The sequence below is a fragment of the Lathyrus oleraceus genome, chromosome 6 (assembly GCF_024323335.1).
Source record: "Lathyrus oleraceus cultivar Zhongwan6 chromosome 6, CAAS_Psat_ZW6_1.0, whole genome shotgun sequence".
In the NCBI taxonomy this organism is placed as follows: domain Eukaryota; kingdom Viridiplantae; phylum Streptophyta; class Magnoliopsida; order Fabales; family Fabaceae; genus Lathyrus; species Lathyrus oleraceus.
Window position 1 is genome coordinate 513,688,541 of NC_066584.1, and position 72,089 is coordinate 513,760,629.

General features: G+C 41.0%; 1 protein-coding gene across 1 annotated transcript; it reads left to right on the top strand.

The window, feature by feature from the left end:
- The first annotated feature begins 30,432 nt into the window (after nucleotides 1–30,432).
- Nucleotides 30,433–33,650, top strand: LOC127092626 (1-(5-phosphoribosyl)-5-[(5-phosphoribosylamino)methylideneamino] imidazole-4-carboxamide isomerase, chloroplastic). The gene is made up of 8 exons (XM_051031513.1): nucleotides 30,433–30,559; nucleotides 30,652–30,713; nucleotides 30,822–31,032; nucleotides 31,916–32,001; nucleotides 32,736–32,837; nucleotides 33,087–33,220; nucleotides 33,298–33,346; nucleotides 33,416–33,650. The coding sequence occupies exons 1-8, from the start codon at nucleotides 30,469–30,471 to the stop codon at nucleotides 33,590–33,592; spliced, it is 912 nt and encodes a 303-aa protein (XP_050887470.1). The 5' UTR covers nucleotides 30,433–30,468; the 3' UTR covers nucleotides 33,593–33,650.
- The last annotated feature ends 38,439 nt before the right edge of the window (nucleotides 33,651–72,089 follow it).

A 72,089-nucleotide genomic window follows, 5' to 3' on the forward strand; every position in this document is an offset into this window, starting at 1 on the left:
GAGGAAGAAGGTCTCTTTCGACCCAATTCCTATGTCATATGCAGAATTATGCCCATCTTTAGTCCTTAAGAATTTGATTCAACCGAGGAACCCGCCGCAAATACCAGAACCACTTCCTTGGTGGTATAAACTTGAACTTCGTTGTCCTTTTCACCAGGGTGCACCTGGGCACGATATTGAGAACTATTATCCACTGAAGTACGATGTGCAAAAGCTTATGAAGAGTGGCATGGTGTCTTTTGAAGATCGCGCGCCTAATATGAAAGCTAATCCTTTGCCTGCTCATGGGAATACCTTAGTGAATATGGTGGACGGCTGTCCAGGTGAATTTAAGGTTTTTGATGTCCGGTTTATCCGAAGATCTTTGGTGCAAATGCATAAAGATATCTGTTTGGTGAGTGAATGTGAACATGATCACGATGGCTGTCATATTTGTAGTGTGAACCCAAGAGGGTGTGTTGTTGTGAAAAGGGACATCCAACACCTGATGGATGAAGGCATGATCCAGATTGTTCAATCCCGGCATGTAGATGACGATGTCAATGTCATTGTTCCCGTTTTCAAACAACCAGAGCGGTTGGTGATTCAGTATGATAGTAGCAATAATCAGAATGTCAGCAATAGATCAGTTTCGCCATTAGTAAAACGGTTGGCGGGCCCAATCCCGTATGCATCTGATAAGGTTGTACCGTATCAATACAATGTTACGATGGTAGAGAAAGGTCAAGAGGTCTCGTTGCCTAGGACCAGTTCAATAGTGAGCATTGCAGATGTGACGAAGGTGACCCACAGTGGTCGAGTTTTTGGACCGGTGTTCCCAGAGAATAGGGAAGAATTGATTGTTGGTAAGAAGGCGGAGGTGCCTATTGTAGATCCTGTGGGTTGTTCAAAAGATAAGCCTGGTGAATCCAGCAATTTGAAAGCCAATAGTGATGATGATGAGGTACTCCGACTGATCAAGAGGAGTGAATTCACCGTGGTTGAGCAGTTACTCCAGACTCCCTCAAAGATTTCCGTGTTGTCTCTGCTTTTGAATTTTGAAGCGCACAGAGAAGCACTCCAGAGAGTTCTTGAACAGGCATACGTGGAGCCAGATGTTATTGTGGCTCAATTTGATCATATTGTAGCTAACATCACTTCATGCAATAATTTGAGCTTTTGCGATGAAGAACTCCCTGAGGAGGGAAGAAATCACAATCTGGCTTTGCATATTTTGATGAATTGCAAAGAAGATGCTTTGTCAAACGTGCTAGTTGACACTGGATCGTCACTCAATGTGCTTCCGAAGTCAACATTGTCAAAGTTATCTTGCCAAGGAGCTCCCATGAGGTATAGTGGAGTAATTGTCAAAGCCTTCGATGGCTCTCGCAAGACTGTCATTGGAGAAGTGGACCTTCCAGTCAAGATAGGTCCGAGTGATTTTCAAATTAATTTCCAAGTAATGTATATTCACCCGGGCTACAGCTGTTTGTTGGGAAGGCTATGGATTCACGAGGCAGGGGTTGTTACTTCCACTCTGCACCAGAAGCTCAAATTTGTCAAGAATGGCAAATTGGTGATTGTATGAGGTGAGAAAGCGCTGTTGGTTAGCCATCTGTCATCTTTCTCATATGTGGAATCTGAGGATGAGGTTGGAACGCCGTACCAAGCCTTATCTATTGCTACTGAGAAGAGAGTTGGGGAACCTATGTCCTCCCTGAAATATGCTCAAAAGATTTTTGAGGAGGGTCTTGTTGATCAGTGGGGGCGCGTGGTAGAGGTTGCTGAAAACAAGGGAAGAACTGGTTTGGGGTTGCAGAAGGGATCGTCAACCGTTAGATCTAAAGAGATGCAACTCAGTTTCCATAGAGGAGGGTTCACTCATGGGAATGATTAACACTTAGCTGCTATACTAGGGGACAATGAAGAGGAAGACTGCACCAACTTTGTGACGCATGGACAGACATGCAACAATTGGACTGCTGTTGATATTTCTGTTATTTTCCATCGATCTAAGTAATTGCTTTTTATATTTTAAAATCCTTCTCCTGTGCCTAAGGGAGAAGTGAACATTGTTTGGGCATTTTAAATTGATCATCAATAAAATTAATCATATTCATCCACATCTTTGATGTTTATTTTTACTTTTTGCTTATTTCTGAAAATGGTAATCACAAAAAAAAAACATAAATAAACAATATAATTTTCAATCTGCATAATATTTGGTCACAAATTCACTTCTCTAAAATCAAAATATAAAATTATTATGCAGGTTGGTTCCTAACCCCATTGAATACAATGATCCTTCTCCTTCTCCGAATTTTGAATTCCCTGTGTTTGAGTGATGAATTGTCTCGTCTTCTTGAGCAGGATGAGAAGGCTGTTCAGCCGTTTGAAGAGCATATTGAGCTAGTCAACTTGGGTTCCGAAGATGATGTGAAGGAAGTCAAGATTAGGTCTGGTCTGTGTCCAGATGCTAAGAAGGGGTTGATTGATCTTCTTCGAGAGTATTCAGATGTGTTTGCTTGGTCCTATCAAGACATGCCTGGTTTGGATTCTAATGTTGTGGAGCATAGATTGCTATTGAAGCCAGAATGCCCGCCAGTGAAACAGAAGTTGAGAAGAACGCATCCTGATATGGCTGTGAAGATCAAAGAGGAAGTGCAAAAGCAGATTGATGTCGGTTTCCTTGTAACTACTGAGTATCCGTAATGGGTGGCCAATATTGTGCATGTACCGAAGAAAGATGGAAAAGTCCGCATGTGTGTCGATTATAGATATTTGAATAGAGCTAATTCGAAAGATGATTTCCCTCTCTCACACATTGATATGTTGGTAGACAATACTGCTAAATTCAAAGTTTTTTCGTTTATGGATGGATTTTCCAGATATAATCAGATCAAAATGGCACCCGAAGATATGGAGAAGACCACATTCATTACACCCTGGGGAACATTCTGTTATAGAGTGATGCCTTTCGGTCTAAAGAATGTTGGTGCAACTTACCAGAGAGCAATGACTACTCTTTTTCACGATATGATGCTGTAATACCCCAAAATTTACCCTTCATTTTTTCTAGAAGCATACGCTTTACACCTCATGCATGCATTCATTTTTAGGTCATTTAACATTAGATACATTGCATTTCATCATGTCAATCAGAATTAGATGCAAGAAACTTTAAAAAAAAAAAAACGAAAAAAAAAAAAAGTTAAAAATAAATAAATAAATAAAATTAATTAAATAAATAAATAAAATATAACAAAATTTTTTGGACTTGGGTCTCTCTCATTTGAGCCCACAAATCCATGAAATTCAGTCTATAAATACCAAGGCTTCACTTGAGAAAAAGGAGGAGAATCAAAATACTCTGGGGTTTCCTTGAAACAAAACCCTGGACAAAACCCGGAGAGAAACCTGACAGAGAACTCAGAGCAGCCTCCAAACCCTGAAGGGAACTCAACTGCACAGAATCACCTCTGCCTCACATAAACCCTAAAGATTGTTTTGTAAACCTCACGGGTGCAACTCAATTTCAATCAAGCTCTCCAATTAGGTTTGCCCTATATCCATCATCTTTATGCCTTTAATTTGAATGCTCTAAATGTATGAGGTATTATGGGTGAATTTTGATACCCTTTTGATGGATGTCTTTTTTGTGAATTTTAATGGCATGATTCATGTGGTTACATTTTGATTTGGGGGCAACCCTTGATTACCCTATTTTTTTTTGTCTCTAACCTGTTTGTTGAGTTTTTGTGAGGGCTCACATGACTTTTGCAGGGATAACTTGCGTGGTTTTCCACTTTATTTGTGGGATACCCCCTGGAGGTTTCATTCCAATTACCTGTACTGACTCACTTTCTTTGATGGTGTTTAGCTTGAAAGGATCCCTGGGTTTCCCATTCCTCTAACTGTTGTTACTTCGGATCTTTATCCGCGTGGTACTTTTACATTTTTCCCGCATTTTACTGCTTTCCTAGCTGGAAGACCTCGATAGGAGGCAATGTTTTTGTGTTTATTTTTTTTACAGGTTCCTTCGTCAAGGACTGCCTGTTTGCCCTCGAGCATCCCAAACCCTAAAACCCGAAACACACGTTTACTCCTTCTACTACAGGCGAGTAAGTCTCCAAAGGTCGAGCATCCTGTAGATTGCGTAGTGACGTCGTTCGTCCAAAACCCAATCCACAACCCCGTAGTTAGCCGAACTACGGCTTGCTCTGATTCTCATTCCAGATGAGATACGTAGGCATAAGACGTGATGTCTTAGCGAGCACACATCCCCCAACCCATAGGTCAGCCGAGCTACGAAGACTCTGATTCTCATATTCATATGAGATACGTATGCAGTGGATGCGACATCCGCGCGAGTCATTTCTCTTAACCTTTTTAGTAAATAAACACATTAGGTAAACCCACACCCTTTAGACAAGAACTACAAAAGTGGATCCCGTAGAGTACTACGAATGCGTAGGGGTGCTAATACCTTCCCTTCACATAACCGACTCCCGAACCCAAGATTTGGTTACGAGACCCCGTCTTGTCCTTTCCTTTTTCAGGTTTACTTCGAGCGTTTCCTTTCCCTCCTTTGGGATGAATAACGCACGGTGGCGACTCTTCTGTCTTTTTCTTTCGCCGGTTGTTTTTTTCGCGCACTGTATTTTTCAGGTTGCGACAGCTGGCGACTCTGCTGGGGACACTAAGAAGTTGACCTCTTGCTGGTCCATCTTCCCTAAGCGAGTCCCTCCTAGCTTGTGTGATTTCTTGTTTATTGGGTGTTCATGCTTTTGTACATTTATTTGCTTACCCGCTTGCATGCATCTGTTGTATCTGTTGGATCTGTTTGTTTGTTTGTTGGGATGGGATGTTCTACGAGAGATAAGCCCATTACCCAGGCTTGAGTGTACACACAGGTTTTAGAGTGGATGATCATGAGGCTTGCGTGGCATGTTGCTACGTTAAGTCGTTCGTGAAGAACCACACCCAGACGAGGTTTCTCTTGGATATATTATGTCCTACGGATGTTCCGTAACGATATGATGTTCCTTTAGAAATCATCGACTCTGGTGACCATTTCCCGAGAACTCAGTCGAGGCCTCTCCTCCGAGACGTGATTATGTTAGCTCTGGTGGGCGCATTCTCGCTGATCAATCCGAGGACCCCGAGACTGGGAACTTGCTTTAGGATGTCCTATTGAGGGGAGTCAGTGGAGGTCTTTTATCCCGTAATAATGCCAAACCTTCAGTGGTAAACGTATTATTCGCGACTGAAGGGCTGAAGTTGACGAACTTCTGTTCTTAGAACCTACCAGTGAGGGGCGGGCTAAATTCAGGAAACCTTAACCTCCAACCAACCCGGTTTTCTGGAGCAGAGCTTTGATCTTGTATTATATTCCTCAGTGGTTTTCTCTTCAGACAGTGTAACCCGACAGATGTTCAAGCAGATACAGCAATCCTGATTGACATGCCACTGCATTGCATTCACATCATCACATCATTCTGCATTCATATCATTTAACACATGTTTATCTATTCCCGGGGGTTTACATCTTCTTCTTGATTCTAATCGGGGTTTTCTTCTTACACTATTTATCAAATGTGAGACTGGAATCAAGAGGGTAGAATGCCCTTTGGAATTGATAAACATGTCATTGCATTTGCATATCCATTAGCATGTCATGCATAACAGGTACCGCCGTGGTGTTCTCATTTTGTTTGGTCAAATCTCTACAACTTCAACACTTCAGACTCATCAGGGGCCGATTACTTTCTCCAGTGCTGGCATCATTCAGTATGGCCAGGTCTCTGCGGTCAACGAAGAAGATGGGGATAGTGATTGTGACATTGACAACTGGGTGCGTCCGAGGATCCCGGGTGAAGTCATCAACAATTGGTCTTCTAAAGAGATTATCCAAGTCACTCTTCTTGAAGAGTAATTTTCTTTGTTTATTCATGCATATCCAAGTCTTACGTTCCGCCCAGGGCGTAATGACTCATTGTAGGGCCCGTCTATGTGACACTTGCATTTTTATCATAAATAAAGGACGTATTTTTGCATTCAAATATTTCGTTCCCTGTCTTTCTATTTTTGCAGTTTTTCAAAATAAAAAAATGGCAATGTTTTGTTTAGTTTTCACTTCTTGTTCACACTCATAAGCACATACCATCACTCATGCAGATGCACATCACCGGATCCTATTGATAACGTTTCTGCTACGGCTCGTTTCGACTTTGAAAATCCAATCTTTCAAGTTGAAGAAGAGGGTGATGAAGACTGTGAACTCCCTGAAGAGCTTACCAGGTTATTAAAACAAGAGGAAAGGGTTATTCAACCGCATCAAGAGTCTGTTGAAGTGATTAATCTCGGCACCGAGGACGCCAAGAGAGAAATCAAGATAGGGGCTGCTTTAGAAGACAATGTGAAGAAAGGGCTGATTGAATTGCTGCAAGAATACATTGACATCTTCGCCTGGTCTTATCAGGACATGCCTGGGCTGGACACAGACATCGTGGTACACCGCTTGCCTCTCAAAGAAGGTTGTCCTCCGGTCAAGCAGAAGCTCAGAAGAACAAGACCAGAGATGGCTGTCAAGATAAAGGAAGAAGTGCAAAAGCAGTTGGATGCAGGGTTTCTAGCAGTCACCAATTATCCGCCATGGGTTGCAAACATCGTCCCAGTACCTAAGAAGGATGGAAAGGTACGGATGTGTGTCGACTACCGAGATCTGAACAGAGCTAGCCCTAAAGATGATTTCCCATTACCTCACATCGACGTTTTGGTGGATAATACAGCTCAGTTCTCGGTATTCTCTTTCATGGATGGCTTTTCTGGCTATAACCAAATCAAGATGGCACCAGAAGACATGGAAAAGACAAATTTCATAACCCCATCGGGCACCTTCTGCTACAAGGTGATGCCGTTTGGTCTGAAAAATGCCGGAGCAACATATCAACGAGCTATGGTAACTCTGTTCCATGATATGATTCATCATGAAATCGAGGTTTATGTGGATGATATGATTGCCAAATCTCAGACAGAAGAAGAACATTTGGTGAATTTGCAGAAACTGTTTGAGCGTTTGAGGAAATTCAAACTGAGACTTAACCCGAACAAGTGCACTTTCGGGGTGAGATCGGGAAAATTGTTGGGTTTTATCGTTAGCGGAAAAGGGATTGAGGTGGATCCCGACAAAGTAAAAGCGATACAGGAAATGCCAGAGCCAAGAACAGAGAAGCAAGTCCGTAGTTTCTTAGGGAGGTTGAACTACATTGTAAGGTTCATCTCTCACCTAACAACCACGCGTGAGCCAATTTTCAAATTGTTGAGAAAAGATCAGGCTATCAGGTGGAATGAAGATTGTCAAAGGGCTTTCGAGAAGATAAAAGAGTATCTACAGAAACCTCCAATCCTTATACCTCCAGTTCCTGGGAGACCTCTGATAATGTACCTGTCAGTGACTGAGAACTCGATGGGGTGTGTATTGGGACAGCATGACGAGTCTGGTCGAAAAGAGCATGCCATATACTACCTTAGCAAAACGTTTACCGACTGTGAAGTCAAATATTCGCAGCTTGAGAAAACTTGTTGTGCTTTGGCCTGGGCTGCTCGCCGACTGAGGCAGTATATGTTGAACCATACTACCTTGTTGATTTCTAAGATGGATCCAGTGAAATACATATTCGAGAAGCCAGCTCTCACCGGAAGGGTCGCTCGTTGGCAAATGGTACTGACAGAGTACGATATCCAATATACATCCCAGAAAGCCATCAAAGGGAGTATCCTGTCAGACTATCTTGCTCAGCAGCCGATTGATGATTATGAGCCGATGAAGTTTAATTTTCCAGATGAAGACATCATGTTCCTCAAGATGAAAGACTGTGAAGAGCCAGTTGTTGAGGAGGGACCTGATCCAAACGAAAAGTGGACTTTGTTGTTTGATGGGGATGTCAACGCCAGAGGAAGTGGAATTGGTGCTGTCATTACAACTCCGAAAGGTGCCCACATACCTTTCACCGCTCGTTTGACTTTTGAGTGCACAAATAATGAAGCTGAGTACGAGGCCTGTATCTTGGGTATTGAGCAAGCCATTGATTTGAGAATCAAGACTTTGGACATCTTCGGAGATTCAGCTTGGTGATCAATCAAGTGAATGGTGATTGGAATACTCTCCAACCCACTCTGATCCCCTACAGAGACTACACGAGAAGACTGTTGACTTTCTTCACAACAGTAAAATTGTATCATATACCTCGTGATGAGAACCAGATGGCAGACGCACTTGCTACTCTATCCTCCATGATCAAGGTAATTCGCTGGAACCATGCTCCCAGGATCGATGTGATGCGCCTTGACAGGGCCGCATATGTGTTTGCTGCTGAACTGGTAGTCGATGACAAGCCCTGGTATAACGATATCAAGTGCTTTCTGAAGAATCAAGAGTACCCTGCAGGGGCATCCAACAATGACAGAAAGACTTTGAGAAGATTGGCAGGCAGTTTCTTCTTGAACAAAGACAATGTGTTGTATAAGAGGAACTTCGACATGGTTTTGCTCAGATGCGTGGACAGACACGAGGCGGACATGTTAATGCAGGAAGTTCATGAAGGTTCCTTCGGTACTCATGCCGGCGGACATGCAATGGCTAAGAAATTATTGAGAGCGGGTTATTACTGGATGACCATGGAATCAGATTGCTTCAAATATGCTCGGAAGTGTCATAAATGCCAGATTTATGCTGATAAGGTGCATGTACCGCCAAATCCTCTGAATGTGATGACTTCGCCGTGGCCGTTTTCTATGTGGGGCATTGACATGATTGGAAAGATTGAGCCGACTGCTTCCAATGGGCATCGCTTCATCCTTGTTTCCATCGACTATTTCACCAAGTGGGTCGAGGCAGCATCGTTCGCGAATGTCACCAGACATGTGGTTGCCCGTTTCATCAAGAAAGAAATCATTTGTCGCTATGGGATTCCCGAAAGAATCATTACTGATAATGGTTCTAATCTCAACAACAAAATGATGAAGGAGTTGTGTCAGAACTTCAACATTCAGCATCACAATTCTTCCCCTTACCGCCCTAAGATGAACGACGCTGTTGAGGCGGCAAATAAGAACATAAAGAAGATTGTGCAGAAGATGGTCGTCACGTACAGAGATTGGCATGAGATGCTACCTTTCGCCTTGCATGGGTACCACACTTCAGTACGTACATCGACCGGGGCAACCCCTTACTCCCTTGTGTATGGTATGGAAGCAGTCCTACCTGTCGAAGTGGAGATTCCTTCTCTAAGAGTCCTGTTGGATGTCAAGTTAGACGAAGGCGAATGGATTCGGACCAGGTTCAATGAGTTGAGTCTTATCGAAGAGAAGCGAATGGCAGCCATTTATCATGGGCAGTTGTATCAGAGTCGGATGAAGAGAGCCTTTGATCAGAAAGTGCGTCCTCGTTGTTTCCAAGTCGGAGATTTATGTTGAAAAGGATCCTTCCTCCTCAGACAGATCACAGGGGCAAGTGGACTCCTAACTATGATGGACCGTATATTGTCACCAAGGTTTTTGATGGTGGGGCCTTAATGCTTGCAACTATGGATGGTGAAAACTTCACTTCCCCTGTGAACTCAGACGCAGTCAAAAAATACTTCGCATAAAATAGACCCGCTGGACAGTAAAAAGAATAGTCCAGGCAAAAAATGGGCATCCCGACGAATCAAGAAAATGAAAAGGTTCGGGCAAAAATTAGGGATTAAAAATGAAAAGATCGTACACCCGGTAAGTTGAAAACCTGAAAAGGCAACTTAGGCAAAAATGGGTATCCCGGTGGATTGAAAACCCGAAAAGGGCGATCCAGGCAAAAGTTAGGGATTAAGCGAATGACTGCGTTCTAAGTTAGTTCTGAATCTCATCTCATGTCGATGACTGGAAATTTTCGAAAGGTAGGAAACAGTCCAATCACCTTTTCAGAAGGCTGATCATCTGGAGGATCTTGAAGACGGGCAAGTCATAGCAGAATTGGAACCCAATATAAATCCATTTCACATTGCCATTAGATTAATTTCTGTTTTTATCTTTTGTGCGATTACCTCTTTCCAGGGATTGCTTCCTGATGTAAATGCCTATTCAGAGGCCATTCAATCAATAAAATCATGTTATTCAGTATATCTCTGTTTTCATTTTCATTTTACTGTTTTGTTTGCAAAAATGACGTCCGAATTTTTGATAAACATTGCATCATGACACATAAGGGCTTTACAGGTACATGCTCAATAAACATTTAAAATTGCTGTAAATTTTAAGTGCTTTGGATCGTCTATTCAGAACAGATACCCTCGGGGCATTTCCTTAAAATCCCCTTGCAGATGATCGTGAATATCTTCCCCAGTGAGGTCACCAACAGACGAATTCGGTGTCTTATCCCTGCAGAGCTGATCAGAGTGTTGGATTCTTCAATCCCCAGCAGGTTCTCACCACCGTACTTCCCCAAGCGGTTGTTTCAGAATATACACTCCCCAGTAGAGTTGACAGTGCCAGATTGTATACCCCCAGCGGAGTTGACAGTGCCAGACTGTATCTTCCCAGCAGAAGTGGCTGCTCCTTAGAGTTCGAGGCCAGATCGATAAACCCAATGCCAGATCCATGGTTTCTTTCCTTGAAGCAGAACCTCGGTACCGTATCAGTGTTTGTTTCCCCTGTTGAGTCATCTCTCGCAGATCGTGGTTGCCAGAACCACTATCGCTTTCCCCAACAGCAGGTGTTCAATGTCGTTCTCTCCCCAGTCAGAATCTCGGTATTTCGTCATTGCTAGAACACCGTGTGGCGGGTCATTTCCCCACAGAATTCTTTGCGCTGTGCATCTCCAACAGCCTTGCCAGGGTCCAGAAGATGGTGATCATTTCCCCAGTAGATCCCCTTGCCTCAGCTTGACATTCTACCCAGCATTTCGCATCCCTGCATGTAGAATCATATTACATTGCATCCTCCCAAATCGCGTAGCATTTCCATTTTCATGGAGCATTACGCCATTGAAAGATTCAAACATACGCATGTAAGCATAAAACATTCTCGGTATCCCAAGTGATAAGCTAGAAGTTGTTTCCAGTACTCAGACTGAAGATTGTTCATGACCCACCTTGGTTATCCCCAACAAGTGTCATTGGCCCATGCGCCGCCTCTATTATCATTCCCTATTTCTGCCAATGTTGACAGGCATGAAGTTTTCCGGTATCCAGACCGAAGTGGCATTCAGGTCAGTTTTCCGGTATCCAGACCGAAGTGGCATTCAGGCCAGTTTTCCAGTATCCAGACCGAAGTGGCATTCAGGTCAATTTTCCGGTATCCAGACCGAAGTGACATTCAGGCCAGTGTTCCGATGTTCAGATCGAAGAAGTTTCCGACGTTCAGGTCGATGCGACTTGTGGCATTCAGGCCACTGTTCCGATATTCAGATCGAAGTGGCATTCAGGCCAGTGTTCCGATATTCAGATCGAAGTGGCATTCAGGCCAGTTTTCCCGATATTCAGATCGAAGTGGCATTCAGGCCAACTCTTTTCGATGTTCAGATCGAAGAAGTTTCCGACGTTCAGGTCGATGCGACTTGTGGCATTCAGGCCAATTTTCCGATGTTCAGATCGAAGTCATTTCCAGTATTCAGACTGATGAGCGGCATTCAGGCCATGGTTATTTCTGTGTTACCATTTATTTTGGTATCCAAGTTAACATTCTTTTTCGGTATTCAGACTGACTCTCACCGTACCAGACGGATTCTTCTTTCAAGACCACCTCTTTGCCGATTCTGACAGACATTGTTACTTCACTTCACTTCAGTGCAAATTTTTGGGCTTTTATTGTATTCAATCCCTTGATACCTCGAAAGTACGAAAGCAGCTGCCATCTTCTTTCCGGGTCTCCAGTTGATTGAATAGGGGCAGCTGTATTACCCCAAAATTTATCCTTCATTTTTCCTGGAAGCATACGCTTTACACCTCATGCATGCATTCATTTTTAGGTCATTTAACATTAGATACATTGCATTTCATCATGTCAATCAGAATTAGATCCAAGAAACTTAAAAAAAACAAAAAAAAGAAAAAAAAAAGAAAAAAAAAAAGAAAAAAAGGTTAAAAATAAATAAATAAATAAAATTAATTAATTAAATAAATAAAATATAACAAAAAATTTTGGACTTGGGTCTCTCTCATTTGAGCCCACAAAGCCATGAAATTCAGTCTATAAATACCAAGGCTTCACTTGAGAAAAAGGAGGAGAAGCAAAATACTCTGGGGTTTCCTTGAAACAAAACCCTGGACAAAACCCGGAGAGAAACCTGACAGAGAACTCAGAGCAGCCTCCAAACCCTGAAGGGAACTCAACTCCACAGAATCACCTCTGCCTCACATAAACCCTAAAGATTGTTTTGTAAACCTCACGGGTGCAACTCAATTTCAATCAAGCTCTCCAATTAGGTTTGCCCTATATCCATCATCTTTATGCCTTTAATTTGAATGCTCTAAATGTATGAGGTATTATGGGTGAATTTTGATACCCTTTTGATGCATGTCTTTTTTGTGAATTTTAATGGCATGATTCATGTGGTTACATTTTGATTTGGGGGCAACCCTTGATTACCCTATTTTTTTTTGTCTCTAACCTGTTTGTTGAGTTTTTGTGAGGGCTCACATGACTTTTGCAGGGATAACTTGCGTGGTTTTCCACTTTATTTGTGGGATACCCCCTGGAGGTTTCATTCCAATTACCTGTACTGACTCACTTTCTTTGATGGTGTTTAGCTTGGAAGGATCCCTGGGTTTCCCATTCCTCTAACTGTTGTTACTTCGGATCTTTATCCGCGTGGTACTTTTACATTTTTCCCGCATTTTACTGCTTTCCTAGCTGGAAGACCTCGATAGGAGGCAATGTTTTTGTGTTTTTTTTTACAGGTTCCTTCGTCAAGGACTGCCTGTTTGCCCTCGAGCATCCCAAACCCTAAAACCCAAAACACACGTTTACTCCTTCTACTACAGGCGAGTAAGTCTCCAAAGGTCGAGCATCCGGTAGATTGCGTAGTGACGTCGTTCGTCCAAAACCCAATCCACAACCCCGTAGTTAGCCGAACTACGGCTTGCTCTGATTCTCATTCCAGATGAGATACGTAGGCATAAGACGCGATGTCTTAGCGAGCACACATCCCCCAACCCATAGGTCAGCCGAGCTACGAAGACTCTGATTCTCATATTCAGATGAGATACGTATGCAGTGGATGCGACATCCGCGCGAGTCATTTCTCTTAACCTTTTTAGTAAATAAACACATTAGGTAAACCCACACCCTTTAGACAAGAACTACAAAAGTGGATCCCGTAGAGTACTACGGATGCGTAGGGGTGCTAATACCTTCCCTTCGCATAACCGACTCCCGAACCCAAGATTTGGTTACGAGACCCCGTCTTGTCCTTTCCTTTTTCAGGTTTACTTCGAGTGTTTCCTTTCCCTCCTTTGGGATGAATAACGCACGGTGGCGACTCTTCTGTCTTTTTCTTTCGCCGGTTGTTTTTTTCGCGCACTGTATTTTTCAGGTTGCGACAGATGCATAAAGAGATAGAAGTTTATGTCGATGACATGATTGCTAAATCTATTGATGAAGAGGAACATGTTAAGCCTTTGTTGAAGCTATTCCAGCGTTTGAGGAAATATAAACTCCGCTTGAATCCCAATAAGTGTACTTTTGGTGTTCGTTCCGGTAAGTTGTTGGGCTTTATTGTCAGCAAGAAGGGTATTGAAGTTGATCCTGCCAAGGTCAAAGCAATACAAGAGATGCCTGCGCCAAAAACTGAGAAGCAAGTCAGAGGTTTTCTCGGCCGCTTGAATTATATTTCCAGATTCATTTCCCACATGACTGCCACATGTCCGCCTATATTCAAGCTTTTTCAGAAAGATCAGTCTTGTGATTGGACCGAAGACTTCCAGAAAGCATTTGATAGTATCAAGGAATATTTGCTTGAGCCTCCTATTTTGTCTCCACCTGTTGAAGGAATACCATTGATCATGTATTTGACTGTGCTAGAAGATAGTATGAGTTGTGTTCTTGGTCAACAAGATGAGACTGGGAAGAAAGCATCTGCAATTTACTACCTCAGGAAGAAATTCACCGACTGTGAGACTCGGTATTCAATGCTTGAGAAGACTTGTTGCGCATTGGCTTGGGCTGTTAAGCGTCTGCGTCAGTATATGTTGAATTATACCACTTGGTTGATATCCAAAATGGATCGAATCAAGTATATATTTGAGAAGCCTGCTTTAACTGGGAGGATTTCCCGTTGGTAGATGTTGTTATCAGAGTATGATATTGAATACCGATTGTAGCACCTCAAATTTGCACCTCCCATTATGTACATACATTTTACATGTTTAGGTCATAACATTACATTGTCCACTGCATAGCATTGCATTGTCCATTTGCACAAGTACAGGCCATCAGTCAAGACTGGTTAGGAGGATCAGTTGTGCAAGCAAGCGAGTGCAATTCCTATTGAAGCAGAGCCCTATGATTGATCCAACATGTTCATATGACCTAGGGATCATTTTGAATTGGTTTGGCCAAAGGTTGGATGATCAAAGCTCAACAGTCAAGCTGAATTTCATCTGAAACCCTAGAAAGTCAATTGTAGTCAACTGTGCATTCAATCATGCATTTGAAGGTGGGAGATGGTTAGAGAGGCCTCATTCATGTCCATACAAGTCTCATTTGACATGTCAAAGATCAACAATGAAGAATTTAAGGTCGGATGAAAAGTTTCCAAAAATAGTAAGTGACCTGTAATTTCAAACTGCCAAAAATGGAAAGGTCTTCTCCTCAAGTTTACATGTACAAGGAAGCTTCAAATGAAATTTTGTCCAACATGAAAGTTGAAGATCTTGCTCTCAACTTTCTAAAAAGTCCAAGAACATGAATTTCCCATGTGTGGTTGAGAAATTATGGATTGATCTTTGTCAAGCAAATTTGAAGTTCAAGAAGGCATAACTTTTGAACCAAAAGGCCAAATCATGTGGTTCTTTTTGGAACATTTCACTCTTGATCTCTTCTATCCAATTCATGCATCATATTTCATCAATTCTCATCACAAAAATATTGCATTTTTCATTGGAATTAAATTTGAATTTTGGAGGGAAAAGTCCATTTTGAAAAATAAGCATTTCCCACACATTCCATCATTGGCATTTGGCTAAAAATGAATTTTTGAGGTGAATTGAGCATGAACTCGTGCACTGTAGCATCACTTGGCATGCATGAAGGTGAATTACCAAATTTGCACATACACTTGCATCTCACTAATTATCCTTGCATTTGGCTAATTGAGATTAGGAGAATGATTAGTGCATCATATATATAGACTAATCCTAACAGAAAACAGATTAACACTTCATTTGAATCAGATCTAGATCAAATTGCAAAATCTCACAAATTGATTCTCTCACTTTTTCATCAAAACTTTGCACAAACCTTGCATCGATTCTTCATTGTTCCATCATCCACAAGCAATTTTGGACAATATTGAAGCAAGATTTCATCATTTCGAAGCTGAATCAAGAACTGTTGAAGCTAGCATCATCCATGGCAGCTGTTGATTTGAGCAAGATCAAGCAAGACTGAGCATTGGATCTTCATACATTCATCCATTTAAGAGTTGTAGATCATCTGTTTCACCTTGCCAAAGCCTGAAATCCACGAATCCACTTCTGCACTTCAATTCAGGTCAGGATTCGACTATCACAATTCATGAAATGTTGATGTGATTTTGATAGATCTTTCCATGTGGAGTATGCTGAGCTTTGTTGCGATGATTTTCATTAAGAATTAAGAAAGTTATGTTGAATTCAAGATTGACATGTGAATCTTATTCTGTTCGATCCAGGCATGTTAGTTAGAATTAGGTTAAATGGATGTTAGCATGTTGTTGTGCATTAGAAGATGAACACGATGATGTATCGCTTGTTGATTTCTGGAACAAATGTTCATCACCTGGAAAATTAGGGAAGAACACGATGAAGGTTTAGGGTTTGTGTTTCCAGGAAGAGATTTGATCCATTTGCGCGCTGTTTGCATGAGCCTGAATGTTTATTGCCTGGCATTGGTTGCATGAGATCTTATGTGGCATGATGATTGGTTCAGGTTGATTCACCGTGCCATCTGTATTAGTGAAACGGCGCGTTTCACTTATAAACGCGCCAGGTTTTGAAAACATGCATAGTTCGATTTCCCGCTCGGAGCATTTCATATTTTGGCCTTTGGCATTTTTTCATCATATGCTTCCATGTTCATACTATGCCTTTCCATGCTTTTTTTATTTTTTCTCCATTTGAAAAATTCATAACTTCATGATGGATTGTCCAAATGAGATGAGATTTTTTCCATTGTGTTCATCAAGATCTCTACTTTTTTTGAGTATTTTTCCAAGATTTGTGCTCGGTTGGATTTTAAAATTGCCTAGGGTTTATGTTTACATGTGTTTTCTTGCACCTTGCTTGCCATTTTCATTGTGAAATAATGATGCTTAATCCAATGCTTCTGAAAATTTACATGCTTAGTCTAGACACTTTGATTGATCTTTTGGCTTTGAGTTTGTATTTTTAGCATTCTTGGTTGTTGAGATATGAGCTGATCATTGGAGGTGTGACAATGTGTGTCACACCATTTCTTGTCCAATTTGCTGATTTTATTTACCATGCCATATGAACTTCAATTGATGTGAATTTTTGCATGATGATGCTTCTGGATGTTAGGGTTGAGTGTGAATGTTTGTAGAATTTTTGAATGAATTTCCAATTTGTTTGAGATTTTCTCTTCTGGCTTGTCATTTGTGGACCTATTGATAGTCATGATCTTAGATGATTTGTGAAATTCTTGATGTTTATTGGATGGACCTGAAATTTTGCACATGTATTCTAGACACCTTTAAGTTTGCTATGGATTTGGTTTGAGTCATTTATCATGTGTAGATTCTGTTTTATGCTTGTGTGAAGTTGATGCATGAAATTGTGCTTCCTTTGAGCTTGTTTTGACTTACCTTGCCTTATGGGTTTTATTTGACATGCTTCCGCTTATTCAAATGACTTGAATTTTGGTGTGATGGTCCTTTGATGAATGCTATGTAGCCATGATTTTTCTTGGGATTTATTGAATTGTTTTTGAGTTGATGTGGATTGATTCATTCTGTTTGGTTCTATGAGCTTTCAATTTGCATGCTTTGCACTAAATGCTTTGTGAAATGAAATTGGTTGATGATATGAATGTGAGATCTTTTGGATTTTGTTCCTAACTGATTAATCTTATTCTTGATAATTTTCATGTTCTGTTTTGGTTTATTGCTCCCATTTTGACCCTAGGCCTTGTCCTAGTGGTTAGTGCTTAATGTTTGAGCTTTGTTTCAGGTCAAAGAGCACAATTGCTTATACTTGATGATGTGCACTCAATTGGAGTTGGTCCATTGCTTGTTTATGACTAAACTTGAGTTTATCTTGTAGGCTTTGGGACTTAAGCTTAAGCTTTGTGGCTTGCACCTTTGTGCATTGATGCTTGTCTATCTGTTTATGTACAGTTGTCTGTTGACTTGTAACTGTCTGTTTGACTTTTATTTGAGTTGTGTACTGATTATGTTGGATTGTTTTCAGGTACTTTAGTTGCTATAGTTCCTTTGTGAACTTGCTTTTACTTTGCTTGATAGCTTGATCATTGAGGTATAATGTCTCTAACTTCATGTAGTCTGGAAGACCTGGCCTGTTATTTGGTCAGGCACCTGTCTGAAGTCCTCCTTAAGAGGCAATGCTTGTGATTGTTTATCTTTGTCCCCAAGAAGGAAAAGACCTTTGATAAGGCAATTGGCAGATACAAGAGATGTGCAATCCATCTCCTGCTATTCAGTTGAGTCATCCCTTTGCTCACACACCTTGTGTTGATGCATTGTGGATATTAACCCAAGATCCTTGTACAGTTGAGTCAGTCATATGTGTAGAAGGGTTCCCACTTTCTGAACCCACACATTCCTTGTCTAAAGCTCTCCCAGGCCAGGGATAAGAGCTGTGAGGCACACCCCTCACTTCCTATTTCATCTGCTTCACCCTAACTCTCAATGTTAGGGTTAAGAGCTAACATCACCCTGATACAGTGGCTTGTTTGTCGAGGTTGACATGACCCCTTGACTAAAGCCTACCCTTGTGTGAGCCCACTTTGTGTGTATATAGTGTGTGCTATTTGTGATTGTTTGCTTTTGCATGTGCTGTTTAGGATAGCTTGCTCCCTGTGCAAGTTAGCTAGAAACCTTAACTTAGATTTGCATGATGACATCTAGGCTCGAGTCGTAGTCTCCCTAGTTGTGTCTCCCTTTGTTATCTGGTTAGGCTAGTCCTTTGTCCCTGCGTAGGGGAACTACGTCGCCCTGATCCTCATACCAGATGAGGTACGTAGGCAGGAGATGAGCTGATCTCTCCGGGCGCCCTTTTTGTTTTGTCTTGTTGTGTGCTTGGAGTCTGATGTAAGTCCAGCGATTGGCATTTGGTTTCCAGTGTGCGTGTGTTTTTGTGTGGAGTTTGACGTAAGCCCAGCGATTGGCAGTCGATTTCCTGTGTTGTTTTGTCTTGCGTGCGTTAGCCGAGCTACGAATGCTCTGATTCTTCTTAGTCCAAGAAGATACGTATGCATAGGATGCGACATCCTAGAGAGCATGTTTTCCCCGTCCGAACTACGTCGACTCTGATGTCTATGCCCTATAGACTACGTAGGCCCAGGATGCGATATCTTGCCGAGTTAGTTTCGTTTGTTTTCTTGTGTCTCTTTCAGCCAGTGTTTGTGTTTATGAGCAGTGTTTAGCAACCATATTCCTTCCTTTTGTGCGTGGATCCCGTCGAGTACGACGGATGCGTAGGGGTGCTAATACCTTCCCTTCGCATAACCGACTCCCGATCCCATTCTCTTTGGTCGCGAGACCATGTCTTTTCTAGGTTTACTTCGAGCGTTTCCTTTCCCTCTTTCGGGATAAATAACGCACGGTGGCGGCTCTGTTGTTTTGTTTTCCCGCCGGTTTTTCGCGTAATGCGACAGCTGGCGACTCCACTGGGGAGTAATAGAAGTTGACCTCTTGCTGGTCCATCTTCCCTAAGCGAGTCGGTCCTAGCGCTCTCTAGGTTAGGGTTTGGTTGCTTGTGCTGTTATTTATTGCATTCATTTACTTATTGTTTGCATTTGTGTTTGCATTTATGTTTGCATTCATTCATATTCGTCTGTTCATCTGGCTGTGCTGTGTTCTCTCTGTTGGGGTGGGAGTTACTCGAGGTAAAAGGCCCAATACCCAGGCTATGAGTGAAATCTAGGAAACCTAGGAATAGAGTGATTCATGGGAAGCGGGTGGTATGCGCCACTTAGCGGAACATTGACATCACGAGCAGTTCAGACCCTAATGGGGTATTATCGGTGCATACATCGGGTGTGCACAGGATGATATTCTTGAAAGGGTTGTTTATCCTGCGTTTCTCTTGACCTTACCCTGGCCTAGATGACACCCGTGAGTGGGGCGGGAATGATCATTATTACAGGTACAGTTGGTGACTTGTTGGTGATTTATGGTCCTGTTGGTGACTCGGTTCCTCAGATTGGGTTCAGATGACAGTTTATCAGATGACTTTGGGTTTCAGATGAATTGTGGTTCCGAGTTCGAGCCGAAGCTTTGATCCTGTGCTCCGAGATGCACAGCCTGCCAGTCTTGGCTCCATCATTTGCATCATAGCATGTTTATTTTTCAAAAAAAATAAGAATGCATGAAAAAGAAAAAGTTAACTCGCATGTGCATATCCTTTCTCAGGATCATTCATGATAAAATAGCATCCGCATCATGCGCATATCATGCACATATCATTACAGACATGTTTGGGAGAGACTTCTCACTTTGGTTCCTGACTGAGACAGGATAGCTGATCAGAGACCGCATCGTTACTCAACCAGACTCAATCATCAGAGAATTATGGATCAAGTTCAGACGGAGTTGGCTGAGATGAGGGCAAACATGGCCCAGTTTATGATGATGATGCAAGGGGTTGCGCAAGGTCAAGAGGAGCTTAGAGCCCTGGTTCAGAGACAGGAAGCTGTGATTCCGCCGTCCAACCGAGCGTCGCCAGTGGGTGTACATGTTCATGAGAATGTTAATGCTGCTGCTCCCGCCAATGACTATGCTGTGGGCGATGAATTGAGGGGTATCAGAATCAACGGACAGCCTCTTGCTGCAGAGACTGCTAATGCTAGAGCTACCTGGGCTCCGATTCGCCATCCTGCTCCGCTGGTTGACCGACAGGAGGATATGTTCACTCTCCTCAGTGATGATGACGAGGTTGTAAGAGTCGGAGAGAGGGACCGTAAAGTGGATGCCCTTGCTGAGAAAATCCGTGCCATGGAGTGTCAGAACTCTCTGGGGTTCGATGTAACTGATATGGGTTTGGTCGATGGGCTGAGGATCCCCTACAAATTTAAGGCGCCGTCCTTTGACAAATATAATGGCACTTCTTGTCCTCGCACTCATGTGCAGGCTTACTACAGAAAGATCTCTGCTTATACTGATGATGAGAAGATGTGGATGTACTTTTTCCAAGACAGTTTGTCCGAAGCGTCTTTGGACTGGTACATGGATCTGAAGAAAGAATCAGTCAGAAGCTGGAAAGATCTGGGTGAAGCCTTTCTGAGGCAGTACAAGCACAACATGGATATGGCGCCGAGCCGAACTCAGCTGCAGAACTTGTGTCAGAAGTCTGGTGAGAGCTTCAAAGAGTACGCCCAGAGATGGCGTGAGCTAGCCGCAAGAGTACAACCTCCGATGTTGGAGAGAGAGCTGACTGACATGTTCATCGGGACCTTGCAGGGTGTGTTCATGGACCGCATGGGGAGTTGCCCGTTCAGTAGCTTTTCTGATGTTGTTGTCTGTGGGGAGAGGACTGAGAGTCTCATTAAAACAGGAAAGATACAAGATCCTGGCTCTTCAAGTTCTTCGAATTCTAAAAAGACATTCTCTGGGGCACCCAAAAGGGGAGAGAGTGAAACGAATGCTGTGCATCGTCGGAAGAATGTGAACAAAGGACAGTATCGTCAGGCTGCTGCTGTGACTATTCCAGCAACTCAATCACAACAGCAAAGAAGACCAACTCAGCAATATCAGCATCAACGACCTCGTCCTCAGCAGCAGGCTTACCAGCCTCACAATGGTAATCAAGCTAGTACAAGTAATGAGAGGAAGAAGATCATTTTTGATCCGATCCCTATGTCTTACACAGAGCTGTATCCCTCTTTGATAGAGCGGAACTTGATTACTCCCAGAGACCCGCCGGCTATACCCGTCAACCCTCGGTGGTGGTATAGGCCTGATCAGCATTGTGTATATCATTCGGGTGCTCCTGGTCATGATGTGGATAGTTGCTTTTAGCTGAAGGTTAAGGTGCAGGACCTTATCAGATCAGGGATTCTGAGCTTCGAGGACTTAGGTCCCAATGGTAATTGAGCTTGAAGATAACAAGTCCCGGGCTGGCGTTGGCTTGTCTTCTGAGGTCTTCAACGAAGAGGGTTGTTCAAAAGCAGAAGCTGCTGATGCAAAGGATTCTGACATTTGTCATCCCTGGTGGGATCTATCGCAATTGGGTCACTGTGGGCGTTCCTACAGTTGTTCGTAAGTCAGAGTAATAATCACTTTGTTTAAAAACCCTTCTCCCATGCCAAAAGGATAAGTGATGACATTGTTGGCAACATTTTGTGCAATGATATTTTCATTCAAATAAAAGCATGTTAAAACATTTGTTTTTCCATTTGTTTTCCCTTTTTGCTTTTTGCATGAAATTGGTGATCACAAAAAACCCTAAAAACAAGAATAAAAGCAATCTTTTCATATGCATAACGATTGTCTTGTTTGATTTTCAAAGAGCTTTTCATATCAAAATCATTATGCAGGTTGTTCCTTAAACCCATTGAACATAATGATCCGACGTCATCTCCCAATTTTGAATTCCCTGTATTCGAAGCGGAAGAAGATGATGTTGAAGGGATTCCTGACGAGATTTCCTGACTTCTTGAGCAAGAAAAGAATATCACTCAGTTGCATCTCGAGAATCAGCAGAACAACCAACTGGGGCATAAAAAAAAAGAAAAAAAGAAAAAGGAAAAGAAAGAGGAGGGTGCAAAAATAAAAATAAAAAAATCAAAAGAAATCAAAAGAAATCCAAATAAAAAAAAATAAAAAATAAATCAAAAGAAATCAAAAGAAATCAAAAGAAATCCAAATCAAAAGAAAGAAAAAGAAAGAAAGAAACAAAAGAAAAATAGCACCCTCAAAGTCCCAAGTTGGCTGATGCTGAATAGATTCAGAGTCGTTACGACCAACTGAATCCGACCAAAAGAAGAGATTAACTGCCGTGCGTCACGGTCAGTTATATCAGTAGAGAGTGAAGAAAGCATTTGATAAGAAGGTCAGGCCTCATGTGTTCCGAGAAGGTGACCTTGTGCTCAAGAAAGTCTTGTCTTTCGTGCCCGATTCCAGGGGCAAGTGAACCCCAAGTTATGAATGTCCATATGTTGTCAAGAGAGCCTTTTCAGGCAGTGCTTTCACACTTACAACAATGGATGAAGAAGTTCACTCGTCCTGTGAATTCCGATGCAGTCAAGAAATACTTCTCCTAAAAAAATAAAAAAAAAAGAAGCAGAATAGCTCGCTAAGTCGAACATCCCAAAGGGCGACTTAGGCAAAAAGGAGCGTCTCGGTGGATTGAAAACCCGAAAGGGCAATCCAGGCAAAAGTTAGAGACATTGAAAAAAGAATTTGCATCCCGCTAGATTGATCACCTCACACTGGGGCAATCTAGGCAAAAATTAGGGATTTGGCAAGTAACTGCATCTTGACAAGATTGTGTTCTATATCTGTCATCCGTCATGGATTCTCGATTCGTCGTCGACTGAAGCTCCGGATACATCGAAATTTGGAATGGTAGAGAAAAGGTCATTATGTTCAATGTAGCCCTCTTCCAATATATATCACCGATTTCAAACTTGTACAGATCTATGGAGTCTTGCCATTTGCAGACTACCATTCCATCACAGCAATTTGAGCTTTTATCCAATTATTTGCACTCTTATTTGTTTCAACTCAACAAATGTTTTGCATGTTTTAATTGATAAAGTATCATTGTTTTCAAAATAAACAAATTTTTTCACAAATTGTTCTTAAACAAAGTGAACATTCACAATGATGGAAGGATACTTAGGAGATCCACAGTGCTCTCCCAAGGGTGGTATGATTACCAACAGGTAAGACGTTTGTTCGTATCTCGAGCATAACTGTATCTTTTTCCTGTAGAACCTCTTATGGTTTCTCCTCGACAAGGTTGCTCAGTGCAGTGTTGGTTGAAGTTGCTCATCTTCAGGTCCCCGGCAGTGCAACATTCTTCCTCCATTTCCCTGTTAGCTCTATTGTGGGGCATCCCCGGTAGAGTGCGGTTTGAGCCCTATCGTGGGGCATCCCCAGCAAGGTTGCTGTTAAAATACTTTTGTGGGGCAGTTTCCCAAGCAGAGTGTTTACTGAAGACTTTAATTTTCGTCTCTCCAGTAGAGCAGTCTTCTCCTCTCCCCGGCATGGGTGGTTTTCTTTGGAAGATTCGGTATTTGGTGGATTGACATCCCAATAATCCGGCATTCCCTCGGATAGATCCCTCAGCGGAGTTGTTGGAATGATGAGCTTTCTCAATGCCTATCTATCCTCATCAGAGATTCGGTTGCTTCTTGGTATCACTGATTTGCAGCATGAGTTGTTGTTGTGGCGTGTCTGCCTGTATATTGAACTCTTTCATCCGGTTGTGACTGATGATCCCTCCGGAAGCCTCTTGTGGCCTTCCTCCCCTGCAGGAAGATGTTGTTCCCTGATGTCCCAGTCTCTAGCAGATCGCGTGTGCTCTCTGGTGATTTTGGCCTTCCCTCTGGAAGAGTAGCACCGGATAGTTGATTCCTGGACCTATGTGTGTTAGACATGTCTGTTTGTCAGCATTCATCATACATTCCTCATGCATAATGCATACATGCATAATCATAACATTCAGGTACTCATGTTGCAGCTGTTGCCGTGTATCTGTTGATGGTTTGCTCCTGCTATTTGGTGATACAGATCTCCCCAGTAGATCCTCCCCAAGCAGATGTGGGTGTGTCTGATCTCTCCATATAGAGTCGACCCTTAAGCAGAAAGTGTTTGTCATTTCCTTCTGCGCTCCCCACTGAGTTATATCCTCGTGGATGACGGTTGTTTCCGTTCCCTCCCCACACATAATGGGATGGGTTTTCCCTATTGAGTTCTTTCCTCATTAGGATGAGTCTTGATTCAGTCTGCCTTTTTGGATCGATCATAAACTGGCTTCCTTGTGGCTGTCTCTTGTGCTTCCTTGTGGTATAAATGAATAGTTGCTCACTAACCGGCACTCATTCATCTTATCCTCAGTGGAATTTGTTGGCCTCTGCCTACAAACCAGCAGTTGTAAGTCCTACTTTTGCGGTCTTTTACCTACTACCCGGTAGTTGTAAATCCTTTTTCTCACTCTGTCTCTCAGCAGATTGTTTGTTGGCTTCTACCTACGAACCGGTAGTTGTAGGTCCTATCTTTGTGGTCTTCTACCTGCTAACCGGTAGATGTGAATCCTCTGTCCTCCCCTTTGTGGAGTTAATCCCTTGTGCTCATCCTAGTTGATGACGGTTACTTTTCCGTGGTTTTCAACCTACGAACCGGTAGATGTAATCCCCTCTTTGTGGTTATCATTATCCAGCTTCGGTATTGATATACCTTTCACCTTTCGGATGTTTGCTCTGATTAAGCAATCTTACCCCCAACGGGTCTTCCCCATCCTTTTGGATATTTGCTCCGAGTCAGCAACTTTATCCTCAGTGGGTCCTCTTTCATTCACCGTTTGCTGGTAATGTTTGTGGTTTCCCCTTTTGATTGGTCATCTTTGCATACCTAGACTCGGTATCCCGATGCCTTTTTGATGTCGGTTGATTTATCCATTTAACAACCTACAACCCGGTTATGGATAATCTTCCTTGCGAGTATGTTATCTACGTTTTGACGGCTATAGATAATATATCTCATGCACTCTTTGGTTAAACCCTTTGTTTGTTTCCCCAACTGAGTAAGATTCGTGGAATCGAATGTCCATCCTTTAACAAGTTTGATTTCGCTCTCTTCAGGATGATGTCGGTTGATTTATCCATTTAACAACCTACAACCCGGTTATGGATAATCTTCCTTGCCAGTATGTTATCTACGTTTTGACGGCTATAGATAATATATCTCATGCACTCTTTGGTTAAACCCTTTGTTTGTTTCCCCAACTGAGTAAGATTCGTGGAATCGAATGTCCATCCTTTAACAAGTATGCTTTCGCTCTCTTCAGGATGATGTCGGTTGATTTGTCCATTTAACAACCTACAAACCGGTTATGAATAATCTTCTATGCGAGTGTATTATCTACGTTTTGACGGCTATAGATAATATATCTCATGCACTCTTTGGTCAAAGTTTTGTTTCCCAACTGAGTAAGATTCGTATTCCTTGTGGAATCGAATGTCCATCCTCTAACAAGATTGCTTTTCTAGCCCTCTTCAGGATGATGAGTGTTTTGGAATACAAACCAATTCACGCTTTGGTCGGTCACCTGTTTCATGCCTACAACCCGGTATCCTTGGTGTTCCTTCCTATTTGCTCCCTGTCGTGACCTTGATCCCCAGTGAGCTACCTCTCCGTTGGTTTCGATAAACGTCGAGCTTCTCCTTCTCCGTTGGTGTCGATAAACATCGAGCTTCTCCCGTTCGTCCGTTGACGTCTGGTCGAGTCTTCCCATTCATCCGTTGATGTCTGGTCACCTCTCCGTTGGTTTCGATAAACGTCGAGCTTCTCCTTCTCCGTTGGTGTCGATAAACGTCGAGCTTCTCCCATTCGTCCGTTGACGTCTGGTCGAGTCTTCCCATTCATCCGTTGATGTCTGGTCACCTCTCCGTTGGTTTCGATAAACGTCGAGCTTCTCCTTCTCCGTTGGTGTCGATAAACGTCGAGCTTCTCCTTCTCCGTTGGTGTCGATAAACGTCGAGCTTCTCCCGTTCGTCCATTGACGTCTGGTCGAGTCTTCCCATTCATCTGTTGATGTCTGGTCACCTCTCCGTTGGTTTTGGTAAACGCCGAGTTTTTCCTGGTCGTCCCCAGTAGAGTTACCTCTCCGTTGGTTTTGGTAAACGATGAGTTTTTCCCACTACGTCCGTTGATGTATGGTTGTACCTTTCCAGTCATTCATTAATGTCTGGTTACCTCTCCGTTGGTTTCGATAAACGTCTAGTTTTTCCTAGTTGTCCGTCGACATCTAGATGTATTTTCCTTCCGGTCATTCGTTAATGTCTGGTTACCTCTCCGTTGGTTTCGATAAACGTCGAGTTTTTCCTAGTTGTTCGTTGGCATCTAGTTGAGATTTCTATTCCCATTCATCGTCTTGTGATGTCTGGATGCGGTTGTACCTTTGGAAGAAAAACCAAAATCCCCAGTAATAAATATATGATCCCGGTGGACGTTTCCGTTGGTGGATCCCTGTGCAAATTTCTACGGTTCTTTGGTATTCAATCCCTGTTTACCCTGAAAGTCTGACAGCCGTTGCTCTCATCCGTTCGGGTTCCCAGTTGATTGAATAGGGGCAGCTGTAGCACCTCAAATTTGCACCTCCCATTGTGTACATACATTTTCATGTTTAGTTCATAACATTACATTGTCCACTGCATAGCATTGCATTGTCCATTTGCACAAGTACAGGCCATCAGTCAAGACTGGTTAGGAGGATCAGTTGTGCAAGCAAGCAAGTGCAATTCCTATTGAAGCAGAGCCCTATGATTGATCTAACATGTCCATATGACCTAGGGATCATTTTGAATTGGTTTGGCCAAAGGTTGGATGATCAAAGCTCAACAGTCAAGCTGAATTTCATCTGAAACCCTAGAAAGTCAATTGTAGTCAACTGTGCATTCAATCATGGATTTGAAGGTGGGAGATGGTTAGAGAGGCCTCATTCATGTCCATACAAGTCTCATTTGACATGTCAAAGATCAACAATGAAGAATTTAAGGTCGGATGAAAAGTTTCCAAAAATAGTAAGTGACCTGTAATTTCAAACTGCCAAAAATGGAAAGGTCTTCTCCTCAGGTTTACATGTCCAAGGAAGCTTCAAATGAAATTTTGTCCAACACGAAAGTTGAAGATCTTGCTCTCACCTTTCTAAAAAGTCCAAGAACATGAATTTCCCATGTGTGGTTGAGAAATTATGGATTGATCTTTGTCAAGCAAATTTGAAGTTCAAGAAGGCATAACTTTTGAACCAAAAGGCCAAATCATGTGGTTCTTTTTGGAACATTTCAGTCTTGATCTCTTCTATACAATTCATGCATCACATTTCATCAATTCTCATCACAAAAATATTGCATTTTTCATTGGAATTAAATTTGAATTTTGGAGGGAAAAGTCCATTTTGAAAAATAAGCATTTCCCACACATTCCATCATTGGCATTTGGCTAAAAATGAATTTTTGAGGTGAATTGAGCATGAACTCGTGCACTGTAGCATCACTTGGCATGCATGAAGGTGAATTACCAAATTTGCACATACACTTGCATCTCACTAATTATCCTTGCATTTGGCTAATTGAGATTAGGAGAATGATTAGTGCACCATATATATAGACTAATCCTAACAGAAAACAGATTAACACTTCATTTGAATCAGATCTAGATCAAATTGCAAAATCTCACAAATTGATTCTCTCACTTTTTCATCAAAACTTTGCACAAACCTTGCATCGATTCTTCGTTGTTCCATCATCCACAAGCAATTTTGGACAATATTGAAGCAAGATTTCATCATTTCGAAGCTGAATCAAGAACTGTTGAAGCTAGCATCATCCATGGCAGTTGTTGATTTGAGCAAGATCAAGCAAGACTGAGCATTGGATCTTCATACATTCATCCATTTAAGAGTTGTAGATCATCTGTTTCACCTTGCCAAAGCCTGAAATCCACGAATCCACTTCTGCACTTCAATTCAGGTCAGGATTCGACTGTCACAATTCATGAAATGTTGATGTGATTTTGATAGATCTTTCCATGTGGAGTATGCTGAGCTTTGTTGCGATGATTTTCATTGAGAATTAAGAAAGTTATGTTGAATTCAAGATTGACATGTGAATCTTATTCTGTTCGATCCAGGCATGTTAGTTAGAATTAGGTTAAATGGATGTTAACATGTTGTTGTGCATTAGAAGATGAACACGATGATGTATCGCTTGTTGATTTCTGGAACAAATGTTCATCACCTGGAAAATTAGGGAAGAACACGATGAAGGTTTAGGGTTTGTGTTTCCAGGAAGAGATTTGATCCATTTGCACGCTGTTTGCATGAGCCTGAATGTTTATTGCCTGGCATTGGTTGCATGAGATCTTATGTGGCATGATGATTGGTTCAGGTTGATTCACCGTGCCACCTGTATTAGTGAAACGGCGCGTTTCACTTATAAACGCGCCAGGTTTTGAAAACATGCACAGTTCGATTCCCCGCTCGGAGCATTTCATATTTTGGCCTTTGGCATTTTTTCATCATATGCTTCCATGTTCATACTATGCCTTTCCATGCTTTTTTTTATTTTTTCTCCATTTGAAAAACTCATAACTTCATGATGGATTGTCCAAATGAGATGAGATTTTTTCCATTGTGTTCATCAAGATCTCTACTTTTTTTTGAGTATTTTTCCAAGATTTGTGCTCGGTTGGATTTTAAAATTGCCTAGGGTTTATGTTTACATGTGTTTTCTTGCACCTTGCTTGCCATTTTCATTGTGAAATAATGATGCTTAATCCAATGCTTCTGAAAATTTACATGCTTAGTCTAGACACTTTGATTGATCTTTTGGCTTTGAGTTTGTATTTTTAGCATTCTTGGTTGTTGAGATATGAGCTGATCATTTGGAGGTGTGACAATGTGTGTCACACCATTTCTTGTCCAATTTGCTGATTTTATTTACCATGCCATATGAACTTCAATTGATGTGAATTTTTGCATGATGATGCTTCTGGATGTTAGGGTTGAGTGTGAATGTTTGTAGAATTTTTGAATGAATTTCCAATTTGTTTGAGATTTTCTCTTCTGGCTTGTCATTTGTGGACCTATTGATAGTCATGATCTTAGATGATTTGTGAAATTCTTGATGTTTATTGGATGGACCTGAAATTTTGCACATGTATTCTAGACACCTTTAAGTTTGCTATGGATTTGGTTTGAGTCATTTATCATGTGTAGATTCTGTTTTATGCTTGTGTGAAGTTGATGCATGAAATTGTGCTTCCTTTGAGCTTGTTTTGACTTACCTTGCCTTATGGGTTTTATTTGACATGCTTCCGCTTATTCAAATGACTTGAATTTTGGTGTGATGGTCCTTTGATGAATGCTATGTAGCCATGATTTTTCTTGGGATTTATTGAATTGTTTTTGAGTTGATGTGGATTGATTCATTCTGTTTGGTTCTATGAGCTTTCAATTTGCATGCTTTGCACTAAATGCTTTGTGAAATGAAATTGGTTGATGATATGAATGTGAGATCTTTTGGATTTTGTTCCTAACTGATTAATCTTATTCTTGATAATTTTCATGTTCTGTTTTGGTTTATTGCTCCCATTTTGACCCTAGGCCTTGTCCCAGTGGTTAGTGCTTAATGTTTGAGCTTTGTTTCAGGTCAAAGAGCACAATTGCTTATACTTGATGATGTGCACTCAATTGGAGTTGGTCCATTGCTTGTTTATGACTAAACTTGAGTTTATCTTGTAGGCTTTGGGACTTAAGCTTAAGCTTTGTGGCTTGCACCTTTGTGCATTGATGCTTGTCTATCTGTTTATGTACAGTTGTCTGTTGACTTGTAACTGTCTGTTTGCGCATCTTAGACAGCGCATCTTAGACAGCGCTTTTAAAAGAAAGCCCTGTCTAAGGTTAAAATAAAAATAAAACACGGAAAATGTTCTAAAAAAATAATGAAAGCGCTGTCTAAGGGGGGGTCTTAGACAGCGCTTTTAGAAAGCGCTGTCTAAGACCCCCCCTTAGACAGCGCTTTTAGAAAGCGCTTTTAAATATAGACCTTAGTCAGCGCTTTTGAGAAAGCGCTGTTTAAAGTCTTTCAATTAAAAAAAAAATTAATACCAAAAGCGCTGTCTAAGGTGGGGGTTTAGAAAGCGCTTTTGGAAAGCGCTGTCTAAGGCATATCTTAGAAAGCGCTTTCCACAAAGCACTTCAATTAAGGATTGAATTAGGTTAAAATGCAATTGAGCTAGTTTATGTTTCTGTGTCAACTTAAGTTCCATCACCACATTACTCGATGCTTCACCTCCCTAAACCTTGTCCGTATAGCTTCTTTTCGAGCTCAATGCGCAATCTCACTTCCTCTTGTTCCATAAGAGCTTTCTCATCTTCCCCACTTCTCCGCTCCAATCATCTTCCTTCATATTCACCTTCCAGTAACTTCTCTCTTCCTCCATTCTCTTCTCTTTATCTACCGTTTCTTTCTTATGTTAATTTCTAACCTTCTTTCTATATTCAACAACAACAGGAAAATCTACACCTTCAATTCAATGCGCCGTTCAGTTCCGTCCTTGCATCGACATTCACAAGGTAACCACCTTTTTTCATTATAAAAATTAACCTGCATTAAAGGACCTATTTTTATGTTCCATTTTTGGGGGAATGTCAGCTAAGGTTTATTCGTTGTGTTTGTCGCAGGGGAAAGTGAAACAAATTGTCGGGTCAACCCTTAAAGATTTGAAAGGGGATGATGGGTCGGATCCAATTACCAATTTTGAGTCTGATAAATCAGCAGCTGAGTATGCCACACTTTACAAACAAGATGGACTCAAAGGTGGTCATGTTATCATGCTTGGTGCTGATCCTTTGAGTAAAGCTGCTTCCCTTGAGGCATTGCATGCTTATCCTGGTATTCTAGTTTGATGCTAACATTTTTGTTCCTTTTATCTTTCATGTTTGATACTAATTTATTCTAGAATTTGATGCTAGGTGGAAGGTGATATTCATTGTGTTTATTAGTTTTCAGTTTTAACTAATGTCACTAGAAGATTATGAAAAAATGATTAATTTTGACTTACTATCTAGCTATTTAGCACCGACATCTCTGAAAAAAAGGCCGACACCGACACTTATTATTAAGTTTAATCAATTCATTTTTTAAATTATTGTCGGTGTCGATGTGTTAGTGTCGGTGTTGTGTTTCCGGTGGCCGTGCTTCATAGCTATCTAGGAGGTATTGCACTCTCAGTTTTTCAAATAATGTCACATATGGAAGAAAGCCAAAAATTCCACACTTTTAAGCTGCCATAAAACACCACCCTTGGCAAATTGACCATGGAGGTTGTCAAAAACTCTGCCACCGCAGTTCCCCATGACCGATATTTGGCAATACTGACTAGAAGAAAGAAATTTTGTAACCATAAATCTAATGAGATGGGTGTGGCACCTATGTTTATGTAGAGTGATCAATGGCCAATTTTAAAAAAGTGAAGAAGTTACATGACATGAATAATATGACTAATTTCAAATTATACATTCTTTGTGATTGTTATTGAAAACTTTTTATTGGGTGATTTTAGGAACTAGGGATCGTTTGTTGATATTTAACTTCTTATGGTGGTTAACTATTAAAATGTCTTTGACTTCATGCCTATATTTGTCAATACCAGTATTACATGGGAGAATGCTTTCAAGTTGTTTTGCACTGCCTCTGTCTTTCATGGTTGATGATATCTTTCAAGCTCTTCATTTTTCTTCTACTAAACTTATTGTGGATGAATGGTACAATTTAGGAGGTCTGCAAGTTGGAGGGGGAATAAATTCTGACAATTGTTTGAGTTACATTGAGGAAGGAGCAAGCCATGTCATTGTGACATCTGTAAGTCATATATCTTCTCTCCTTCTTTGGGTTATTCAACTTTTACAAATTACGATAGGTGATTGTAGTTTGTTAGCTGGCCAATCATAGTTAGTTAGCTAGCCTTAGTTCGTTGAAGGGGTTAGGATGTGATATTATAAAAAAGGACAGAGAAGTGAATTAGTGGAATCTGGAAATAAGTCAGAACTGAGAAAGTTGAAGGCACTCTCGATCATTGCTAGCGGATTGTACTCTGTATTATTCCCTTAAGGTCACATTGATCTAGAGACTTTTCTCAATAGTATTCACATTGTTTTCATCTATTCTTTCTAAATACTCGTTGGATCAATCATTTACTTCACATTAACATTTGTCCATTGAGAAAATATGTTGTACTAAATGTGTATATAGATGGGTTTACGACTCAAATCTTCTCATAAAACATGTATAGATTCATAGGTCTTACTACTCTCAAACCTTCTTTGAAGATATATATTGTACTACGAGAACAGTTTCTGTGAGTTTTTTATTTCATTTATTTTACTTTAAGTCTAAAATTTGATGATTGATAATGAAAACAAAGAAAAGTATATATATTTGTAAGTGGCAAGAAAAGCACATTAGTTTGCATGGTCTCCAATCTTGATCTGTATTAATGCAACCTATCAATTACATTATGGGAAAAAACATGCGGTATTTGTTAATAGGAAGTTATTCCATTCCTATCCATGTATTTATTGATTCAATCTTTACAGTATGTATTCAATAATGGACAAATGGATCTTGAAAGGCTTAAAGATCTTGTTCGCATTGTTGGAAAAGAGAGGCTTGTGTTGGATCTCAGTTGCAGGAAAAAGGTACAAATTGTTCACTCTATATTTGAAAGTGAATTGCATTTAAGAGAAAAGGTTATGCATGGAGAAACTAGAAAGAAGAAATATTTAAAAAACAGGCTAAGCATTCAATTCACAATGCTATTTCGGGTGTTCATAATTTGATATACATGTTAACGAAACAATCTATGATGTTAAGGGTCTCAATCCTTCAATGCATTTGATCATTTAATTGAACTTTTTTTTCAAGCACTTATCGTTTCCAGTCCTCAGGATGGTAAATATGCAATTGTCACCGATAGATGGCAGAAGTTCAGTGACGTGTCACTTGATGCTGAAGTAATGCAGTTTCTTGCTAACTTTGCCGACGAGTTTCTGGTTCATGGTGTGGACGTTGAAGGAAAGAAGTAAGTAACAACTTTTAATGTCTAAAGGTAATTACATACAAAGACAGATTTTGATGGTGAATGATTGCTCCTTCTAGGTTGGGAATCGATGAAGAGCTCGTGGCTCTGCTTGGCAACTATTCACCGGTTGGTAGCGCACCCTTGATTTTACTTTCATGTGAAATGTGCATATTTCTGATGCATTTTTATTGTCAGATTCCTGTCACCTATGCTGGTGGTGTGACTGTGATGGATGATTTAGAGAGGATAAAAACAGCGGGAATGGAAAATGTCGATGTTACCGTAGGAAGTGCCTTGGACATTTTTGGAGGAAACCTGGCTTATGAAGATGTTGTAGCTTGGCATAACCAACAAAAGGTCCCCGTGGCTTAAGTAAGCATCGTTGAGAATTGTTGGGGGCAGGGGTGGATGTGCTCTGAGCAAGGTTTGTTTCATTCTAAATTCATCTATTATAATTATTTTCCAAGTTACCATCTAACATTTGCCTAATCATTACAGTGGACATTGGTTGTTGCTCGCAATCAATCCTATCCGAGAAATTGTGTATTATCTTGACTCGTTAGGAAATGATTGGACAACATACCCAGATATGAAGGTCCTAATTGACACGTAAGTGAGAATGTTCAAAATTTTTCTTAGTTTATGTGAATTGTTCTAATTGCTTCATTTTTATTTTATTAGCATCCTACAAGCTTTTCGGGCCCAACGAGATATCCAAACCTCAAGGAGGGGCGCCAACTCCATTACATGGATTAAAGTGGCGGTATATTTTTAATTACCACATTTTTTATTATATTAGTGATGACACTTGATAAAATTTAGGATTTATAATCCATATTTTTTTTTTCATATGTAGTGTCCTCAACAACGTAATCAAATAGATTGCGGGTATTTCATGTTGAGGTTTATGCGAGATACTCTTGCTTTGGGCCGATTAAAGATTCCCACCGATGTATGTATTTCTAACTTATGAGTTATTTTTATATTTACACATATCTCATATAATTAAATAGTTGGAATTAATTCAAAATATGTTATATTATTATGTAGTACTTTGATGAATTCAAGTGTGCATTTTATACAAAGGATCAAGTGGACGAAATCAAAGAGGAGTGGTGTCAATTCATGATAAAGCTCGATGTTTGTTCATAAATTTGTGTAATTAATGTGTACATTTGTAGTATATGTTATGACTTGTAAATGTGTACATAAATTTGTATATATTTTGATACATTTAAGGCAAAATTGGTTTGAATTGGTATATATATATATATTTGTTAGCCAAAAATTGGTAGAAAAAAGGCCAAAATGGCACATATAAAATGTGATAATTGTCTGTCAAAATCTGGTTGAAAACAGGTAGAAATTCTGGTTTATAAACCTGGAAAAAATGTGGTTTAAAACAAAAGCCTCAAAAATTTTCGTATACCTTAGACAGCGCTTTTGTAAAAAGCGCTGTCTAAGGGGGGGATTAGAAAGCGCTTTAGGCAAAAGCGCTGTCTAAGGGGGGGGCTTAGACAGCGCTTTTTGAAAAGCGCTGTCTAAGGTATACCTAAAAAAATTAAAATAGGAGGGTCTTAGAAAGCGCTTTTGGCCAAAGCGCTGTCTAAGGGGGTGGGGCTTAGACAGTGCTTTTCAAAAGCGCTGTCTAAGGTATACCTAAAAAATTTAAAATAAGAGGGTCTTATAAAGCGCTTTTGGCCAAAGCGCTGTCTAAGGGGGGGGGGGCTTAGACAGCGCTTTTAAGATTTAAAAAAGCGCTGTCTAAACCTTTAGCAGCGGAGGTTTAGACAGCGCTTTAAAGCGCTGTCTAAGGCTAAAAAAAGCGCTGTCTAAGGTCTTGTTTGTTGTAGTATTGACTTTTATTTGAATTGTGTACTGATTATGTTGGATTGTTTTCAGGTACTTTAGTTGCTATAGTTCCTTTGTGAACTTGCTTTTGCTTTGCTTGATAGCTTTAGCGTTGAGGTATAATGTCTCTAACTTCATGTAGTCTGGAAGACCTGGCCTGTTATTTGGTCAGGCACCTGTCTGAAGTCCTCCTTAAGAGGCAATGCTTGTGATTGTTTATCTTTGTCCCCAAGCAGGAAAAGACCTTTGATAAGCCAATTGGCAGATACAAGAGATGTGCAATCCATCTCCTGCTATTCAGTTGAGTCATCCCTTTGCTCACACACCTTGTGTTGATGCATTGTGGATATTAACCCAAGATCCTTGTACAGTTGAGTCAGTCATATGTGTAGAAGGGTTCCCACTTTCTGAACCCACACATTCCTTGTCTAAAGCTCTCCCAGGCCAGGGATAAGAGCTGTGAGGCACACCCCTCACTTCCTATTTCATCTGCTTCACCCTAACTCTCAATGTTAGGGTTAAGAGCTAACATCACCCTGATACAGTGGCTTGTTTGTCGAGGTTGACATGACCCCTTGACTAAAGCCTACCCTTGTGTGAGCCCACTTTGTGTGTATATAGTGTGTGCTATTTGTGATTGTTTGCTTTTGCCTATGCTGTTTAGGATAGCTTGCTTCCTGTGCAAGTTAGCTAGAAACCTTAACTTAGATTTGCATGATGACATCTAGGCTCGAGTCGTAGTCTCCCTAGTTGTGTCTCCCTTTGTTATCTGGTTAGGCTAGTCCTTTGTCCCTGCGTAGGGGAACTACGTCGCCCTGATCCTCATACCAGATGAGGTACGTAGGCAGGAGATGAGCTGATCTCTCCGGGCGCCCTTTTTGTTTTGTCTTGTTGTGTGCTTGGAGTCCGATGTAAGTCCAGCGATTGGCATTTGGTTTCCAGTGTGCGTGTGTTTTTGTGTGGAGTTTGACGTAAGCCCAGCGATTGGCAGTCGATTTCCTGTGTTGTTTTGTCTTGCGTGCGTTAGCCGAGCTACGAATGCTCTGATTCTTCTTAGTCCAAGAAGATACGTATTCATAGGATGCGACGTCCTAGCGAGCATGTTTTCCCCGTCCGAACTACGTCGACTCTGATGTTTATGCCCTATAGACTACGTAGGCCCAGGATGCGATATCTTGCCGAGTTAGTTTCGTTTGTTTTCTTGTGTCTCTTTCAGCCAGTGTTTGTGTTTATGAGCAGTGTTTAGCAACCATATTCCTTCCTTTTGTGCGTGGATCCCGTCGAGTACGACGGATGCGTAGGGGGTGCTAATACCTTCCCTTCGCATAACCGACTCCCGATCCCATTCTCTTTGGTCGCGAGACCATGTCTTTTCCAGGTTTACTTCGAGCGTTTCCTTTCCCTCTTTCGGGATAAATAACGCACGGTAGCGGCTCTGTTGTTTTGTTTTCCCGCCGGTTTTTCGCGTAATGCGACACCGATCTCAGAAAGCGATCAAAGGTAGTATCTTGGCTGACCATTTGGCTCACCAACCAATTGAAGATTATCAGTCAGTGCAGTTTGACTTTCCTGATGAAGAGATTTTGTATTTGAAAATGAAAGATTGTGATGAACCATTGCTAGAAGAAGGGCCAGAACCTGGTTCCCGTTGGGGCATGGTATTTGATGGAGCTGTTAATCAATATGGAAATGGAATTGGGGTAGTGATTATTACTCCTCAAGGCACGCATCTACCATTTACAGCTAGATTGACTTTCAAGTGTACAAACAACATGGCAGAATATGAAGCTTGCATTATGGGGCTTGAAGAGGCCATGAATCTCAGAATCAAGTATTTGGATGTCTTCGGTGATTCGGCTTTGGTTGTGAATCAGATCAAAGGAGAATGGGAGACGAATCAACCCGGTTTGGTACCATATAGAGATTACGCGAGGAGGATTTCAACTTTCTTTACAAAGGTTGAATTTCATCATATCCCTCGAGATGAGAATCAGATAGCAGATGCTCTTGCAACATTGGAATCAATGATTGTAGTGAAGTATTGGAATGAAGTTCCCAATTTATCTATGACACGTCTTGATAGGCTATCTCATGTGTTTGCTGTGGAAGAGATCAAAGACGAGAAGTTGTGGTATTACGACATCAAGTGTTTCCTCCAAAGTCAGATTTACCCGCCTGGGGCACCTTTGAAAGATAAGAAGACTTTGAGAAGGTTAGCCGGTAATTTCTACTTGAATGGTGATGTACTGTACAAGAGAAACTTCGACATGGTTTTGCTCAGATGCGTGGATAGACACGAAGCAGACTGGTTGATGACCGAAGTGCATGAGGGTAAAGATTGTTTGTTGCATCCCTCTTCTGTACAAGTGCTTTATTTCGCACTTGCCTCAGACGCCTGCTTTTATGGAGAACAAACAATGTCTAGGGTGGTCTCAGAGACTTATGTCTCTCACTAAAGATGATATAGTTTGGTATGATCCATCCTTAAGCAGTTTGGAGATTATTGATAGTTGTGGTGAATTCTCTAATGTGCCTCTCATTGGTACACAAAGAGGAATTAGCTACAATCCTGCTTTAGCTCGTCGTCAGCTTGGGTTCCCCTTGAGACACAAACCTAATAACATGTTGTTAGAAGGTCTTTTCTACCAAAAGGGTAAAGATCCCCAACATTTGAAGCAGAAGATTATGCATGCTTGGCATAATGTGCATAGGAAAGGAAAATTCGAGCTTGGGTTGTGCAATTGTGTAGCTTTGGAAGCTTACACTCTTTGGGTGAAGAAGAGAGCTATGGAGTTGAAGATGCCTTATCCTTGTGAAAGACCTATGTCTATGGTTGCGGTTGAGCCATTAACTCTCCCTAACCAAGATGTAGAGGAGTTGGAAGATGCACTCGCCAAGATGAAGCAAGAGAAGGATATGTGGGAAGAGCGTTTCCATGCTTTGAGCAAGAAGCATGAAGAGTTTCTATTGGAGTCTAAGGACAAAGATGCATTGATTGAGCTACTTGAATACCGAGTGACGAAGAGACAGAGAGAGCCAGAGGTTTCATCTTCTAGCATGCCTCAGCCTTCCGTTGCTTGGAAGAAGATTTTTGACCAGCTTGTCCTCGAGAAGACTCAATGAAGGCTTCTTTTGAGACCGAGATTTGTCGCATTCGAAGGAAGTACGCGCCTTCAGCCAGATCTTCTGACACTGTTGTTAGGGATCCTTAGGATGACTAGTCTCCTTTTCTCTTGTATTTTTCATTTGGTTTCTGAAATTGTACTCAGTATAATCCTTCCAATTTATATAAATGAAAAAGGGATTTTTGGTCATATCAAATTATTGCAATTGCTATTTCAATTTTATATATTTGCAAATGATACAGTAAGTTCCTTGGAAATAAAAAATCAAGCATTTCATTTCATGCATCATTTGCATAAGCAAGTTTTGGCCAGGTGTCTGATTGGTGTTTCTTCTGTGCTTTAGCCAAGCTGACTCACCAATATAACACCAGAGTTAATCGTCCAAAGATCATGGAACATCTTGAGCAAGAGAACCGAGAGCTGAAGGACAAGATTGCCCGACTGACTTCCATGATGGAGTCAGTTCTTGCTGCCCAGAACTAAGTTTCTCCAACGCCAGCAACTCCTCCCGCGAGGACAGTCATTTCCGAATTGGTTACTTCTACAGTGCCTGCTGCCACCGCCCACTTCGCTCCCAATCTTCCTGCTGGATGCCCTTGGAGAATGCCATCTAATTTTGTGCTAGACGGTTTCGCTCCCACTTTTGCTTCCATGCCGGCATCTAGCCCGGTCATGTTTGTGCCACCTCCCGTCGTGCAAACTTTGTCGCGTGTAGAAGACACTATCTATCATTCCGAGCCATCTGAGGGCCCGGACATCTATAAGAAGATGGATGAGATGAAAGACCAATTCCTTGAGCTGCGCAAATAACTGAAAATGCTGAGAGGCAAAGATTTGTTTGGGAAGAGTGCTGCTGAACTGTGCTTAGTGCCCAATGTCAAAATCCCAGTAAAATTCAAAGTGCCTGACTTTGAGAAGTATAAAGGGAACTCCTGCCCACTCAGTCATCTTGTGATGTATGCCCGCACGATGTCAACTCAAACAGATAATGATCAGCTGCTGATTCATTATTTCTAAGATAGCCTGACAGGAGCTGCACTTCGTTGGTATATGGGGTTAAATAGTGCAAGCATCCGCACTTTCAATGATCTAGGTGAGGCTTTCTTGAAACAGTACAAGTACAACGTGGATATGGCGCCAGATAGGGACCAGCTGAGGTCCATGTCTCAGAAAGATAAACAGACATTCAAGGAGTATGCCCAGCGCTTGAGGGAGTTGGCTGCCCAGATCACTCCTCCTTTGGAGGAGAAAGAGATGACGAAAATCTTTCTGAAAACCCTGAGTTCATTTTACTATGAACGCATGATTGCCAGTGCCTCCAGTGATTTTACTGAAATGGTAAATATGGGGATGAGACTTGAAGAAGGGGTCCGTGAAGGACGATTGTCAAAATAGGAGGCGTCGACTAGCCAGAAGTATGGGAGTAATTTTAGAAAGAGGAAGGATAATGAGACCAATGCTATCTCAAGTGGGAGGTAGAGGAGGCCTCAAGCAAGAAGAAATCAACCATCCCGTCAACATCATCATCATCAAGTATCTTCCGTCATTCCAGGATTTTCAAATCAGCAAACAACACCAATTCAACAACAACAACAACATCAATACCAAAATCAACGTCAACAACAACAACCGCAACAAAGAACGAACACCTACAACAATAACAATTCCAACAATAATCATCACCAACAATAGAACTTCCAGAGGAAGAAGGTCTCTTTCGACCCAATTCCTATGTCATATGCAGAATTGTACCCATCTTTAGTCCTTAAGAATTTGATTCAACTGAGGAACCCGCCGCAAATACCAGAACCACTTCCTTGGTGGTATAAACCTGAACTTCGTTGTGCTTTTCACCAGGGTGCACCTGGGTACGATATTGAGAACTATTATCCGCTGAAGTACGGGGTGCAAAAGCTTATGAAGAGTGGCATGGTGTCTTTTGAAGACCGCGCGCCTAATGTGAAAGCTAATCCTTTGCTCGCTCATGGGAATACCTCAGTGAATATGGTGGACGGCTGTCCAGGTGAATTTAAGGTTTTTGATGTCCGGTTTATTTGAAAATCTTTGGTGCAAATGCATAAAGATATCTGTTTGGTGAGTGAATGTGAACATGATCACGAGGGTTGTGATATTTGTAGTGTGAACCCAAGAGGGTGTGTTGTTGTGAAAAGGGACATCCAACACCTGATGGATGAAGGCATGATCCAGATTGTTCAATCCCGTCATGTAGATGATGATGCCAATGTCATTGTTCCCGTTTTCAAACAACCAGAGTGGTTGGTGATTCATTATGATAGTAGCAATAATCAGAATGTCAGCAATAGATCAGTTTCGCCATTAGTAAAACGGTTGGCGGGCCCAATCCCGTATGCATCTGATAAGGTTGTACTGTATCAATACAATGTTACGATGGTAGAGAAAGGTCAAGAGGTCTCGTTGCCTACGACCAGTTCAGTAGTGAGCATTGCAGATGTGACGAAGGTGACCCACAGTGGTCGAGTTTTTGGACCGGTGTTCCCAAAGAATAGGGAAGAATTGATTGTTGGTAAGAAGGCGGAGGTGCCTATTGTAGATCCTGTGGGTTGTTCAAAAGATAAGCCTGGTGAATCCAGCAATTTGAAAGCCAATAGTGATGATGATGAGGTACTCCGACTGATCAACAGGAGTGAATTCAACGTGGTTGAGCAGTTACTCCAGACTCCCTCAAAGATTTCCGTGTTGTCTCTGCTTTTGAATTCTGAAGCGCACTGAGAAGCACTCCATAGAGTTATTGAACAGGCATACGTGGAGCAAGATGTTATTGTGGCTCAATTTGATCATATTGTAGCTAACACCACTTCATGCAATAATTTGAGCTTTTGCGATGAAGAACTCCGTAGGAGGGAAGAAATCATAATCTGGCTTTGCATATTTCGATGAATTGCAAAGAAGATGCTTTATCAAACGTGCTAGTTGACACTGGTTCGTCACTCAATGTGCTTCCAAATTCAACATTGTCAAAGTTATCTTACCAAGGAGCTCCCATGAGGTATAGTGGAATAATTGTCAAAGCCTCCGATGGCTCTCGCAAGACTGTCATTGGAGAAGTGGACCTTCTAGTCAAGATAGGTCCTAGTGATTTTCAAATTACTTTCCAAGTAATGGATATTCACCCGGCCTAAAACTGTTTGTTGGGAAGGCCATGGATTCACGAGGCAGGGGTTGTTACTTCCACTCTGCATCAGAAGCTCAAATTTTTCAAGAATGGCAAGTTGGTGATTTTGGGAGGTGAGAAAGCACTGTTGGTTAGCCATCTGTCATCTTTCTCATATGTGGAAGTTGAGGATGAGGTTAGAACGTTGTTCCAAGCCTTATCTATTGCTGCTGAGAAGAGAGTTGGGGCACCTATGTCCTCTCTAAAAGATGCTCAGAAGATTGTTGAGGAGGGTCCTGTTGATCAGTGGGGGCGCGTAGTAGAGGTCGCCGAAAACAAGGGAAGAACTGGTTTGGGGTTCCAGAAGGGCTCGTCAACCGTTAGATCTGAAGAGATGCAACTCAGTTTCCGTAGCGGAGGGTTCATTCATGGGAATGAACAACACTTAGCTGTTGTACTAGAGGACAATGAAGAGGAAGACTGCACCAACTTTGTGACGCATGGACAGACATGCAACGATTGGACTGCTGTTGATATTCCTGTTATTTTGCATCGACCTAAGTAATTGCTTTTTATATTTTAAAATCCTTCTCCTATGCCTAAGGGAGAAGTGAACATTGTTTGGGCATTTTAAATTGATTATCAATAAAATTAATCCTATTCATCCACATCTTTGATGTTTAGTTTTACTTTTTGCTTATTTCTGAAAATGGTAATCACAAAAAAACACATAAATAAACAATATAATTTTCCATGTGCATAATATTCGATCACAAATTCACTTCTCTAAAATCAAAATATCAAATCATTATGCAGGCTGGTTCCTAACCCCATTGAATACAATGATCCTTCTCCTTCTCCGAATTTTGAATTCCATGTGTTTCAAGCTGAGGAGGAAAGTGATATAAAGGTGAGTGATGAATTGTCTCATCTTCTTGAGTAGGATGAGAAGGTTGTTCAGCCGTTTGAAGAGCAGATTGAGCTAGTCAACTTGGGTTCCGAAGATGATGTGAAGGAAGTCAAGATTGGGTCTCGTCCGTGTCCAGATGCTAAGAAGGGGTTGATTGATCTTCTTCGAGAGTATTCATATGTGTTTGCTTGGTCCTATCAAGACATGCATGGTTTGGATTCTAATTATGTGGAGCATAGATTGTCGTTGAAGCCAGAATGCCCGCCAGTCAAACAGAAGTTGGGAAGAACGCATCCTGATATGGCTGTGAAGATCAAAGAGGAAGTGCAAAAGCAGATTTATGTCGGTTTCCTTGTAACTTGTGAGTATCTGCAATGGGTGGCCAATATTGTTCTTGTACTGAAGAAAGATGGAAAAGTCCGCATGTGTGTCGATTATAGAGATTTGAATAGAGCCAGTCCGAAAGATGGTTTCCCTCTCCCACACATTGATATGTTGGTAGACAATACTGCTAAATTCAAAGTTTTTTCGTTTATGGATGGATTTTCCGGATATAATCAGATCAAAATGACACCCGAAGATATGGAGAAGACCACATTTATTACACCCTGGGGAACATTCTGTTATAGAGTGATGGCTTTCGGTCTAAAGAATGCTGGTGCAACTTACCAGAGAGCAATGACTACTCTTTTTCACGATATGATGCATAAAGAGATAGAAGTTTATGTCCATGACATGATTGCTAAATCGATTGATGAAGAGGAACATGTTAAGCATTTGTTGAAGCTATTCCAGCGTTTGAGGAAATATAAACTCCGCTTGAATCCCAATAAGTGTACTTTTGGTGTTCTTTCTAGTAAGTTGTTGGGATTTATTGTCAACGAGAAGGGTATTGAAGTTGATCCTACCAAGGTCAAAGCAAGACAAGAGATGCATGCGCCCAAAACTGAGAAGCAAGTTAAAGGTTTTCTCGGTCGCTTGAATTATATTTCCAGATTCATTTCCCATATGACTGCCACATGTGCGCCTATATTCAAGCTTCTTCGGAAAGATCCGTCTTGTGATTGGACCGAAGACTGCCAGAAAGCATTTGATAGTATCAAGGAATATTTTCTTGAGCCTCCTATTTTGTCTCCACTTGTTGAAGGAAGACCATTGATCATGTATTTGACTGTGCTAGAAGATAGTATGGGTTGTGTTCTTGGTCAGCAACATTAGACTGGGAAGAAAGAATCTGCAATTTACTACCTGTAGCGGTGTATTCGTCGCTATATGATTTATTGATTAAACCATAAGCAAAGCATACAATGAATCGAGTCGCCACCGCACTTTTATTTATCCTAAGGACTGGTTAAAAAGCGAACAAAAACCTAAGAAGTTTTACACGTAGAAAACCAATGAAAAAGATCAGAGAATCTGGGTAAGGGGTAAATTACGCAATGGGAAGGTGTTAGGCACCCATCACGTCCTAGGTACTCCTAGGGAGCCCTTTTCACACTTGTTGTATAAAAATGTTTATTTGTTTTGACATATTGTGCAAACATGAATGGGAAGATGAGAAAAGAATGTACAAGTTAGTTATTTTTGTGTTTGAACGGATGAACCCGTTGCCTACGTACCTTCCATCAAAGGTAAGGATCAAAACGCTGTAGTTCGGCTAAAAGATTTCCAAAAATTAGTGAGTTCAATTTTAAAACACAAGCACTAAGGCTTTTCATTACCAATGGGAGAAAACTCAACCCGAATCAACAATCCACCATGCGAGGACGGCTTCAACATACTAGTGAGGGGTTAACCCTATAATAAGTATGGAAGACTAACAATCAACTCACTAAGGATAAGGTAAGATTTACATCAACCACTATGGTAATTAAAACCTAAGGCTAATGCATGAAAACATATTAACAATGGACAAAGCCAAAACAATTGAATGTGCGAAGTTAATTGATTATGATTATTCACAAAATATGGTCAAGATATGATTAAGATTGATTCAAAGAAGTGCTATGGAATGTGAAGTTTGAAAAAGTCAAGGACTTAAGGTCCAAGTTTCTAATTTGAAAAGAGGTGAGAATGTTTGCACAACAAGTCAAAGTTTTTGAAATCAAAGTGTGAAAAGGTTTAGGGCAAAGATGGTATGGATGATGGAATGTAAAACTTCTTAGAAAGGTTCACCTCTTGAAATCATATAGAAGATGATTCAAGTGTGTCCTTAGGAATGAGGCAACAAACAAAATAAAAATAAAGCAAGGTGATACCGGATGCCATCAATGGTCTTATACCAATCTCACAAACAAAAGCGGATATCGGATACCAATAAATAGGTTTACACCAATCTCCTAAAATAAAACAATGATATCGGATGCCATCAATGGACTTATACCAATCTCACAAAAGAAAAGCGGATATCAGATACCAATAAATGGGTTTACACCAATCTCCTAAAGTAAAACAAAATTTGGATGTCGGATGCCAATCTATCTGGACTTATACCAACCTCCAAAGGATGATCATAGGAATACAAATGCCAACAACATGGACTTACACTTGCATCCTCACATACAACAAACAAACAATGCACTAAGCAATGGACATGAGTGACCAAGTGAAATGGTCTTACACTCTATCCCTTCCAAATCCTAGGAACAATGGCCAAAGAATATGGTCTTACAATTGTCCTCAATGGGTAAACTCAAACATGAATCACAAAGATATGCAATGATGATCATGCCATAATGAACAAACAATGATGATAAGTGCACAAAGGCAAGCAATGCAAACATGTACAAATGCAACAAGCAAACAATCAGACAAAGTCATTTAGCACTCACTATAACCAAACAATTAGGCTCAATCAAAGGGTTAGACTTAGAAGTCAACTGGAATAGGGTGAATGGCGCTCTTAACCTTGACATTGAGAGCCAAGGTGAAGCAGATGAAAGGATATGAGGGGTGTGCCTCATCACTCTTATCCCTGGTCAGGGAGAGCATTGAATATCATAAGGTGTGGGAGTTCAGAAAGATGGAACTCTCTCCACAAGTTAGACTCGATAGATCTTGGGTATTTACTCACTATGCATCAACACATGTGGTGTGAGCAAGGTGAGTGACTCATAGAATAGTAGGAGATAGGCTACATATCTCTTTTGTCTACCAATCGCCTCACATGAGGTCTTTACCTGCTTGGGGACAAAGTTAAACAATCACAAACATCGCCTCTTAAGGAGGACTTCAGACAGTTGTCTGGCTAAATAACAAGCCAGGTCTTCCAGACTACATGGAGACAAGAGAGTCTACCTCAATGCAAATGCTATACAAGCAAAGCAATGCAAGTTCTCAAAGGAACTAAAGCGACTATGGTACCTGAAATCAATCAAATATAATCAGTACCAATCACAAAGTCAAAACCAGCAAGGTAATGAACCAACAGACAACACAATTATTCATGTGTGCAAAGCACAAACTCAAATGAAATGAGTTAGCATCCTACAAAATGAAACAAGTTAGTTCATCACAATCAAATAAGTCAACATCAATCAACTTGAATTAAATTCCTTAAAGCATTTGCTTCTTTAACTTGAAAAAAACAACTCAAATGTGAGAAGTAAGACCACTAGGACAAGCCTAGGGTCAAAAGGAGGTGAAAAATTCAAAACAGCAAGTGAAAATTGATCAAAATCAAGATTTAACAAACAAGAATAAATTCCAGTTGGTCCCATATCCAAAACATTCACCAATTGCATTTTATACACATAACATGTCAAACTATGCTTTTTGGAACCACATTGGAGCTAACAGAATGATCACACTCAAACCAATATCAAAACAGATCAATAAATTCCACAAAAATTCCAGCTCAAATAGAACACATTCAATGAGCTACATATCAAATTTCATGGCATTTGGATAAATGGAAGTAGGGAAATTAAAATCAGGAAGTCATGGTATGCAAATACAAACCCAAACTAGGTCACAAATCATGTGCCAACTTCAAATGAATGCCAAACAGTGAAAACAAATGATAAATGAATGGGACCAAAGCCAAGATGAAGTTAAACATGTTAAGAACCACTCCACCAAATTTCATCTTCATAAGATAAGGAATGAGAATTTTACAAGTCATATAAGTTGATTACTCAAGAAAAGTTCACAAAATGGTAAACAGCAAACAAAAATACCAATCAAATAGGAAATTGATCAACAAATCCTACAAAACATCATGGTTAAACTAGACATACAGATGCAATCACATGCAAAAATCCAGAGCAAATGGCATTCATAGGCATGGAAACAAAATTCAGGAAGTTGGCATAACATAGTGTGACACACATTGTCACACTCAACTTGATCACATCATATCTCTCTAACCAGGAACTCAAAAATAGCAAACTTTACATCAAAATCACCAGGAAAGAGTCAAGAACATGCTTATAAAATTTCATTCATTTTGGATAATGCATCAAGATTTCATGATCAATAAGGCAAAACATATGTACATAGCATACACGATCAAGATCACTAGGCAAAACCAAAAAATCTACCAGGCACAACTTTCATTATCATGCCTAAAAAAAACTAGAGGAAATTTGGAGCTCAACACAAAAATCCCCATGCAATTTGGATTAAAGGTGAATTAATTATGGATTTTAGAAGTTTGGTTAAAAAATGAAATAATTATTTAAACTATGAAATGAAATTAATTAACTGAGTGGCATTTTTGTAATTCATGCGCGCCAGGGGCAAAACACCCCGTTTCATTTAATGGCATGGCGTCACGTGATTGGTTGGCCAGGGCGGGAAACAGGAATTCAAATGGAAAGGCAAGGAAACAAGATCAAAACGCGTTCTGCATCCAGAAATTCGAAGCTTCATCGCGTTCTTCATGTTCTTGATGAACATGAACAAATTTTCACAAAAATGCACATGTCATATATGGATCTCTTCATCTTTCAACAAGGATCATGGATATGGTAATGGATTTGTCCAGAAATTATCATACAAGAAGATCTAATCAAGAAATGTTTTGATGCACAAACTTTAAATCCAGATTTCTTGATGAATAATGGATGAAATCGCACGATTCAACTTTCAGATTACTCTATGTTCGAGGATCTATCTAAACCACATGTCGATTGCAATAATTAAAGACTTCGAAATTTCACCTTATGATGATTGCAGTGAGGAATCCGTGCGTGTTTGGCCTGGAGTTGTGAAAACAGATAGTGTAGGATGTTGTAGGAGGTGTATGGAGGTGATTGTTTAGCTCAGAAACGCACGAACATGATGAATTTTCCAGCTTCCATTGATGAGCTCAAGGTTGCAACATTTGGTTTCAGCACGACTCCTACTCCAATTGCCACAAACAGAAATCCAAATACACCTGTGAATGATGAATACTGCAAAAGATAGCACGAAAAGAGATGAAATCTTGATGAACAATTGAAAAAAAAGTGTGAAGAAAAATTGTGAGAATTTGAGAGAATTTTTGAGTTTTTGTGTTTTGATCTGAAAAAATGATTGTTGATTCTGAACTTTCTGTTAGGATTAAGCCTTTATAGTTCCTCTTAACCCATGCCTTAATCATGATTAGCATAATTGGAGTGATTAGCAAATTTGCACATTATGTCATTTTGGCCAATTTGCCCTTTTTCACTTAAGACCAATGTAACAGTGATTTCTGTTTTGAAGCAAGTCACAAATTGCATTTGGAAGTGAATAGAATTGGTTTGGTGTAAAAATCCTTTGTATTTTGAAATTTGACTTTTCTTCCCACCAAAAATTAAATGGTTCACTTCAAAAATGACCTTTTTATGTGAAGGTTTTTGATGAAATGTGATGATGGATTTGGATAGTACACATCAAATGTGGTTTGCTCAAAAAAGAATCACCTAAATTGGCCTTTCCATTCAAAAGTTATGGCACTTTGAATTTCAACTTTTTCTGAAAATGATTTGATCATAACTTGCCAACCATAAATGAGAAATGAGTGTTCTTGGACTTTTTGGAAAGGTGAGAGTAAGATCTTCAACTTTCATGTTGGACAAATTTTGATTTGAAGCTTGGCTCATGATGTAATTTTGAGGAGAATGACTTTCCATTTTGGGCAGGTGAAAATTACAGGTCATTGCCATTTTGGGAAACTTTTTGTCTGACCTCAAATCCTTCACTGTGGATGTTTGAAATGTTAATTGAAGCTCGTATGGACATGAATGAGACCTTTCCAACCATCTCACACCTTCCAATTCCTGATTAAATGCACAGTTGACCACAGTTGACTTTGCTAGGGTTTTGGTTGACTGAGCCATGCTTTGATGAATTTCAAGCCTCTACCACATGAGATCTTGATCCAAAATGATATCACAACTTAAATGAATCTCTTATGAATAATCATGGTGCCCAAATTCTTCAAGAATGGCCACCATCCATTGCTCAATGAATGATTTGACTGTTTTGACCTAGTTTGCTTCATCTGCAAGAAACAAGGTTAGATGACAATATTTTTGTACTTTTGGTTAGTAAACAAATGAAAAGGAATGATATACAAATGCAATACATGCTTGGTGATCAAGAATCACGCTCACAAGATACCCACCCACTAGGAGGCAAGCAAAGGTGCACAATGATCCTTGAGGCAAATGAATGATATGACATGATGCCATGAGGCCATGAGGGATTTTAGGGACAAAATTGGGGTCCTACAGATGCCCCTATTTAAGGTCATTCTAGCCGGAGAAGTGAAGTTTAGAAATCTTCATCTCGACACGGTAGAATGGGCTTAAATAACAGTAATGAGACAAATTTTGGTCCCTAAGAGACCTCATGATGCAGATGTGTGCATGCAAAAAGACACAAACTCTGTGGGGAAAATAATTCACACAGAAGAAAAGACGATCCATCGGAGTAATACACTCACCAGGAATAGAGACTCTAACAGGACTCTTATGGGGATAATAAAAGGAAAAGAATGCGTGAGCAGGACACGTCTTCGAGTTGGGGAAAACAAAACTGACATAATACGTGCAAGACACGACTCTGATTAGGGGATACCAAAAATCAGACTGGAGACCTCACTGGGGAAGCAAAGGACTCACACTGGGGATAAGAACCGATTCCAAAGGAAACACAATCCATCGGAAGGACTCAAGCTGACTCACAAAATGCATGTACTGGGGATAACACCAATACAGCAACACGAATAGCAACACAAATCCGCTGGGGAAATCCAGAAAAGATTCTCCAGGGGAAGCCAAGGACGAGATGTTACCGGTATAAGGGCAACAAACTCAGGAAGAATGAATATCTAAGACCGGTATAAGGGTGAGAGATAACAATCAATCCAAACATCTGAGAAAGACCTGAGAAAGGTACATCAACTCAGGAAAATCTGACTCCGCAAGGGACCAAGGTCATGATAGGGAGCAGACAGGAAGGAACACCAGGGATACCGAAGTATATAATAGGTGACCGACCGAAACGTGAATTAGTATATGTGCCAAGACACTCATCATCCTGAAGAAAGCTAGAAAAGCAGACTTGCTTATAAGATGGATATTCAATTCCACAAGGAATATGAATCTTACTCTGCGGAGAAAACAATCAAAAGATTGACCCAAGAGTGCATGAGACATATTATTCATTACCGGCAGACCGTGAATAATATACTCGAAAAGGAAGAGACATCAGAGATACCGGAGTATATAATAGGTGACTAACCGAAACGTGAATTGGTATATATGCCAAAACACTCATCATCCCAAAACATAAACTGGTTAAAGGACGGGTATTCGATTCTACAAAGAATACGAATCTTACTCGACTGGGGACACAAACCCTAAGAGTGTATGAGATATAATATCCATTACCGTCAGAACGTGGATAGAATACTCGCATGAGATGTATTATCTATTACCGGCGGACCGTAGATAATACACTCGCATGGTAAGAAACACCAGGGATACCGGAGTATATAATAGGTGATCTACCGAAACGTGGATTGGTATATATGCCAAAACACTCATCATCCAAAACACAAACTGGTCAGAGGATGGATATTCGATTCTACAAAGAATACGAATCTTACTCTACTGGGGAAGATCAACAAAGGATTCCAGCCAAAGAGTGAAAGAGACATATTATTCATTACCGGCAGACCGTGAATAACATACTCGAAAAGGAAAAGGCACCAGAGATACCGAAGTATATAATAGGTGACTAACCAAAGGAGAGACAATCGATACCAAGCATCCGGGTAAACGAAAGACAACTCAAAGAGGATAAATTGCAAGAATCCGGTAATTATCCAAACAACAAATATTCGATTCCGCAAAGGGAATAACGAATCTTACTCGACTAGGGAAACACAAAAGGCTTCGACTGAAGAGTGCACGAGATATATTATCCATTACCGTCAGAACGTGGATAACATACTCGCATGGAAGATTATCCACAACCAGTTACTGGGTTAACAAAGGATAAATCGACCGAAAAGAAAGGCATCGGGATACCAAACTAGGTATATAATGATGATCAATCAAGAGGGCAACAATCATTACCGAGCAAACGGGTAAATGAAAGGCGATCCGCTGAGGATGAATTGCAAGCATCCGGAAATTATCCACAGGGACTGGCTGGGGGATGCATTGATAAACAATCAATGATCCGGGGAACAAATCACTAGCAAACGGTGAAAAGACCCACTGGCAACTTCAAAAGGGATAACATTGCGAGCATACGGCAATGATCCAGAAGACAACTTGTAGGGGATAAATTGCTAGCATCCGGCAATTATCCAGAAGCAAAGGGAGGAATATCAACATCAAACATTGAATGAAGATAACCACGAAGAGTAACCATCATCGGTTAGGATGAACAACAAGGTTAACTCTGCAACGGGGAGAAATTAGGGTTTACAACTACCGAATACGGGGTAGAATACCAAAAATCTGGCTGAGGAAACAAGAGGTTAACACTACCGACTACTGGGTAGAAACCAACAACTCAGCTGGGATATAATTGCTAGCAACCGACAATTATCCAACTGTACCATAAGGCACAAACTCCGATGGGGAGAACAATCACAACATGGGATTTATAACTACCGAGTACGGGGTAGAAGACCACAGACTCCACTGGGGATAGGATGAATGAAGGCCAAATACTGAGCACTTATTCAACCTATTCCACAGGGAAACGCAAACTCTGTGTGGGGATAACAACCACAACAACAGAAAATCCACCATCCAGAACGAACCACAAAGGTTACTTCTGCTAGGGGAGAAAAAGATAGGACTTACAACTACCGAATACGGGGTAGTAGCTATACTCTGGTGGGAATAACCACAAATTAGGGTTTACATCTACCGAATACTGGGTAGAAAACCAACAACTCCACGTGGGGATGGAACGAATCACAAATCCGCACGGGAAACAAAAATAGGGTTTATAACAAACCGCAAACTGCTGGAGAGCAGGCAAATAGGATTTACAACTACCGACTACTGGGTAGAAGACCAACAATTCTTGCTTGAGGAATAAAAGGTATATAACCACAACTTCCGCCAAAAAAGCAAGGAACATAGGACTTACAACTACCGGTTACTGGGTAGAGGCCCAACAAACTCCGCTGGGGATAAATGAAATGATGTCGGTTACTGGGCAAACCATTCCTTTCTTCCACAGGGAAGCACAAGAAACAACTGACAAAACGCCGATTCGGGATTGATCCGAAAAGACAGACTGAATCAAAACACGTCCTATGAGGATATAACTCAACAGGAAAATCCATCCCAATATATGTGTTGGGAGGAAACGGAAGAAAAACCGCCATCCACGAGGATAATCTCAGTGGGGAACTGCAGAAGGAAAATACAGACACTTTCTGCTTACGGGGCCGACTTTATATGGAGAGATTAACCACCCGACATCTGCTTGGGAAGATCTATAGAGAGATCTGTAAAACCCATAGCAGGAGAACAACAATCAAGAGATATATGGCAAAAAATGCAACATGAGTATCTGAATGTTTTTTATGAATATGCATGAATATGCGTGATTTATGTTTTGATGAATGCTGACAAAACAGACATGTCTAACACAAACAGGCCCAGGAATCAAACGCCCGGTACTATACTTCCAGGGGAAAAACCAACTGGAAAGCCAATTTGCTAGAGATCCACATGCTGTAAAGCAAAGATCTGCGGGTACTGCAGGGGATCAGCGTCAACTGAGAAACCAAAGTTCACGGCACAACCGAGAACTGCTGCAAAAACAACTCCAAACAACTTCGGGGAACAACCCACTGAAGGAGAATCATCCGAGTAGAATCTAACTGCACAAGCAACTCTACTGGGGAAAGCTGTTAGCTACTCTCTTGGGGAACAACCCACTGAGGGAGAAAGCACTACACAAGTAGATTCCGCGACAAGCCACTCTACTCGGGGAGAACATACATCCGACGGATCACACAAGTGGACTCTGCAAAAGTAGCCACTCTACTGAGGATCAAAAGTAATCAGGAAATCATTCCAATCTTTGGGATGCTAGAGCCACCAACCGACCCTACCGGGGATTGAGAGAGCTTTCAATAGGCAGAAACTGCCACAACAACCATTCTGCAGACTAAGCTGGGAAAAATGGAAAGCAACCATGATGAGGAGAGACACAACAACTCCGCTGGCAACTGCACTGGGGAGAGACCACTGCTGGAGAAGAACGCGAAGTCTTCAATAACATCTCTGCTTGCGACTATACTGGGGAACAACCCCATCACCAGCTCTGCTTGCGACAAACGCTGAGGAAAGCGGTAAGGTACCGGGATATCAATCCATCTACCACTGAATCTACCACAATGAGAATAACCATGCTGGGGAGATTACTGCTGGAGAAGAAACTGAGTCTTCAACAACATCTCTGCTTGGGGAACAACCCCAACAGCAAAGCGGGAGAACGAGGATACAATCAAATGCCAGGAATATGAACCAAGGTCTTACCTGTTGGGAATCATACCACCCTCGGGAGAGCACTGAGACATCCCTGAGTATCCTTTTGTCGTTGTGAATATTCACTTTGTTTAAAACAACAATTTTGAAAAAATTTATTTGTTTAAAACAATGACATTTTATCAATTAAAACATGCAAAACATTTGTTGAATTGAAACAAATAAGAGTGCAAATAATTGGATAAGAAGCTCAAATTTATTTGATGGAATGGTAGCCTGCAAATGGCAAGACTCCATAGATCTGTACAAATTTGAAATCAGTGATATATATTGGAAGAGGGCTACATTGAACATAATGATCCTTTCTCTACCAATTTGAGTCTCGATGTATGCGAAGCTTCAGTCAACGATGAATCGAGAATCCTCTGACGAAAAGACAACTGTGGAACAGAAAGTCTTGTCAGGATGCCGTTACTTGCCAAATCCCTAATTTTTGCCTAGATTGCCCCAGGGTGAGGTACTCAATCTAGCGGGATGCAAATATACTCTTTTTTCAAGTCTCTAATTTTTTCCTGGATTACCCTTGCGGGTTCTCCACCGAGACGCTCATTTTTGCCTAAGCCGCCCTTTTTGGGTTTTCAACTTAGCGAGCTATTCTGTTTTTCATTTGCATATACTTTTTTTTTTTAGGCAAAGTATTTCTTGACTGCATCTGAATTCACAGGACGAGTGAAATCCTCCCCATCCATTGTTGTAAGCATCAAAGCTCCGCCTGAAAAGGCTCTCTTAACAACATATGGCCCCTCGTAGTTTGGAGTCCACTTGCCCCTGGAATCGGGCACGAAAGACAAGACTTTCTTGAGCACGAGGTCACCTTCTTGGAACACACGAGGCTTGACCTTCTTATCGAATGCTTTCTTCATTCTCTGCTGATATAACTGACCATGGCACATGGCGGTCAATCGCTTCTCCTCAATCAGATTCAACTGGTCATAACGACTTTGAATCCATTCAACATCAGTCAACTTGGCTTCCCTCAAGACTCTCATTGATGGGATCTCCACCTCTACTGGGAGAACAACTTCCATGCCGTAAACAAGAGAAAAAGGGGTTGCCCCTGTTGAAGTGCGGACAGATGTACGATAACCATGCAAAGCAAATGGCAGCGTCTCGTGCCAATCTTTGTACGTAACTGTCATCTTCTGGATAATCTTCTTGATATTCTTATTAGCAGCTTCAACAGCCCCATTCATCTTAGGTCTGTAGGGAGAGGAATTATGGTGTGCAATCTTGAATTCAGCACACAACTCATCCATCAACTTATTATTCAGATTAGATCCATTATCAGTAATGATCTTATCTGGCACACCATAACGGCAAATCAGCTGGTTCTTGATAAACTTCACAACCATCTGTCTAGTCACGTTCGCATACGAAGCGGCCTCAACCCATTTGGTGAAGTAGTCAATTGCTACGAGAATAAACCGGTGTCCGTTGGACGCTTTCGGCTCAATCATGCCAATCATGTCGATTCCCCACATAGAGAAAGGCCATGGTGATGAAATCACATTCAGAAGTGTCGGAGGAATATGAATCTTATCCGCGTAAATTTGACACTTGTGGCATTTCTTCACATATCTGCAGCAGTCAGACTCCATTGTCAGCCAATAGTAGCCTGCTCTCAACATCTTTCTAGCCATGGCATGTCCATTGGAATGAGTACCAAATGAACCCTCATGGACCTCAGTCATCAACAGGTTTGCTTCGTGTCTATCCACGCATCTGAGCAAAACCATGTCAAAATTTCTTTTATACAGCACTTCACCACTGAGGTAGAAACTGCCTGACAACCTTCTCAAAGTTTTCCTATCTTTCACAGATGCCCCAGGCGGGTAGACCTGGTTCTGGAGGAAATTCTTGATATCAAAATACCAAGGCTTGTCATCATTCACTTCTTCAATTGCAAATATGTGAGCTGGTCTATCCAAGCGCATCACGGAGATGTTGGGGACTTCATTCCACCACTTCACTACAATCATTGAGGCAAGCGTAGCAAGAGCATCTGCCATCCGATTATCCTCTCGAGGAATATGATGAAAGTCAACTTCTGTAAAGAATGTTGAAATCCTTCTTGCATAATCTCTGTACGGGATGAGACTTGGCTGATTCGTCTCCCATTCACCCTTGATCTGATTGACAACCAGGGCCGAATCACCATACACATCAAGATGTTTGATTCTCAAATCAATACATTCTACAAGTCCCATAATACAGGCCTCATACTCTGCCATATTGTTCGTGCATTTGAAAGTTAGCCTTGCTGTAAGCGGAATATGTGTGCCATGAGGAGTAATGATTACTGCCCCAATTCCATTTCCATACTGATTCACAGCGCCATCAAACACCATCGTCCATCTGGAACCAGGTTCTGGACCTTCATCAAGTGTAGGCTCATCACAATCTTTCATTTTCAAATACAGAATCTCCTCATCCGGGAAGTCATACTGAACTGACTGATGATCTTCAATCGGCTGGTGCGCTAAATGGTCAGCCAGGATACTACCTTTGATAGTTTTCTGAGCTCGATACTCGATATCATACTCAGACAACAGCATCTGCCAACGGGCGATCCTCCCGGTTAAAGCAGGCTTCTCGAAGATATACTTAATTGGATCCATTCTGGATATCAACCAAGTCGTATGATTTATCATGTACTGGCGCAAACGCTTAGCAGCCCAAGCTAAAGCACAGCACGTCTTCTCAAGCATAGAGTATCGAGACTCATAATCAGTAAACTTCTTACTGAGGTAGTATATAGCAAATTCTTTCTTCCCTGATTCATCTTGCTGACCGAGGACACAACCCATCGAGTCTTCAAGAACAGTCAAATACATGATCAGAGGTCTTCCTTCCACAGGCGGAGACAAGATCGGAGGTTCAGACAAATACTCTTTGATACTGTCGAAAGCTTTCTGGCAATCCTCGGTCCAATCATGAGATTGATCTTTCCGAAGGAGCTTGAATATCGGCGCACATGTGGCAGTCATGTGGGATATAAATCTGGAAATATAATTCAAGCGGCCAAGAAAACCTCGGACTTGCTTTTCAGTTTTGGGTGCAGGCATCTCTTGTATTGCTTTGACACTGGCAGGATCAACTTCAATACCTCTTTCGCTTACCACAAAACCCAACAACTTGCCGGAACGGACTCCAAATGTACATTTGTTCGGATTCAAACAAAGTCTAAACTTCCTCAGACGCTGAAAAAGCTTCAACAAATGCTCAACATGCTCAACTTCCGTTCGGGACTTGGCAATCATATCATCAACGTAGACCTCTATCTCCTTGTGCATCATATCATGAAACAAGGTAGTCATAGCTCGTTGATACGTGGCTCCGGCGTTCTTCAGACCGAAGGGCATCACTTGATAACAGAATGTTCCCCAAGGTGTGATGAATGTTGTCTTCTCCATATCTTCGGGTGCCATTTTGATTTGATTATAACCGGAAAATCCGTCCATAAAGGAAAAGACTTTGAATTTAGCTGTATTGTCTACCAACATGTCAATGTGTGGTAGGGGAAAATCATCTTTCGGACTAGCTTTATTCAAATCTCTGTAGTCAACGCACATACGGACTTTTCCGTCCTTCTTAGGAACATGCACAATATTGGCCACCCATTGAGGATATGTAGAAGTCACCAGAAACCCCGCATCAATTTGCTTCTGAACTTCCTCTTTGATCTTCACTGCCATATCTGGATGAGTTCTTCTGAGCTTCTGCTTCACTGGCGCGCACTCAGGCTTCAAAGGCAGGAAATGTTGCACAATATCTGTATCTAGACCCGGCATGTCTTCATATGACCAATCGAAGATATCTGAATATTCTCGTAGCAATTCGATCAAATCTTTCTTGACAGACTCTTCAAGAAGTGCCCCAATCTTCACCAGACGAACACAATCCTCAGACCCCAAGTTGACTGTTTCCAGATCTTCGAGGTGCGGCTGAATGATCTTCTTCTCGTGCTCAAGGAGACGGGTAATCTCATCAGGAATTCCTTCAACATCATCTTCCTCTGCCTCGAATACAGGGGATTCAAAATTGGGAGATGGCGTTGGATCATTATGTTCAATGGGTTTTAAGATCAACCTGCATAATGATTTTGGTTAATGAAAAACTTTAGAATTTAAACAAGCAAATCATTATGCAGATGAAAAAATGTTACTTTTATTCTTGTTTTTATGGGTTTTTTGTGATCACTGATTTCAAGCAAAAGCGAAAAGTGAAAACAAAAGGAAAAACAAATGTTTAACAATGCATTAATTGAATGAAAACATCATTGTATATATGCTGCCAACAATGTCATCACTTCTCCTTTTGGCATGGGAGAAGGGTTTTAAACAAAGTGAACAATTACTCTGATCTATGGATGACTGTAGGAACATCTACAGCGACCCAATTGTGGCAGACACCACCAGGAATAACGAAGTTGTTCACATCCTCTGCATCCTCTTCCAAGATAGCAGCAGCTTCCTCTTCCTCAGGTTGATCATCATGGATGAAACCTCCACTTGTGAACAAACCTTGCTCGTTGAATGCCCCAGAACAGTAGCCAATGCCAGCCCGGGCTCTATTGTCTTCCAGCTCAATCACCTTCCCTAAACCAGCAACTGCACCACATTCAATGGCCAGCTTCGCATCACGGTAGGAAGCAAATGAAGGAGACTTCTTCTCGATCGGTTCATCAATAGATAAAGCTTGGAAAGGAGTTCCAACTTCATCCTCTGCGTCAATGTATGAGAAAGAAGACAAGTGGCTAACCAGGAGAGCCTTTTCTCCCCCTACCACAACCAGTTTCTTGTTCTTCACGAACTTCAGCTTCTGGTGTAGGGTGGCGGTCACGGCGCCTGCCTCATGAATCCATGGTCTGCCTAAGAGACAGCTATAAGATGGGTGGATATCCATTACCTGGAAGGTAACTTGGAAATCACTTGGTCCAATTTTGATTGGGAGATCAACTTCCCCAATCACCGCTTTGCGCGACCCATCAAATGCTTTCACAACAACCCCACTCTGCCTCATGGGAGGACCTTGATATGACAATCTGGAGAGTGTGGATTTTGGCAATACATTTAATGATGATCCAGTGTCCACCAGTACGTTGGACATAGCATCAGATTTGCAATTTAGAGATATGTGCAAAGCCATGTTGTGGTCTCTTCCCTCCTCAGGGAGATCAGCGTCACTAAAACTCAAAGTGTTGCAAGCAGTAATGTTTGCAACTATACTGTCAAATTGCTCAATGGTGACGTCATGATCAACATACGCCAAATCCAATACTTTCTGCAGAGCCTCCCTATGGGGTTCTGAATGCAACAGCAAGGATAATATAGAGATTTTGGATGGCGTTTGTAGAAGCTGGTCTACAACGTTATACTCGCTCTTTTTGATGAGCCTCAGCATCTCATCAGATTCTTCATTCATAATGCCACTCGGGCCAACAGAAGAAGTGGGAGTCTTTTGTACAGAGGAGGGTCTGGCAACATCAAGTGCCGGATTCTGAATATTAACAGCGGTCCCCACCGGACGCTCAGTAGATTCAGAAGCAACAGGGACTTTGGCAGGTGCAGAGAAAACACGACCACTCCGGGTCAGCCCGCTTACATCAGCGATGTTGGTTACAGCAGTTGAAGGCAAAGGCACTTCTACCCCATCTTGCACAGCAACAGGGTTGTATCTGAACGGCACAGCTCGGTCAGACGAATAAGGCACGGGGCCTGCAGGTTTAATCACCAAGGAGGGAGAAGCCTTCGGCTTGCTGCTATCATAGCGAATAACAACAGGCTCGGGTAACTTGAACACGGGGGATATAACATTAACCTCCGGTTCGTCCTCATCGACATTGCGATTCTGCAGAATCTCAATGGTTCCTTCGTCTAATAACTCTTGCAATTCTCTGCGGACCTGGTTGCAACCCAAGCGGTTCACCGAACAGATGCGGCATTTGTCGTGGTCATGCTCCATGTGGCTGTATTGACACAGCAACTGATGTAATTCCACCAACGACTGTCGAATATGACTTACATATTTGACCTTGTGTTTCCCAGGGCATCCCTGGACCATGTTCACAGATTTCCCATGCGAAGGCAATGGGTTCTTAGTGACATTTGGGCCTGAATCTTCAAAGCTCAAAATCCCACATCTCATAAGGTCTTGAACCTTAGTCTTGAGTCGATAACAGTTTTCAATATTATGGCCCGGAGCTCCGGAGTGATACACACAATGCTGATCTGGTTTATACCACCATTGTGGGTTTGCAGGAATAGCAGGGGGATCCCTGGGAGAAACCAATTTTCTTTCTAATAAGGAAGGATAAAGCTCTGCATATGACATAGGAATTGGATCGAAGCTGATCTTCTTCCTATCATAATTCATGTTAGCTTGGTTGGTTGTACTTCCACGAGGCTGGTAAGCCTGTTGCTGTGGGCGTTGCTGTTGCTGATATTGAGGCTGTTGATATTGTTGTTGATGCTGAGCCTGCTGATTATCTCTGAATACAAGTGCTATATGAGCCACCTGGTGCTGATGACCGGCACGGCGTGCGGGTTTCCTCTGAACAGGAGGTTTCCTTGATTTGCCATGGGATTGCACAGCATGTGCTTCCCCATCCTTCTTCTTAGCAAATGCTCCATACCGCTTGCTAGAAGAGCCTTCATCTTTCGCCAAACGTCCTTCACGGACACCTTCTTCCAACCTCATCCCCATATTCACCATCTCGGTGAAATCAGAGGGAGCACTAGCGACCATCCGCTCGTAATAAAAAGAACTAAGAGTCTTTAAGAAGATCTTAGTCATCTCTTTCTCCTCTAGCGGAGGAGTAATTTGAGTAGCCAGCTCTCGCCACCTCTGGGCGTACTCCTTGAAGGTTTCCTTGTCCTTCTGCGATATGGACCTGAGTTGATCTCGGTCAGGCGCCATATCGACGTTATATTTGTATTGCTTGACGAAGGCTTCGCCAAGGTCGTTGAAGGATCTGATATTAGCACTATCCAAGCTCATATACCATCTGAGTGCGGCACCAGACAGACTGTCTTGAAAATAATGAATCAACAGCTGATCATTATCAGTCTGAGTTGACATCTTCCTGGCGTACATGACCAGGTGAGCTAGTGGACAGGTGTTCCCCTTGTATTTTTCAAAGTCAGGTACTTTGAATTTAATCGGAATCTTCACACCGGGAACAAGGCATAGCTCGGCAGCAGACTTGCCGAAAAGATCTTTACCTCTGAGGGTCTTCAATTCCTTCCTCAGCTCAAGGAATTGGTCATTCATGGCGTCCATCTTTTCATTAACATCCGGGCCCTCAGACGGCTCGGAATGATAGATGGTGTCGTTTACCCTCGGCATGGTATGCACGACAAGAGGAGCAGCAACAGGGACCGGGCTAGATGCCGACATATGAGCAAAGGTTGGGGCTGGAATGTCTGGCATGAAGCCCGGAGGAATACCCCAAGGGAACCCAGCTGGCATTGCGTGAGACCCAAAATAAGTACTGGCGGCTGGCACGGCCGGAGCTACAATCTCAGAGATCACAGTCCTCTGAACAGGAGTTGCAGGCGGTTGAGCAGGTTGATTCTGAGCAGCGAGAAGTTGCTCCATCAAAGCGCCAAGTCTGGCGACCTCTTCCTTCAGTTCTCTGTTCTCTTGCTCTAGCTGATCCATAACTCTCGCAAAATTTGCTCGAGTATAGTACCGGTGAGTCAGCTTGTCTTCAAAATAAATGAAGAACACAGAGTCAGCACAAGAAGACCAGAAACAAGGTACCTGCTTATGCAAAATGATGCATGAAGTGCTTGTGCATATGCTTTATTTATTTTCAAGGAACCCTTAGGGTATTATTTGCAAATTTTGAATATTTAAAGCATTTTAATTTCTCATAGAAAACATCTCATTCAATATATTCAACAAAGAAGTACAGCATTTTTGATCATTACAAAGAGAAAAGGAAAACAACATCCTATGGATCCCTAGTAGCTCGGGATGCTGGAAGACGAGAAACACACAGCTTCTTGATCTCTCTCTCATAGGCAGCTTCCATATCTGCTTTCTCCTTAGCAAGCCGATCATACTTCCTCTTCCAGAATTTGGAAGACTGAGGAAGCAGAGAAGTCCAAGTGTCGTTGGGATCGTCGATCACCCGATGCTCAAGAAACTCAATCAGAGCATCCTTCTCCTTAAGCTGCTGTAGCAATTCCTCTCTTTCACGGATCCAAGCACGTGAAAGGTCTTCTTCTCTCAACTCCTCTACACGTTGGGTAGGGAGGGTTGAAGGCCCAGCCACATCCAACGGTGTAGGGCTCGGATGGTTGTACGGCATCAAGTAAGTGGCAGCTCTCTGTCTGACCGAGGAGGTATAAGGCTCCAAAGCAATGCAATTCTTCGGGCCTAGCTCATTCCTACTCTTCTTGAAGATCTTGCGCCAAGCGCGGACAAATCTGGCTTTCAGGCCTTGGGGATCTTTACCCTCCTGAAAGAACACACCTTCTAACAGAATGTTATGAGGTTTATCCTTTAGGGGGAACCCAAGCTGACGTCATGCTAAGATAGGATTGTAGCTGATCCCACCACATGTACCAAGAAGAGGCACATTAGGGAATTCGCCACAATAGTCAATGATCTGAACGGTATCATACACGCGATCATACCAAGAGATATCGTCATTAGTGAGAGACATGAGTCTCTGAGACCACCGTAGACATCCTTTGTTCTCCTTAAAGGCAAGAGTCTGCGGCAAGTGCGAAATAAACCATTTGTACAGCAGAGGTAGACAGCAGACAATAACTCCTCCACCCTTTGCATTCCTCAGATGCAAAGAGACATAGGCATCACCCAACAAAGTCGGAACGGGATTAAGAACTGAGAAGATCCTAATGGCGTTCATGTCCACGAATTTGTCGAAGTTGGGAAACAGCACTAAACCATAGATGAGCAATACAAACAAAGCCTCAAAGGCATCCTCACTCCTGGCTTTCCCATAAAAGGTAGCTTGAGCGATGAGGAACTCGGAAGGAAAACCCTGAATTCCATCTTTGGTAGTCAGATTAGCTTTAATCAAAGCTTCATCTATGTGCAACAAGTCTGCAATTTCTCGAGCGGTCGGAATACTCTCTAAGCCACTGAACGGCACCTGATCCAGAATAGGAATCCCAATAAGGTGAGAATACTCCTCCAAAGTAGGCAGCAACTGGAAGTCCGGAAATGAGAAGCAGTGATACAGAGGATCGTAAAACTGAGCTAGAGTACTCGTCAATCCCTCATCAACCTGAGTAGTCAACAGAGGCAGAAGCTTCCCATACCGAGCTTTAAAACCCAAGGGATCTAATACATAAGATGTCAGATTCCTTAACTCTTTCACATCAGGCTGTTTAAAGCTGTACTTCTTTGTATGCCTTTTTGGTCTTTCCATGTCTGAAAATTTTGCAAATAAACCCTTTTAAGTTCCTTGAAAATTTTCCTTTTTTTTTTTTGATGACATGGGGTGTAGATGAATGCATGAATGCATGAATGCAACAATCACACTCAAGGATCAAGCAAGTCACACCAAACAAAGGTCGTGGGAAAGCTCATTGTATCCCTAATATCAATCATCCATTTTGGTGGATTTAGGTTTTCACCTTATCGACACCCAAGTTCCATTGATATTAACGGTACATGAACCGGCTCTGACATCCTTAATATCAACCATCCATTTTGGTAGATTTAGGTTTTACACCTTATCAATACCCAAGTTCCATTGATATTAACGATGTTTGAACGACTCAACCACGAATCACGGGTTTGCTGAGAGTCACGAGCATGGAGTCTTGGTTGAGAACCACCCAAAGGGAGTGTACTAGGGTTTAAACCTGCCAGACATGTTCTACCAGAGGTTCCCATAATCATCGTCCCATCCCTCGGATATTATCGGAGGAACGAATACTCGTATTCCAAAAATATTCTCAAGAGAGACTCTTATGAGTGTAGTATCGCGTAACAATCGCATCAGATCTTACATCTGAACGACCTCCGCACTACGTCCTAAAATAGGCCAAGATGGGTTTGGTAAACTACGGTCCTTGGCTTCTAAGGCACATGATTGAACGAATAATGCCTAACCACAAATGACTTGTGTGACATTATCAATCCAACATGACCTCCACCAAGTGAATGGACTCGCAAGTCAACTGGCTAAGGAATACTCCACACCAGTCAACAAGACTACGCCATTCTCCTATCCTAGGGTGCACTCGAGTTCGGGTATAGAACTCATCTCACAGAGATCACCAAAGCAAACAACAATTGTATATCAAGCAATTCAAACATTACAATCAATACAGTTATCCCAAATTGTACAAAAATATGTCAAATAACACATAAACAGATATCATACAACAAGGGTGAAAAGTAGGCAATACTACCAAGGATAGATCTCCCCAGCAGAGTCGCCACTTTTCTGTAGCGGTGTATTCGTCGCTATATGATTTATTGATTAAACCATAAGCAAAGCATACAATGAATTGAGTCGCCACCGCACTTTTATTTATCCTAAGGACTGGTTAAAAAGCGAACAAAAACCTAAGAAGTTTTACACGTAGAAAACCAATGAAAAAGATCAGAGAATCTGGGTAAGGGGTAAATTACGCAATGGGAAGGTGTTAGGCACCCATCACGTCCTAGGTACTCCTAGGGAGCCCTCTTCACACTTGTTGTATAAAAATGTTTATTTGTTTTGACATATTGTGCAAACATGAATGGGAAGATGAGAAAAGAATGTACAAGTTAGTTATTTTTGTGTTTGAACGGATGAACCCGTTGCCTACGTACCTTCCATCAAAGGTAAGGATCAAAACGCCGTAGTTCGGCTAAAAGATTTCCAAAAATTAGTGAGTTCAATTTTAAAACACAAGCACTAAGGCTTTTCATTACCAATGGGAGAAAACTCAACCCGAATCAACAATCCACCATGCGAGGACGGCTTCAACATACTAGTGAGGGGTTAACCCTATAATAAGTATGGAAGACTTACAATCAACTCACTAAGGATAAGGTAAGATTTACATCAACCACTATGGTAATTAAAACCTAAGGCTAATGCATGAAAACATATTAACAATGGACAAAGCCAAAACAATTGAATGTGCGAAGTTAATTGATTATGATTATTCACAAAAGATGGTCAAGATATGATTAAGATTGATTCAAAGAAGTGCTATGGAATGTGAAGTTTGAAAAAGTCAAGGACTTAAGGTCCAAGTTTCTAATTTGAAAAGAGGTGAGAATGTTTGCACAACAAGTCAAAGTTTTTGAAATCAAAGTGTGAAAAGGTTTAGGGCAAAGATGGTATGGATGATGGAATGTAAAACTTCTTAGAAAGGTTCACCTCTTGAAATCATATAGAAGATGATTCAAGTGTGTCCTTAGGAATGAGACAACAAACAAAATAAAAATAAAGCAAGGTGATACCGGATGCCATCAATGGTCTTATACCAATCTCACAAACAAAAGCGGATATCGGATACCAATAAATGGGTTTACACCAATCTCCTAAAATAAAACAATGATACCGGATGCCATCAATGGACTTATACCAATCTCACAAAAGAAAAGCGGATATCGGATACCAATAAATGGGTTTACACCAATCTCCTAAAGTAAAACAAAATTTGGATGTCGGATGCCAATCTATCTGGACTTATACCAACCTCCAAAGGATGATCATAGGAATACAAATGCCAACAACATGGACTTACACTTGCATCCTCACATACAACAAACAAACAATGCACTAAGCAATGGACATGAGTGACCAAGTGAAATGGTCTTACACTCTATCCCTTCCAAATCCTAGGAACAATGGCCAAAGAATATGGTCTTACAATTGTCCTCAATGGGTAAACTCAAACATGAATCACAAAGATATGCAATGATGATCATGCCATAATGAACAAACAATGATGATAAGTGCACAAAGGCAAGCAATGCAAACATGTACAAATGCAACAAGCAAACAATCAGACAAAGTCATTTAGCACTCACTATAACCAAACAATTAGGCTCAATCAAAGGGTTAGACTTAGAAGTCAACTGGAATAGGGTGAATGGCGCTCTTAACCTTGACATTGAGAGCCAAGGTGAAGCAGATGAAAGGATATGAGGGGTGTGCCTCATCACTCTTATCCCTAGTCAGGGAGAGCATTGAATATCATAAGGTGTGGGAGTTCAGAAAGATGGAACTCTCTCCACAAGTTAGACTCGATAGATCTTGGGTATTTACTCACTATGCATCAACACATGTGGTGTGAGCAAGGTGAGTGACTCATAGAATAGTAGGAGATAGGCTACATATCTCTTTTGTCTACCAATCGCCTCACATGAGGTCTTTACCTGCTTGGGGACAAAGTTAAACAATCACAAACATCGCCTCTTAAGGAGGACTTCAGACAGTTGTCTGGCTAAATAACAAGCCAGGTCTTCCAGACTACATGGAGACAAGAGAGTCTACCTCAATGCAAATGCTATACAAGCAAAGCAATGCAAGTTCTCAAAGGAACTAAAGTGACTATGGTACCTGAAATCAATCAAATATAATCAGTACCAATCACAAAGTCAAAACCAGCAAGGTAATGAACCAACAGACAACACAATTATTCATGTGTGCAAAGCACAAACTCAAATGAAATGAGTTAGCATCCTACAAAATGAAACAAGTTAGTTCATCACAATCAAATAAGTCAACATCAATCAACTTGAATTAAATTCCTTAAAGCATTTGCTTCTTTAACCTGAAAAAAACAACTCAAATGTGAGAAGTAAGACCACTAGGACAAGCCTAGGGTCAAAAGGAGGTGAAAAATTCAAAACAACAAGTGAAAATTGATCAAAATCAAGATTTAACAAACAAGAATAAATTCCAGTTGGTCCCATATCCAAAACATTCACCAATTGCATTTTATACACATAACATGTCAAACTATGCTTTTTGGAACCACATTGGAGCTAACAGAATGATCACACTCAAACCAATATCAAAACAGATCAATAAATTCCACAAAAATTCCAGCTCAAACAGAACACATTCAATGAGCTACATATCAAATTTCATGGCATTTGGATAAATGGAAGTAGGGAAATTAAAATCAGGAAGTCATGGTATGCAAATACAAACCCAAACTAGGTCACAAATCATGTGCCAACTTCAAATGAATGCCAAACAGTGAAAACAAATGATAAATGAATGGGACCAAAGCCAAGATGAAGTTAAACATGTTAAGAACCACTCCACCAAATTTCATCTTCACAAGATAAGGAATGAGAATTTTACAAGTCATATAAGTTGATTACTCAAGAAAAGTTCACAAAATGGTAAACAGCAAACAAAAATACCAATCAAATAGGAAATTGATCAACAAATCCTACAAAACATCATGGTTAAACTAGACATACAGATGCAATCACATGCAAAAATCCAGAGCAAATGGCATTCATAGGCATGGAAACAAAATTCAGGAAGTTGGCATAACATAGTGTGACACACATTGTCACACTCAACTTGATCACATCATATCTCTCTAACCAGGAACTCAAAAATAGCAAACTATACATCAAAATCACCAGGAAAGAGTCAAGAACATGCCTATAAAATTTCATTCATTTTGGATAATGCATCAAGATTTCATGATCAATAAGGCAAAACATATGTACATAGCATACACGATCAAGATCACTAGGCAAAACCAAAAAATCTACCAGGCACAACTTTCATTATCATGCCTAAAAAAAACTAGAGGAAATTTGGAGCTCAACACAAAAATCCCCATGCAATTTGGATTAAAGGTGAATTAATTATGGATTTTAGAAGTTTGGTTAAAAAATGAAATAATTATTTAAACTATGAAATGAAATTAATTAACTGAGTGGCATTTTTGTAATTCATGCGCGCCAGGGGCAAAAAACCCCGTTTCATTTAATGGCATGGCGTCACGTGATTGGTTGGCCAGGGCGGGAAACATGAATTCAAATGGAAAGGCAAGGAAACAAGATCAAAACGCGTTCTGCATCCAGAAATTCGAAGCTTCATCGCGTTCTTCATGTTCTTGATGAACATGAACAAATTTTCACAAAAATGCACATGTCATATATGGATCTCTTCATCTTTCAACAAGGATCATGGATATGGTAATGGATTTGTCCAGAAATTATCATACAAGAAGATCTAATCAAGAAATGTTTTGATGCACAAACTTTAAATCCAGATTTCTTGATGAATAATGGATGAAATCGCACGATTCAACTTTCAGATTACTCTATGTTCGAGGATCTATCTAAACCACATGTCGATTGCAATAATTAAAGACTTCGAAATTTCACCTTATGATGATTGCAGTGAGGAATCCGTGCGTGTTTGGCCTAGAGTTGTGAAAACAGATAGTGTAGGATGTTGTAGGAGGTGTATGGAGGTGCTTGTTTAGCTCAGAAACGCACGAACATGATGAATTTGCCAGCTTCCATTGATGAGCTCAAGGTTGCAACAGTTGGTTTCAGCACGATTCCTTCTCCAATTGCCACAAACAGAAATCCAAATACACCTGTGAATGATGAATACTGCAAAAGATAGCACGAAAAGAGATGAAATCTTGATGAACAATTGAAAAAAAAGTGTGAAGAAAAATTGTGAGAATTTGAGAGAATTTTTGAGTTTTTGTGTTTTGATCTGAAAAAATGATTGTTGATTCTGAACTTTCTGTTAGGATTAAGCCTTTATAGTTCCTCTTAACCCATGCCTTAATCATGATTAGCATAATTGGAGTGATTAGCAAATTTGCACATTATGTCATTTTGGCCAATTTGCCCTTTTTCACTTAAGACCAATGTAACAGTGATTTCTGTTTTGAAGCAAGTCACAAATTGCATTTGGAAGTGAATAGAATTGGTTTGGTGTAAAAATCCTTTGTATTTTGAAATTTGACTTTTCTTCCCACCAAAAATTAAATGGTTCACTTCAAAAATGACCTTTTTATGTGAAGGTTTTTGATGAAATGTGATGATGGATTTTGATAGTACACATCAAATGTGGTTTGCTCAAAAAAGAATCACCCAAATTGGCCTTTCCATTCAAAAGTTATGGCACTTTGAATTTCAACTTTTTCTGAAAATGATTTGATCATAACTTGCCAACCATAAATGAGAAATGAGTGTTCTTGGACTTTTTGGAAAGGTGAGAGTAAGATCTTCAACTTTCATGTTGGACAAATTTTGATTTGAAGCTTGGCTCATGATGTAATTTTGAGGAGAATGACTTTCCATTTTGGGCAGGTGAAAATTACAGGTCATTGCCATTTTGGGAAACTTTTTGTCTGACCTCAAATCCTTCACTGTGGATGTTTGAAATGTTAATTGAAGCTCACATGGACATGAATGAGACCTTTCCAACCATCTCACACCTTCCAATTCCTGATTAAATGCACAGTTGATCACAGTTGACTTTGCTAGGGTTTTGGTTGACTGAGCCATGCTTTGATGAATTTCAAGTCTCTACCACATGAGATCTTGATCCAAAATGATATCACAACTTAAATGAATCTCTAATGAATAATCATGGTGCCCAAATTCTTCAAGAATGGCCACCATCCATTGCTCAATGAATGATTTGACTGTTTTGACCTAGTTTGCTTCATCTGCAAGAAACAAGGTTAGATGACAATATTTTTGTACTTTTGGTTAGTAAACAAATGAAAAGCAATGATATACAAATGCAATACATGCTTGGTGATCAAGAATCACGCTCACAAGATACCCACCCACTAGGAGGCAAGCAAAGGTGCACAATGATCCTTGAGGCAAATGAATGATATGACATGATGCCATGAGGCCATGAGGGATCTTAGGGACAAAATTGGGGTCCTACACTACCTCAGTAAGAAATTCACCGACTGTGAGACTCGGTATTCAATGCTTGAGAAGACTTGTTGCGCATTGGCTTGGGCTGCTAAGCGTCTGCGTCAGTATATGTTGAATCATACCACTTGGTTGATATCCAAAATGGATCCAATCAAGTATATATTTGAGATGCCTGCTTTAACTGGGAGGATTTCCCATTGGCAGATGTTGTTATCAGAGTATGATATCGAATACCGATCTCAGAAAGCGATCAAAGGTAGTATCTTAGCTAACCATTTGGCTCACCAACCAATTGAAGATTATCAGTCAGTGCAATTTGACTTTCCTGATGAAGAGATTTTGTACTTGAAAATGAAAGATTGTGATGAACCATTGCTAGAAGAAGGGCCAGAACCTGGTTCCCGTTGGGGCATGGTATTTGATGGAGCTGTTAATCAATATGGAAATGGAATTGGGGTAGTGATTATTACTCCTCAAGGCACGCATCTACCATTTACAGCTAGATTGACTTTCAAGTGTACAAACAACATGGCAGAATATGAAGCTTGCATTATGGGGCTTGAAGAGGCCATGAATCTCGAGATCAAGTATTTGGATGTCTTCGGTGATTCGGCTTTGGTTGTGAATCAGATCAAAGGAGAATGGGAGACGAATCAACCCGGTTTGGTACCATATAGAGATTACGCGAGGAGGATTTCAACTTTCTTTACAAAGGTTGAATTTCATCATATCCCTCGAGATGAGAATCAGATAGCAGATGCTCTTGCAACATTGGCATCAATGATTGTAGTGAAGTATTGGAATGAAGTTCCCAATTTATCTGTGACACGTCTTGATAGGCTATCTCATGTGTTTGCTGTGGAAGAGATCAAAGACGAGAAGTTGTGGTATTACGACATCAAGTGTTTCCTCCAAAGTCAGATTTACCCGCCTGGGGTGTAACACCCCGAATATTGTTAGATTAATTTAAATATTATTTTAATATGATTATTTGAAGGTGAAATGAATTATTAAATAATATTGGGAATTATTATTATTATTATAGATGTTATTTATTTTAATAATAATTAAATAAATAAAATAAATGGAATATGAAGAGTGGAAGGGTAAAAGGGGAATTTGATAAAAGAGGCCAAAGTGAGAACTCAGGGTGTTTTTTTCACGTATTTTGCCTCAGAGTCAGAGAAAGGGAGAAGCGCTGAAGAGAAAGAGAAGGAAGAGGAAAAGGCCAAAGATTGCTCAGAACTTCCTTCAATCCAAAGAGGTAAGGGGTCTGAACCTTATTAAACAATAATATGCTGAAAATGGTGAAATATTGGATGAACGAAATTGGGATTTTAATCGAAGGAATTCGTAGAAATTATATGCAATGATGTTAAGATTTGTGAAATCGAATAGGGGACTATTTGTATTAGATGATATGAGTGATTTTGTGTGAAATTTGGACTATGGAAGGATGAATTTGGATAGATCTCGTAGCAGAGAAAGCCATTGCAGATCTGGAAATCTGGTTTCTGGTCATACGCGTATGGCACTAGGCAATACGCGTATGAGATTGCTGGTACGCGTATGGCACTAGGCAATACGCGTATGGATGAGGAAGATGATGTTTTGAACGTGTTTTGGTCTCTGTTGGTACGCGTATGGGAATGTGATACGCGTAGCATACGCGTATGGACATGGGCAATACGCGTATGGATTTGGTCAGGCGTGGGCAATACGCGTATGGGCATAGGCAATACGCGTATGGGCAGACTTGTGGTCTTTCCTGGGCTGTTGTTGTGCAGTTTTGGTTGTTTAGGCTGAGCGAGGTAACTTAGCTGATGCATGGTATACGAGGGATCATTTCCCGTTGCTTTGAGTGGTATAGATATTAGTAGAGTATGCTAATACTGTGTTTGATTATGTGGCATGATGTGATATGCTTTTGTGATAGAATGTGTTAATGATGATGATAACATGACTATATGATGCTGTTGTTGCTATGTTGATTATGATGCATGCTTGGTGTGCATGCATTCATGAAAGGCCGATGCCTAGTGATGAACGGACTGAGTTCCAATGATGTTGTTGACTCCGGGCTTGTTGAGAGGCTTGGTTCCTTGCGGGGAACTCGGATTCTATGGTGATGAATCTGGGAGTGGTGATCCTGTAGTTGGTCACAAAATGGGTATACCGAGTCGTGTTGAGTCATGCATGGGTGTGTGCATTGCATTTGATATGTTGTTTTGTTGATGTTCATGAGTATGTTGATTATGATGATTATGATGAGCTGTGTTGGCATATGTGAAATATATTTATGTTTATATTTCTGTCGTTATATTATTATTTAATAATGTAATTCTCACCCCTTCTGCATGTGTTTATGTTCATCTATGATGAGCAATGTGCAGATAAAGAGGAGTAGCTATTGTTGAGGTTGGAAGAATAAGTGTAGAGTTATTCTACAGAGTCGAGTCAAATGCTCTGGTCATGTGACACCGGGGTTATGGGATTCGATAGATAATTGGTTAATATTTACGTTGTTTATGATGACTAATATGTTGAGATGCTTTGTTGAGATAATGTTGAAACATTATTATGAATTGTGATATGATGAATGATAATATTTGTGTTGTTGTCCGCTGCGAAGTTTTAATAAAATAAATAATATGTTTTATGTTGTGATGCGATAAGTGTTATGTTGTAAGAAATGTAAACTCTTCTACATGTTGTACTCTGATAATCTATTTAAATATGTCGTTTGGGTAGAAGGGTGTTACATTAGTGGTATCAGAGCATGGTCAGTCCAGTCGAGTCATAATGTGATGTTTTCCCTGATGGTCGATTAGTGTAAATGACACTGTCGATATTTAACGGTTGTGGTGGTGTTGTGCAGAGTATGGCTGGAGAAAATGACCGTGCGATTGCTGAGGCTTTGGCTGCTATGGCGCAGGCTATGCAGGCGCAGCAGAATCCGCCGGTCGACGAGTTTAAG

Excerpts from the sequence above, each read along its gene's own strand:
- LOC127092626 (XM_051031513.1), top strand. The coding sequence starts at position 30,469 with ATGCGCAATCTCACTTCCTCTTGTTCCATAAGAGCTTTCTCATCTTCC. Across the intron at positions 31,033-31,915 it reads GGCATTGCATGCTTATCCTG|GAGGTCTGCAAGTTGGAGGG; the intron begins GTATTCTAGTTT and ends GGTACAATTTAG. Across the intron at positions 32,838-33,086 it reads ATCTCAGTTGCAGGAAAAAG|GATGGTAAATATGCAATTGT; the intron begins GTACAAATTGTT and ends TCCAGTCCTCAG.